At 31.7% G+C, this 60,948-nt stretch overlaps 1 protein-coding gene across 1 annotated transcript; it reads left to right on the plus strand.

Annotated features, from left to right (window-relative positions):
- The first annotated feature begins 10,873 nt into the window (after positions 1-10,873).
- LOC148625336 (glypican-5-like) lies at positions 10,874-60,720 on the plus strand. Its single transcript, XM_088568770.1, has 7 exons — positions 10,874-11,206; positions 14,994-15,170; positions 33,197-33,900; positions 41,746-42,017; positions 45,470-45,572; positions 55,416-55,620; positions 55,882-60,720. Exons 1-7 carry the CDS (start codon positions 11,053-11,055, stop codon positions 55,992-55,994), a joined length of 1,728 nt encoding a protein of 575 aa, XP_088424896.1. The 5' UTR covers positions 10,874-11,052; the 3' UTR covers positions 55,995-60,720.
- The last annotated feature ends 228 nt before the right edge of the window (positions 60,721-60,948 follow it).

Here is a 60,948-nt window from a genome sequence, read left to right on the forward strand (position 1 = left end):
ATATCCGGACGATGAGCATGAAATGGACAATAAAATTAACATGAAATGATGATGAAATAAAAAAAATGGGATATGACACAAGGATGATAGGGTCGGCGAATTTCGATTACCACTGGAAATAGGGAGAGGGGGTATGGTCGGGCAATTTAGCCTCATGTGGGAGAGCGCGAAAGTTCCTACTCATATCGTATACCATAGCAGGGTTCTTTAACGTGAGAGGAACGTGGCATCTTTCCCTACACGTGGCACCACCATGGTTTGCATTCAGGTATTCCCCTTCTCTTTTAGAAAATCTGAAGTCGTGTTCAGTTATAATCATATATACTGATATGGAATTAAATATCTAAAGCCCCATTCCCATGATGAAAACTTACATATGTGAGCAAATTTGCACATGTGCAAAGTCAATTGAATTTATATATGTATGTAAAAGTAAATTTGTTGTACTTCATAGGACTTTTTTCAAATCTACATTTCATGCAAGTGATAAAATTTCAGAATTTTAGGGACATTGTGGTTGGTAAATTTTGCAATATTTTTTGGAAGTGGCCTTCAGTTATGTCCCAAAAAAAAGTTGTTACACAAAACAGGTATATGTTTGATATATAATTACACATATTCCATATGGATACCCAGAAATCACCCAAATGTTTCACCCACACGAACATGTGGCTAACTGTTCGGTTTACCACACTAAAATTGAACATCTGGTACGACTGAGAACATCAAAAGATATGAAGTCCTAGATTCTTTTTTAAAATGTAACCCATACTAAAAAGTAGTTGCAAAATGGTGTCATCTTTTTTTTTATCCGAGCAGAATTCTCACTTTATTGGTCGAAAAGGATTTGCTATCCTTTCACATGAAAATCAGTGATAGAAAAATACTCCCCCATATCCATTTGCAAATTCCTGACCAAGTGTAAATTTACATATGGACACACGTGAGCATATGTGTGGACAGATTATGACCCTTTTGTAAACTGACATAGATGCAAATGTTTTGCATGTGTGCAAATTTGGTCATGAGAACGGGGCTTAAGAGATAGAGGGTGAATGTAAAACCAATATGTCCATACTAAACACAGATATTATCATATTTTACTGTTGTTCAAATTGTATATTACAAGTTAGCCATGATTTCTTGAAATAACATTGATATTGCGTCAGGTGTTCATTTTGTTCCTCAAAATTGTGTACGGTGTGTGAAATTGGGTTTCGAAATTTTGAAATTGTCTTTAGATAGACGACAGCTTTGTGATGTGGTTAATTGATCGACATGTGATGTTTTGTCATCTTCCGATGAATGTCATCACAATAATTTCACAAGTTTTTAGTTAATGCCATCTTCACTAGCCACTTTTATGCTCATGTTACATTCCCTTTACGTGCAGATTAAAAATTTTATGTTATTACATAACTTAACTTAGCATAACATAAAATTTATTATATTTCCAAATCAGGAGCTCACGTGTTAAATATAAAATGATATCCTATATGAATTAGAGTTATCTTTCTTTCTTCCCGTACACATGATTTCTGACAGTTCCAAGCATCACTAGAAACAACATGGGAAAAGTGCTACCTTCTCATGCGCGGATCCAAGGACTGGCATATCGGGCGTACGACCCCCCCCCCTCCCCCTAATTCGGTAAGAAAAAAAAATTTCACCACAATTTTCAGACCATAATACTTTTTGCCTTGCTTTGCACGGCAATTGATTCAATTAACGCCCCCCCCCCCAACTCAAATCCTGGATCCGCCCCTGCATCTTTACAAAAAAACACCCTTTAAATCAGACAAAATGTGATTTATGCGTGTCAAAAACACACCAAGAAGATCATTCAGAAACGGTTACAGACACATATCCAGTCTAAGTTCAGGGGCGGATACAGAATATGAGTTTAGGGGGCGTTAATTGAATTAAATGGCGTGCAAAGCAAGGCAAAAAATATTATGTGGTGAAACTTGTGGTGAATTTTTTTTCTTACCGATTTAAGGGGGGCGTACGGCACGCCAGTCCTTGGATCTGCGCCCGAAGTTTGTCATTCTGTTATATATTCGAGATGCAAAAAATTATATAGATTGTCTATGAAATTGGTACTTTGCAAGAGTTATCTTTCTTTCTTGGTTGATTTTAGTTGGAGATGAATGCGTGGTTTTCTTAAAAATACAGATCTAAAATAAGTATCGTCATGTTAAAATATAGCATGCATCATTTGTTTGGAGAGTTTTTCTTCGCCATGAATCCCCTCGCGATCTATCATCAGCAGTGTCAGAGTTTTATATGGACTCGTACTTAAACACACACACATACACACATAGAGAACTTTATGAATACAAAAAAATGTTCGAAGGGGTGTGAATGACACACGTCCTATGATATATCCCTAAGCCCTATACCTGTACTAGACCTGAAAGCTTTTAAGTACTTCTCTCTTTAAGAATCAGACAAAATATGTATAAGATGTGGCACTTAAAAAAAACAAAGAGATTTTTTTAGGATCATCCAAGTCTGTATACCTCAAAACCTCCCGAAACAACCATCAAAATGTTTATGACGTTTACCTTTTTAGGATATTGATAGGTCAAATTTAGTTGAAACGCACTAAGAAAAAATGGCGAGAAAATTGACCAGCAATTTTTCCATATATGAGCAGTTACCAAATATCTATGTCATAGATGCTTCAGGATAAATTTAAATTTAATTTTCAGTTGTTTTCTAGATGTATTAAATGTATCTGAGGCATAAAAAAACGTTGAGAAAAATGATGTGGCACCTGTTGCCCGATTCTTACACAGAATGATACTTTAAAAAAAAAAAAAGAATTTCTCTGCGATGTTTATCATATGTCACTAAAATAACGAACAATGATATTTAGTTGACTTATAAAACTAGAAATTACAGTTTTGCATCTTTGTATCTATATACAAATGTATAAACTAAGTTAACAATGAAGTATTTATCATTTTTCAGGAGATTATGAGTGTCATATTACATTTCTAGTGTGTTTCCAGTAGTGAGCACGTGGTAGTGAGTGTCCAATCAGGATATTAGGTGTGATACCAGTATCATAACTTAAAAAAATAACAAATAGTTTTTTTTCTACTTTTTCTCATTTTTTTATGCATTTTGTTAATAATGTCTATGCTACTGTGGTAAACATTGGCAGTGAGTGTTGAATTAAAGCTGGTTTTGTCATTATAATAAAGAGTTACTGCTATCAACTTTATTGTAGTTTGAAGTTTCATTTCTCTTTGAAATACATCAGTGTAACAAACACATTATTGAATTTAACAAGGAACTGTGAATATATGAAAAAGGATTGAATGTATTTGTTGTAAATGACAAGACAGGAGCACGACAATGACCAAAATTATTCGACCCCCCCCCCCCCCCAAAAAAAAAAAATAATAATAATAATAATAATAATACGATCGGTATTTTGTCGAACATAAAATCGATAGTACCCACAACCCTATCAGAAAACATCAAATGATTGTAAACAACGGAAGACAATTCAGGAACATCAAAATCTAATCACATGACCAAAACGTGAAAAACAGTAACAGAGACGATCGACAAAGATATCATATACAACAGAATAGAATAAATTTGATGGATTGATTGATTTTCTTCCATTTCCTTGAAGATTGATTTAAACTTGTAAGTATATATAGTTACACAAAAGTAACAAGTTTACATAGAAAAAAATACACAGAAGTTTAACTTAAGTTATAATATTGTAATTGAAAATTGGCATTAATAATAAATAAATGCTCACTTGAGCAGCGCATCAAATACCTTTACGTATCAGAGTTCTAAGGCCTGTTGGAAGCTGTAATATTCCACCGAGAATCGTCATCATTTTGTTCAGAAAACTGTACAGATTCTGTTGCATATAGCACATCAACAATGGCGTAGAACGTTTCTCTAGTCAAGTAAGCCCCGTGCAGGTCCGGGTGTCAAAAGAATAGGCCTGCAGCAGCGCTAAGCTTGTCGTAAAAGGCGACTAAATAGTGCTCAGAAACCTAGCCGGGGGCTAGGCGCTCTGCCCACAGAGCAACTGGGATTTGTGCCCCAGGTGGTGGAATGGGGTACCCCTGACGTGTTACATGCTGGGGTTGTCAGGCTATAATACGGAAAACCTGACCGCAAACCATAGTGGTGCATCGTGTTGGGAAAGATGCCACGTTCCTCGCACGTTAAAGAACCCTGCTGTGGTATTCGATAGGAGTAGGAACCACTGCGTTCCGCCGCAGGAGGCTAAATTGCCCGACCTTACCCATCCCTCCCTTTTTCTAGTGGCAATCAAAATTTGTCGACCCTACTGTCCTTGTGTCCCATCCCATTTTTCATTTCATCATCATTTCATGTTCATTTTATCATCCATTTCATGTTCATTGTCTGAATATAGCTGAAATATTGCTGCTCGGACGTTAAACCCCAACAAACAAACAAACAAACAAACTAGTCAAGTAAAGCATTCCGATATCCGATTTTTCATAATGTCATTTATGTTATTTCCATAGAGATGTATAATGTTCGTTTTTAATTCCTGTCATTACCTAATTTTACCATCGAAACTAGTTTTGGGACTTTATATGGCTTGACAGTGGTTAGTTTATGTAGTGCTATTAGGCTTCTGTGTATTTTGTAGTACGGGCTAATTCCTCTCTTCGTTCCAACGACAATTTCCATTTATTTTCTTCACAGATATCTATTGTTTTACCAGCATTTAAAACACAGTCTTGTTTTTTTTTTTAATTATTATTCAGAATGAATGCGTCTGCAATATATTTATTTTGCACGACACCAAATCATTTTTGCTTACAGTCCTTATCAAATTGAGCGCGTGACTGCAACTATGAAATAAATTGATCTTAGTGAATGTCAATCATCTGTTTATGTATGGTACTATGTTTCGCTCTACAAAACCTTCCAAATAATAAAAGTTTAAACAATATCCAGTCATTTTCTAGCGACCAAAATCCGAGCTACTAATATATGAGTCGTATGGTGACTTTTTTCAATATAAAGTATAAATATTTTTTTTGTTTTTTAAATTAAAGATAACTTAATGAAAATAACACAGCACATAAAAACTAACAGCAAATATGTCCCCTCTGCAAACGAAGGGCTGCGAAAATGGTAGGACACAATCCTTAAATTGCAGAACGACGGTATGAGGGTTATGCTCAAATACGTATATTGTTCGCCATAGCATTTCCACTGAAAGGCAGGTATTCGGAATGGGAAGTTTGCTCCCATCGGAAAGCTGATTTTATGTTGCACGTCTCCATCTTAATGAACAAAAATGTTGTAAAAATTTATAGCAGCTTGAAAATTGGCGCTAATATATGAGGTGAGAAATAACGATATTTGCTTTCGTTTTTTAATTTGTTTTGTTTTGTTTTGTTTTTGTTTTTGTGGCCTTATTCTATTTGTTTTGTTGTTTTTATTGTCGTAGTTAGTGTTTAGTTGTTAGTTATTCTATGACACCTAAAACTGAACAATAAGAAAAATACAAATGCGAAATATCTTAGTATTTTTCTTTCACTTTTAAGTACCAAAAGCTCGGATTTTATCTAGTAATAACGTCTTGTGAATCTATATAGGGTTGATCTTATTCCAAATACCATATCGAGTATACAAAAACAACATTCTAACATCATGGTATTTACTATTCAAAAGTGAAAAATACATCAAAACTCAAGTTATTATATCACAAAGCAGTATAATGTTACAGTTAGGATAATATTTCATCGTATTATTCAAATATCATAGAGATGAAATTCCCTCTGTGATAATAAATTACCCTATAATATAATACATTATTCATCAATATGCACTAAGTGGAGATTCATTGAGAAAACTTTTTAAAAGTTACCGAAATTACTTCACTTGTATCCCGGTTTAGTTTACTCCTACCACAAAAATGCACTTGAGGTTTCAATTGTAAAAGTAGGTTTTACTATATGCACTAAAACAGAGCTAGGGAATAGAGCGGGTACTAGTGGTTTGAACCTGGATTGGTGCGAAATGAAAAAATCAAAACAAACATGAATAAATGTCTGTCATGCAGATAAGGGTACACTTAAAAAAAAACGTAAGCTAATTTTTATTGTATAGTCATGAAACACACCGTATACATGGTCTTATTTTATATAGGGAATAGAGACTGTGGGTACCGGAAATTGACATTTTATTTGGGTTTTTTTGGCGCCTCTCTTGAAAGTATACGGTTGATCATCTGGCTATGATTTGATCGGATTTGGGGTGTAAAAAGTATATTTTTGGGTGTTAAACTGTTAATGAATAATAGTTGAATGGTGTATGGTGTTCTTGAAACATGATCCTTTGCATAATTTGCCTCTTGCTTTGAAGACATTAATTTAAATAAGTATGTTATATTCTTCGAGTCTTTTCATCTTGCGTTCACTTGTGCTGTTTTATTATAGTATAAAAATGGGTTAGATTTATTAACAACAAATATAGGAAAGGTTTTTTTTTAATTTCATAATATATGAACGAATGGCGTATAACAACGTGTGATCGAACCACCTTACCAGGATTTAAAACAAATCATCCTCCGTTTTTCGACAAGGAGAAGAACTGATTTTTGATCCTGACGCTTTTCTTCACAATTTTGGGCATAATCAAAAGACCCTATCAATTTTATTACACAACTAAACAGCACTTGTTCTAAACAAATGCATTTAAACGTAAGCCAGCTAGTCAATTTTATACATGACCAAAGTGGATCTCGCATTTCCAACCAACGGACGCTATTTTACAAGGCGGAACCGGCATACACCCCTAAAATTTGAAATTGTTTGCGTGGAATGTTGATTTTTTCACAAAATCTACTAAAAAAAAATGTTCTTGCCATGCTTCGCTCGGCCTTTTATACCATTTACGCCCCACCCACCCAAACCAGAAATCTTGGTTCTGCCACTGTCCAAAACTAGGTCTTTAAAAACTTAATCGGGGTCACATTCAATTATTCCCTCTTTGTGTTCAAGGGTACTCAACAGTTGATTTTATTTTGGATTAAAACTCTCCAATATATTACCAATTATCAAATTTAGACTTTGTCCCCTTCACATCCCAAGTGTATCTAGAAAGATATATTTTATATTACGTACTTTTGTCCTCATTTCTTTCCGATTTAAGACTCTTGCTCTTAAAATTCCGCTTGTCTGTTTCATTTGAACTATAACCTATTTGATTGCGGAGCTTTTAAGATATATAATCCCCCAGTTCATGAAATGACTGTATGTAGATTTGCATGATGGTTGCAGCATATAGCAATGTCATATTTATAATGCATGACATGGATATCCATTTTTGATAAGTACTTGTATTTTTCATTCATATCAGGGCGTGTCGATAATAGTGTTGTTATGCTTCAGCCTGTCCCTGATAAGAAGGAGTAGTACCGGTAAGAAATAAAATGACCCTCAAGATTTGACGTTGACACTAGCATGCCAAATTTAGTCTATACTCAAATTTACATCAATTCTATGTGTCTTAAGATTATTATTATTTTTTTTATTTTTATTTTTTTGCGACTGTTTGAATCTTTGTGCTTCAAAGTACGTTACTGTTTGAGAAATGCTGAAAGACGCTTTACATTATCTAAGGTCAGACGTTGTATATGAAGTATTTTCATATTCTAGATAAAGGATATGGATTTGAAAAGAAAAGAATTAAATGCAGACTTCAAGAACATAGACTTCGTTTTGTAATCTGAATTACATAATTAATCGTGATCCACTACTGTGCATGGAATTCTCTAATGAACAGAGTGGTAACGATCGGGCACTCGGTTCTTTCCACACGAGTTTGTAATTAATAAACAATTTATTTGTAATTAAAATACCACTAAAATGAATCGAAAGGGTAGTATTTGATTATGAGATAATCAAGCTAATTTTAAACGAGGGGCTGAGACGCGGTTTTCCGAGCGGAAGATGACTAGAATCTGTACAAATTTCATTAGATTGATTTCCCCTTCATTGTAACACTCACTTCGTTTTTGTCTCGTTTTTCATGCGCATAGTAATTCACTGTTTAAGTGTGTATCATGAGAACATTTAATTTGTGGTAGCCAATTCGTTTGACGCTTTTTAGTAGTTGTAGGATCGAAATAGCAAGTTCACGTAAACTTTCCTCCGTAACATACTGTCGCGACAGTATGAGGACCGAATTTCATCTGCATTTAGGCTAAAAACCACTAATTCCACTTCCCATAGGCTTCTATGCTAATTTCACAATATTCAATGGCTTCTCTGGACTTTACCTTAACTTTAACCTGCAGATGACTATATATCAGCATGATTCTACATATGTCAGCTCACAATCCTCAGAATGGCATGTGGGGTTAGCAGACTTGCAGTGCAGTACTGGTCACCGGAAGTGAAGGGTCTATAAATAGCATGGGAAATCCCAGTGTTTTCACAAGATAGGGGTATATTTAAAAATCATTATGGAGATTAGGCTTCACATCACAAGAAGCAAAATGCACCTATAAAATGTACAGAAATGTTTTTCCTTTCAGAAACTGTTTAAATTTTTTAAATAAGATGAGAACTTTTTTCACAGCACTATGAGGAACAGGGGTAATTTCTGCGTAGGACTATTTTTGCGTACGTTCCAAATGCTCATTGGTTGAATTGGTGGTCTGTAACCTAAAGGGTCACTTTTTGTCTTAGAAAAAATAAATAACTATACAGGTATCTTCCTACACACATACTGAATGCATTTGCAAAGTTTCAGTGAAATGTGACAAGCACTTTTTTAAATATTTGATTTTTAAATATAGGGTAACCAAGTTGTGCGAGCAAAAAAGTGAAAATATTCTACCATACTGAAATGCATTAAATATTTGCAAAGAACTTTTTCTGACTTTTCAAATAAAAAATATCAATCACAACTTGTTTTTTAACAATATTAATGAAGAAATAGTTTTAAAAGTAATCATTTTCTGAGAAATTGGTCTATTTTTAAAAATTTATTTCTGACATGCCTCCCCCTTTTTCTTGATCACATGTCAAAAATCCTAAATCTTTAAATTTTCACAAAAGGTGATATATTTGGCTTTAAATTTGTAAATACAGTGTTTTTACATTAGAACATGACCAGTAAAGGGCATCTAAAGCAAAAAAAGTGCTCAATAATGGATTTTCCATGTTGCCATAGGGGAATGCTTATATGGCCTTAACCGCAGTAATGAAAGTGAGTTTTTCCTCATTTCTAACCTAATTTTTGCTCAAATCTACACAAAACTTGATTTCAAGTGCTTATTACTACCATATTTAGGTAAATATAGCCCTCAAAGTTTAATATTTGATATTTTTACTAAATTTTCTACACTTTTTACAAGATAGAACATAAAAATCAGCCAAAAAGACCAATTTTCCATAATTTGGACCTATAACTTAAAAAAATGCATATTTTGAAGGATTTTTGTAGTGTATTCCTCTCATGGCAAAGTTAACAAGATCTTCAAGTAGTTTAAAGCTATTTCAAGAAACTTTTCATTTTGCCATGGCTTCATCTTAAGGCTAAAAACCACTAATTCCACTTCCCATAGGCTTCTATGCTAATTTCACAATATTCAATGGCTTCTCTGGACTTTACCTTAACTTTAACCTGCAGATGACTATATATCAGCATGATTCTACATATGTCAGCTCACAATCCTCAGAATGGCATGTGGGGTTAGCAGACTTGCAGTGCAGTACTGGTCACCGGAAGTGAAGGGTCTATAAATAGCATGGGAAATCCCAGTGTTTTCACAAGATAGGGGTATATTTAAAAATCATTATGGAGATTAGGCTTCACATCACAAGAAGCAAAATGCACCTATAAAATGTACAGAAATGTTTTTCCTTTCAGAAACTGTTTAAATTTTTTAAATAAGATGAGAACTTTTTTCACAGCACTATGAGGAACAGGGGTAATTTCTGCGTAGGACTATTTTTGCGTACGTTCCAAATGCTCATTGGTTGAATTGGTGGTCTGTAACCTAAAAACATCATTTTGTCATCTAGTCCTCACAATTCATACTGTCCAACTTAACATACTACATGTATTCTAACTCCAACTTTGTACTATATAAATATATAGATATGACCATTTCCATGTGTTGTCCTGCTCGTAAGTGAAATAAAAAATAACGAAGGATTTCAACATCATCTTCTAGAATTTCTGCATCAGTCTAATATATCTCCTAGATGTTGATATTTTTATGCGAAACGTACAACAGGTCTACACTGCTTTTATTTGTCTACAGAAGTCTGGGGCATAGTTACCGTTTATACTCTAGTGTAATAGTTAGAATATTAAAAAAAAATCTATTATAATTAAATCGGTAATGGTGTCAATTTCTAGGAATGCATTGAGAGAAAATAATTTTACTCCATAATATGACACCCTCTCAAGAGCAGTTAATATAATACAAAATTTAGAATACAAAAACAAAACAAAACAAAAAACGTGCTGGAAAATTGCAAATTGTCCAAATATGGTAAAACGTCATATAAACATTCCATTGTATTCGAAGAAAGTGACCCTGAACAAAAAGCCAGACTGTCTATGATATCGGAAAAATGTTTCAATTGTAATTGGTAACGAAATAAAAATTTGTTTGGAAATGGCTAATGAGTGATTATGATTAATGAAAAAATCCAAGCTGTTAATAATATAGGAATTATTCGGTTTATTTCAAAGCTTTAATTAATTTGTGTCCTCTAATTATATCTAAAATATAATAAACCTTTTCCCTCAATCATTGATCAGCTGTTCTTAAGGACGGAAGTTCCCATTGATCGCATTCAGCCAATCGGAGATCGCCTTACAATTCACTATAATTACTCACTTACGACAGGTAGCAAACGAATACACATTTAACATTGTGAAACAGCTGAAAGGTGTTATGTAGCAAAACATGAAAATGTAGCTAATGACAAGTTTTTCGCGACATGTAGACACTTTCATTTTTAATTATAGAGTGGATAGTGGACATCAATATTACAAACGGCTTTCATGATGGATTTTAAAATTAATTTGCAGTACCTGTTTTGTTTGGTGTTGTTCGGGTTTTCGGGATCATCAGTACCTAATTGTCATCGTGTAAGGACAGAATATCAGAATAGAAAAATTGGAAATTTAGATGATGTGCCTATGCATCCAACTCACGGTGAGTTTAAAAAATGTCGTTTTTTTTTTTCAAAGATAAAAATTTCAGTTGTGAACATGTGCATTATCAACTGATAACCATGCTTTCGGCTCTTCTAAGGAATTAGCTCTATTCATTCGCTATCAGAAGTTTGATCAGTCATATAAATTCAATTAACAGATAAGATGCCTAATCAAGCTTAATTGGATTAGTAGTTACCTTTTAATTGTTCAGTTATGTCTGGTATTTGTTAAAATGAACTATCCAATTGAGACAGTTCTGAAAATTAAATTATTTTGTTTACTCATAATTTTAGCACTGAAATAACATTTGAATGAAATACATGTTTGTCATCACCTTGTCAAAAAAGGGACATTTTTTTATTCAGGAAACAATGACCCTAGACTAATAATTATATACAAAATACAAATTTATAATTTGAGTGATACAAAAACAGATATTTAATCATTTGAAACATAACTTCTGAAATTTTCAGAGCAAGAGAAGTTCAGAAAAAGATAAAAAGAAAATTATTTAAAAGTTACCAATTTTTATATTTAATTCGTTTTGTTTTCATCTGATATTTCTTGTACCTCACACAAAATAGAAAAAACCTGATACAAATGTATGAATCCAACATTGTCATAACTTCAATAAAACCTTACTTTTTCCCAGTAACTTATACCACAAATTTGTTTAGATCCCATTGAATGGTAGGTGAAGATATGATTCAAAGGAGGTGATCTTTTTTCATTAAGTTACTCAAAAAGTAGCAACTAACATGACTAATTTATCTAAATGTTTTGTTGGGCATAAAGATTATCCTAGATTATTTACAGAATAAAAGGGATAGGCCCTATTGTAAATAGAAAAATTGATAAATATCTCACATTTTTAAAGTGATTTTTAAACAATAGGTGTCAAAATTTGTACAAGAATGTAAGCTGCGCCATAAAAGAATACTAATTTATTTTCACTAATGATGTAACAATGTCAATCTTACAAGGAGAATGATCAATACATTTTTGTCAATCCATAGAAGCACTATATTGAGATCCTTTTATTGGTAATTTTAAAAGGTTGACAACATTGATTCCAAATTTAAATCTCATTTACCTATCTACTTATATTGCAAAATTCATTTTGTCCCTTTATAATCTTTTATTAAATTTTCAAATCATAAGATGCATATGTTTTTATGAAATTGAATTCAAGTTAGATAGAGCATGTATTGAAAGAATACTAATACGGATAGTAAACATCTAAGACCCACATGCCTGTGATGCTCCGATTCGTATCACATTCCATTTTAAATACCTTCTTTACTAGTGTTCGACAGGAGTTCAAATTAGCTTTCAAGTGTATTAGGTCCAGGACTCTTTTTCATTTAAAATCAAAGGTCTATTTGAAAGCAGTTTTTGAAATTGCCCTCTCATACATGTACATGTAGTATGCTAAAGTTCACTAAAAGGCTGTTAACTATTGTTATTGTTAATTGCTAATGCTTGGGTATTTGCTTTAAGGACACACTAAAGAAATTTGCACCAGTACATATAAAATAAAAAGGGTTTTCAAAGGGAATAAAAAATATCGCTGCTATCAAATACATATCCTTGTATGTATAGCAAACATAAGAAGACTGAACAGGAAACTAATAATATTTTACAAATCGACAGGTGTTCTAGAAAAGCAGATGATTCTTACCCTACAGGTGCACCTGGTCCATGCACCCAGTTTTTAGTGGAGTCTCAGTTGCTCATTTACTTTTGTTGCTTTGTATGTATTATTTTGGTTATTTTATGTGCTTTGTTGTATGTGTTTGTTTTCCTCGTCTAGTCTTTGTTCCTGGATTACCGGAAAATTCGTTTGATTTCCACTAGAATTATTCTAAATATGAGTCAGGAATCCTTGGGGCTTTCTACATGGTTTAATTTTTTTCAGGATATAATTTGTTTACTTCCTCTGCTAAATGTAAGATTGACATGTTTGTGGTCATAGTGGTGTAATATTGTATTAATACAAGTAGTTTCCCCTGAAAATCAGTTTATAGTTGTGTGTTTGTTGTTGAAAGTTTATTTTGGTAATTAATGGATAAAATCAACTGCTTCCATTTGTCATAACATGTTTTGTACAAAGGCATATCATAGGTAGGTAGGGTAGCAGGAAACAGACATATAACTGTTTTGGCCTTAGTGCCTCTTCCAACTTTATAAAATTAACTTTAATGTATTTTGAAATATTTTTTAAGAGAATGTTTCCTGATGTTTGTTTATAAAAAATATTTCTAGATCCACCTTTCAATTTCATCTTTTTAAAAAGGCAAATACATGTAGAAACAGTCAATAGCTCAGTATTGTCATATCAGAGGTCAACTTGAAAAAAAAAATGAAAGGTCACCTTTTAAAGTTATAAAAAAAAGGAGCAGATGGTTCCTGGCATCTTGTATCAACATCGAAGGCCCACCTTTGAAAGAAAACAACCATGGATTTAAATGATCTCTAATTTGAATCCAGGCATCCCTTTTCTACTTTCTAATCAATAACACATATTCAATACTAGTTGCAGCTGTTACAATTTAGACAGACACAGATGTACAGTTTGAAAGACAACACTTTAGGATAATTATTTGCAATTTCCTAATTTTTACAGTTGTATTAAATAAACAAAACTTGCAGCCTGACCACAGTGTTGTGAATACAATTGTATGTTGTGTTTGATTTAGATGGATAACATCAATCATATTTCCTCAAAAACCACATTAAAAGAACAGATACAAAAGTAATAATTAACATGGGCTTCACAGGAACTCAAGTGAATTAAATTTGTAGTGAGGTCTCAGTCAAATTTCTAATTGTACCAAACATGCACCTAAAACACTCATAATGTAATTATAATGCTCCTCCAAGTAAAGCATTTAATCTTTCTTTCCATATTTGTGACATTTTTTTTTCCTAAAACATAATTTAAATACCAGCATAGCTGAATGATGTTTTTTTCTCCTACAAGTTTCTTTACATTATAGAAGTATAATTATTCCTTATTTTACCTCACACTTTGAGAAAGTAGGTGTTGAATAGGGGTGTCTATCTGCCTGTCTGTCTGTCCATCTGTCTAGTCGCTCTTGTACTTGAGTAAACATTCACAAAATCTTGATAAGTCTTTGTCTTGATGTTCTATATGTACTCTATATGTGTTAATATAGTTTAGGAGAGCAAAGTCAGAGTAATACTAGAGTGTTTACTCAATTGGAGGCTGTTAACTCAAAAAAATTATTCTTATCATGCAATGTTGTTTTAAATTGAATGAAAAAAATAATTTGTTGTCCTTTTTATAATCTGTGAACTTTACTGAACACTTAAAACAAACAAGATACATATAGCTCTGCATGGCAATGGTAAGAGTATATAGATTTCCCTTCAGTCTTGATTTTTCCACTCTAGATAGTTAAATTTTAGATTTCAATCCATGAGCATCAGCTCTTGGGTTAAATCTAAGATTTAACTTTCAAGACTGGGGAAGTCTTGTAATCCGTGAGAGCACTGGAGGCGAATCTATTTTTCCAATGAAATCTGTGGAAATGTAAAATGGCAGGGAAAAACTCGCAGAATTTTAATAACCGCCAATGATTAAAAAGTCAAGTGCATTTTTAATCTCTGGCTTAGAATGGAGAAAACATTTTTAAAGACATAGATAAAATAGTTTAATGACTGGTTGTGTGTAGCAACATTTGTATGGATTTTATAAAAGATAGATTTGTATTGATGCCACATTTTGACAATTTTTTTGTTACATAATATTGTCTTTGCAGATAATGGGATACAGATATGTTTTGACCCTGTCAGGGACCCAACAAGACTTTCATGTTGTACAAGACAAAGTGAACAACAGTATGTTTTAGCTGCTAGAAAGTATCTGAAAGATACTCTTCATGGGAAAACTGCTTACTTAAACAAATTGATATTAGACCATATTACACAGTTTGAAGGTAAGTTTTAATTGTGGTACTTGTTAATTGTCATTTCTGTGTTGATATTTGAAATATTCTTGTGTTTTTGCTATGGTGTATCAACGATTTGGTCAGATCATTCTCTGCCTTCCTTCGCAAATCACCTAACATTTGGTGTATAATTGGCCATTCTAATCATAGTGACAGTTACTTGCACAAATATGTGACATTATGTTGTACATGGTAAAAAAAGTGGAAGTAAATGGTGTGCTGGACGTGCCAATTAAATAATACGTTTATAATGATAAATAAATGCAGAAATTATAGAAATTTTTTACCTGTTTAGGTTTTTTGTGTTCCTGTTTGAAATACCCACAATCCTCTTTTTTAAGACTTTTTTTTTAGTTCAAGCTGCTCATTTGCAGACTCTAATTATTATTTTCTTAGTCACTATCTTACTATCCTCAAAAGCATGGAAAGCACATTTACGTAAAGGCTGACTTTACTTACTCTTTATACTTGTAAGTCTTCAAATCTTTGGTATAATCAAATTTTAAGTGGAGGAAAAGCTTGTCTGGCTTATAAAATTCAAAAAATTTAAGGCAGATTAATGTTAAAAAATCTCATCTTCTCAAAAGTTATATTTTGAATATATGACAGTGGATTATTTTACTGTTACTTGGCCTGCATAACAAATAGCAATATGCAGAGAAGTCAGTGGTTTTTCACCATCATTTTGTATATACAGTTAGTATACAATTTGGAAATGTGACAATCATACTGAGATTTAAAATGAAAGTACACAACACACAAACTAATTGAAATCATAAATTTAATAGAGACAATTTTTAAGAGAATAGGTTGTAAACATTATTGTCATATGACATACTTGTAATTAAAAAGAAATACATTGTCATGATGAGTTGTACAGTCTGTATTAGTATATTGTTAATAACATCTGGAAAATTTTGTTTGGTCACTGACAGAAATAAAAAGGATCTGTTTATATATGAAATATTATGTCATGGTATTAAGCCTTTTGTGATTAATGCAAAATGTACATTTAGTTAATCTCCAATTATGCATTGAGTATTGATATAGTTAACCTTACATATTAGTAAAAAAACAATGCAATAATCAACAATTGCAGTCCAAAAACCAGAAAGCTTTGCCTTGAACTATATTAAATGAAAAATACTCATAATAAACCTATGCTATGGTGATAGACATTTTTTTCATTTGAACATTAAAACTAATAAATTCTAACCTTACTTCTTAACATGGAGTGTACATGTGCAGTGTATTAAAACTTAATTTTTGGTCAACATAGACCCATCATAATTTTATGTAGACCAGACTGTACGTTTCAAAGGAAATTTAGCCAATATCAAGATAGACTTGCTTGATTTTACATAGACTCGGTCCATAGGTCTACTATTAGTTTCTTTCACTGCATGTGTATGTACAGAGGCTGTTAGTAGTCCATTTCCCATTTTTCCCTTTGTGCTTTTTTTATCTTCATGGAAGCACATTGTAGGAGTTTGGTAATGATACACTTTTTGCTTTGCATCTATTCACACATCTGTTACATGAACTTTGGATATGTAACTTGTTGCAAATCAGATATCTGAAGATATAGGAACTTTGTGGGGTTGTTTAACACCTTATGAACTTTAAAATCAAGTGACCTTTTTTATTTAACAAATTTAACTTTATCAGTAATGGATGACATTGTCACTAATAACAAGTAGGTTAAAGTTATGAAGTAATATAATTTTGTTAAATAGATCTTCTAAGTTACAGCAAGTTTCCAGTCTTGGACTGGCAGTCTGACTAGTACATTTTGTTGTATTTTTATTTCTTACTCTGATTAAAATTTGTCATCTATTGTCAGAGCTTTGTTTTTGACTTACAGCAGTGGTGTCTATTAAATTTTAATTTTCAGACAGGATTTATATCTTGGGCTGATTTCTAATGGATCTTTCCCACATCTCTTTACTAAATAAAATAAAAGCTGAACCAATATGAATTCACACTGCTACTAGAAAATATTGGTCACCGTTTTGAGCCTCAGAATTTGCCTATTACTTTCTCTTCACATAGTATTGGAAGGCTATGAACACAACCATATAGTTTAAAAAGCAAATTGAGCACTACAACAAAGGTATTTCAAGAGATAGATGAAAGAAATACCTCTGTGCAGGTCATGTGCATTTGACAGGTAGAGATATTTTGCTTGGGTTTCCGAAGGGCCGAGAATTTTGAAGTCCAGACAAGATATTAAGCTATGTTATTGTAAAGAGTCCTTATTTCTTGTTAACCAAGGTAATTATTGAAATCTTGAGGAACCTGCTCCATGTTACAGATGTCAATCTCAGCAACAGATCGGCCATTTACATGTTTTGTTAATGTAACACAAAGTAAAACAATAGACAGAAAATCAGAAGAACCACAAGTGCTTGTTATCTTTCAGCTTCTTCTCATAGTCAAATCTTCGGTATTCCACTTGTCTATGCTACAACCTACTGTTTATTGCAGACTAATAATTTGTTGTTCTTCACAATATAATTATCTAATTAAAGGATGTAGGATGTATCTTTTGATGTATTATTTACAAGAATACAGAATACACATCCCAATTTAATCATGATGCTCTGAGTTCAAATTTAACATGACATGTCTGAAACTGATCTCCTCAATCACAGACGAAAAGACGTAATCGACAAATTAGCAAAAGAAGTTTGGCAAGGTTTCAGAGTTTGTAAAACTCTATGTTATGTTTTTGATCATACTAGTGGCATTTTTTTTGTATATTTCTAGGGAAATTAGTGATAAATAATAAAATTTAGTATTTACGTCTAACCCTGGCTGAGGTCCAAGTGACTTCAACCAACATATTTGTTGAACATACAATTGTTCTTGACAAATGGGTCAATGTATGGTTTATCTAATCCATTTTGAAATTTAATGTGTATCATAATTTAATAGGCTAAACAAGATGCAATGAATGATCATAAAGTTTATTGAACACTTTAAAAATTTACTAGCCATGCGTATACATGTATTATTAAGTTCAGACAGAGAGCCTGGAGTCCCTTATTATGTCTAGGTTGAAAGGTCGACTGAGGTTAATGTTTCGAATAAGGTAGGAGGTAAGTGTTGGATGTACAATGTACCTGTGTACCATAATTTACTACTACATGAGGAAGCTGCCTGATAGTGGATTAATATACCATGTAGATTTTAGGCCATGCTAAATTTGTTTTTGATTCAAGTTTTGGAATTATATATGTTACTGCTCATTGTGACAAAAATCAATGTGCTGAAAGTTTGGCTGAATTTGTTCATTTAAAAATTGTTTAACAAAAATGTTTCACCTGCTTCCAAATGTTGCAAAAAATGATGATACTCATCCAGTAGTAGGAAGTTTTATGCTTATGAATGGGGCCCAATGAAAATCTTATTCACTTCTCAATATTTGCCTTTTAAAATCTTAACAAGTGAAAATGGTTTGTTTATTGTACCACTCTGTGAACCTGATTACCGAGTTTATTGGACCACTCAGTAGAAGTGAATCTGATTTACCGAGTTTATTGGACCACTGTAGAAGTGAACCTGATTCCAGAATTATGTTACTGTTTATTGGACCACTCTGTAGAAGTGAACCTGATTACCGTGTTATGTTACTGTTTATTGGACCACTCTGTAGAAGTGAACCTGATTACCGAGTTATGTTATCTATAAAGCTTAATAACATTCCCTTTTATGATCAGTTGAATATGGGGTTAATTTTTTTTCTTTTTTTTTGGGGGGGGGGGGGTTGGGGGGATGGGGTGGTGGTTGGAATCTTCCTGATATTGTAAAAGATATAGCTTTTGGGACCATTACTCAAGTATAATTGATTTTTTATTCTAATATGAACAGTCACGTAAGCACTTCAAGATCAAAATTGATTTTTGAAAATTAGTTCAAAGTTTAATGACCATGGCACCTGATGTAGTCTGCTTCTTCAGTGAAGTTATGCAAACATGACTATGTTGACATTGTAATCAAGAACAGTAAAAAGTGGAGAATTATTTGATATGTTTATTTTAAAGTAAAGATTTATATTGCAGACCATGAATTTGTTCTGCTTTAAAACAGAATTCCACTTTTAAAATGAGGATTTTACCATATGTTTACTTCCAATTTTGCCAATTCCAACTTAATTTTTGGTTTCTTAACATGTCTGATAATGATTTATGTGAGGTGTTTTATACCATTGGTCATCCTAAGGACTAAACTTTGAAAAGTAATGGTGATTTGGGCTTTTACTGTTCTTTGGATCTCACACAACCATTTTAGAGATTCTGTTAGCTATTGATGACAGCCCAGCTCAACCTTTGGGATACTTGACCAAAGAACTCAGAGTTTGTCCTACTAATACATGTATCAGCTTGAATGCTCTGTTAATTGGATAATAATCTCATATAATACTATACATTATGTATTTCTCTATTCACAATGTAATCCAACCTATTCACTTAGTAGATTTAAAATTGTTAAAAATTGACAAATTACTTAATAGAATTGTACTATAATTTTATAATTCAAAAACATTATGGGTTGTTTTTGAAATTTAACAAGGTTGAATAACTATAATTTAGACCATTTACGACGTGTAAACTTAAAATAATATTTTTTAAAGTACACGTTAACATCATCATTGTTATAACATAAATAATGTGTGTGGTGGTAATATCAACTTTAATCATAATATATGTTTATTATGCTATTATGAATTGATGGTGTAACTTCAACCTTTTTCCTATTATTTATTTGTCTCAATAGTTATACAGCTGTAAAGAGTTCAGACATTTTGGGAAAATAAATTGTTTTTATGATTGATAATGATGTAAATGAAAACTAATACATTTTTTTACTGGAATAGTAAACCATAATGGAATATTCAAAGAATAATTTAACTGTAAAGGACTTTGACCTATGCAAAGAATCTCAAAACAAAAAAAAAGGACTTTTGACTTCCTGTGCAGCTCATTCAAAATATCAAGGGTTGGGTATTTTAAAAGAAATTGTAGAATGTATCAGGAAATTATATTGAATATCCATTGACTGTTGTTAAACATGTCCTGGCCAATAGAAATTATTAAGAACAATGAAATATCCCACAATGCAGATGTGTTTCTGAAAAGGTCCATTGAGCTAATACTAAATAATGTTGACTTTGGATTATCATTCATAAGCTACCTTCAATATTCAGAATACAGTAAGGGGTCATTGTACATGTATCACTGACATTCCCCACAATACAGTGGTTTTCTAAGACATGGTATAATCATAATTTGAAATCATTATTAAACCATTTATAAAGACTGAGTATATACTACCTGTGTATAGCCAGTCCCGTGCTCATCGACTTAGTTTATACTAGTAGCTATCTGTTTAGCCAGTCCCCTGCTCATCGGCTTAGTATGTACTAGTAGCTATCTGTATAGCCAGTCCCCTGCTCATCGGCTTAGTATATACTAGTAGCTATCTGTATAGCCAGTCCTCTGCTCATCGGCTTAGTATGTACTAGTAGCTACCTGTATAGCCAGTCCTCTGCTCATCGACTGAGTATGTACTAGTAGCTATCTGTATAGCCAGTCCCCTGCTCATCGACTCAGTATGTACTAGTAGCTATCTGTATAGCCAGTCCCCTGCTCATCGACTCAGTATGTACTAGTAGCTATCTGTATAGCCAGTCCCCTGCTCATTGACTGAGTATATACTAGTAGCTATCTGTATAGCCAGTCCTGTGCTCATTGACTGAGTATATACTAGTAGCTATCTGTATAGCCAGTCCTGTGCTCATTGACTGAGTATATACTAGTAGCTATCTGTATAGCCAGTCCTCTGCTCATTGACTGAGTATATACTAGTAGCTATCTGTATAGCCAGTCCTGTGCTCATTGACTTAGTATGTACTAGAGCTATCTGCATAGCCAGTCCTCTGGTCATTTTCTCAACTGTTAACTTAATTTTCAAGGCTCTACTAGTACAATCAGCAAAACTCTTCAACTCTAATATTACATGAAATTCTGTTTTTGATAGATTACCATGAACTTTTGGAATTGTATACTCAGACTTAAGAATTTCCAATATAACCTTACACAGTTATACATATATATATATATGGTGGTACATGTATATACAGGTGTACTTCCTGAACCATCTGCCATGTTTCATTGACCATGTAAATTCTTTCCTTGTATTTTTGGTTGTAATCTTCCAATCATGTAAAAATAAACTTTTTATACTACTTCCTTTCTTTTGTTAAGTAGTATTAGCATTAACAATGGATGTATTCTTCTAGATTATGTAACCCTAGTCTGATAGAAGAAATATTTCTTTGCATGGTATCAGAGAAGGCCATTTTAACAAACAAATATTCAATGTTAGAAATTTATCATCGGAGCAATCTGCCATTAGAACTTTTTGAAATTTATTGAAAGTTTCCAAGTTTTTGTTTATCAGCTTATTTTATTGGAATCAAATACAACAGACAAATGATAAACTGAAATGTATCTATAGAGTGGTTTATTTCACAGTATAAGACATCAATTAATTGTTTCAGTAGTATGATATATCTGTCTTAAGCTTTAGACAATTTGTGCAGTTCTGCAATGTTAACACCTTTTTCTCTTGATTTGTTTCAATACATCTTCTAGTTTGCAAGTTTTTTTATTAGAATTGGATCCTTTCATGTTAACCATAGTTGATGAGTGTGCTTTGAGCGTGCTCAGTATACACTTCCGCAAAGCCCTGCATTGTGGAAGTATATGTCACGTGGTCATCAACTTAACATTAAAGGGTCTCACCAAATTGAATACTAACTAGCTACAAATCTTTAAGACTTCTGCCATACTTAGTATTAAACACCACCTTTTTATGCAAATTAGTATGCTATCTTAGAAAGAGATACTTATTCTTAGTGCTCATGCCTTGTGAAAATTTTCATGGTTATTGGGTCTATAGAGGAGATTCCTTCTATATATTCAATTATTTTCACTTAATTTTTTTCTGTAGCCTGAGCTGTAATCCAAAATTGACAGCACGTGAACAAATATGGCCAGATCTTGCTATTATGATGGCATGGCCACTGGTTGTTTTAGAAGGGTGGCCATTTATAGGAGTCAGTTTGCACTACAGGTCATTAATCATAATGCAGTAAAAATGTGTTTGCACAAGGCTGGTGGACATTGATCGGGAGGGCTGTAACTGTACTAAGCATTAGCACTTCATGTTTGGAAAGTAACTTTGACATGATGAGTTTAGGGCTTTCATTTCCTTCTTTCGTTAATTCTGCTGTTATGAATATCTGACTTTTTATGTGATTATCAGTTCATAAATAAACTTCCAAATAAGAAGCAACAAGAAATAATGATGGAAAAAACAACTGTACTTTTCTAATAACTCATTGTCTGCCCTTACGGCCAATCACTTCAATTCTTTTCATTATTAGAGTTTGGTTCCTTTCGCTATTTGTGGAGGACAGAAGATGAACATAGTCTTTAAATAGAATCCAGGACACCTAGGTCATTTTAGGCCACCCTCACTTTCTTAGGACATAATTGCTGCTAATATTGATGCACTGGCATGTGAATTTACTGAACACCTACCACTTCTGTTTTTGTTCAAGAAAATTTATTATCGACTTTCGGATTCCTGATCAATAGACTAAAGAAGTTTATTAAGAAGAGTCTTGGTAGGGAATATAGCAGTAAACAGCAGGTAGATCAAATTTCATTGTGATAATGCAGGCAAAACTCAGGTCCTACTTCTTAAAGGAATTTACATATGCATACACACTTGTAAGTCATCAAATCATGGAGATGAATGGAAAAAAATCCTTTAAAATAAATTGGTGATAAACTTTGATTGTTAGGGTAAAAAATAACCCACCTACTTAAATCTACCTTGAGAATAAAAGCAGTATGAAATGTTACTGCTTCACTGGATTGAAAATCAGTACACCTGGTCTTTCTATGGTAATGTTTTCGTAATTTGCATATTTTTATCCTCGACAATATCTAGGGGCAGTACATTTTCATGGTATAACCTCCTGTTCTCCATCTGTTCCCTTTTGATGCATATTTGTCATTTGGCTTTGTCACTTGTGTCCTAAATTTTAATGTTTGTAATCTCTTACTTGTTTGTCATACAAAGGTGGAAAAAAATTGACTGTTTACAGACTTTCAAAGTGAATTTCTAATGGGACAAATATTTCTCTTGTGTAAATAGGTCTATTTATTTTTAGGTGACTAACACCTTGGTGTTTTCTCATTAAATGCATGTGTTTAGGGGATCAAGGGTGTTTGATAAGTCCATTTGTGCACTTTTCTGGTTCGAACTTGTTTTGACCAGTTTGTTGAAGTGGTATTTACATTGGAAAATGATTGTTAAACAGTTTATTTGTGAGTTTAAGTGATGTCAAGTCCGGTTTTTAATACATTTTCATGGTTAGTTGAAGGCCTTAATAGAAAATGAAATGTCTGCTGAAATTAAGATTTTATTATGGATGTAGAAGTCAGAAATGTTCAATTAAAAGTGTTGTAAAATCTGTCAAATGATTAGCACCTCAGTAATAACCCTTTCTCTTTAGGTTGAATGCAAATCTACTCTCATTTCATGCAGCCTGTGTAATCCATACCACCTGTCTTATACTTTCTATGAAGTGTAACATCCCCAACTTTAAGCATAATTACCATCACATACAAAGATTGTGTATACCCACTAGAGGGGTTTTCCCCCCAGTGCATATGAAGAACTCCTTATTAGATTGTATTATCTAGGGAAAAATATGGTTGCCTTGCTGATAACATTCTGTCAGCCAGTTGGAGACAATTTGTTGTTAATTGACTAGAAATTAATGAAAGTTTGCAGAGAGTAGGTATTCAGATTTCTCTAATTTCTTAAAGGAAATCATTTCAAACTATCAGCCATTTCATTACTCAGCTGTTTACTGACATGAATCGTGTGAGGCACTTTTTTTCTTGACATGTTTTGTTGCAAATTATATATGGAAAAAATTCTTGATTAGATCTTAAGTTAGAAATAAGAATATTAAAAAGATAGAAAATGAGGATTTTTGTATTCAAAAGCTTTCACATATTCTATGACCCTCTATAATTCAATAGGATTTTTTGAATTTTTCCGTCTTTGTTCCTTTGAAGATTGAATTACGAGTATAATGCATGTCATGTATTTAATTTATACATGTACATTTGCATATAAGGTAACTACTGTTATTGATGGCCTTGTCTTTGATTTTTTTTGTACAAAAGTTTATCTTTTAACATAAGTCGTGATTGCCGAAAAATGGTGATAAAGAGCTATAAAATTTAAAGTCAAGGGAAATCAAAAGCATACTCTTCCATTATCAGGAACATAACAGGAAACGTAAAAATAGTATTAAGGAGAAAAAAAAACTCATAGTAAACATGCATTATTGACCCCGCCAAAAACCGCAAACATGCACAAATTATGTAAGGTCATATACGCTATGTTCATATTTATTCAAGATTTGATTTATATGTTTTGGGAATTTTAAACTTGTAGGAATATAGAATATAAAATGATCTTGCAATTTTTGTCATTGAAGAATGCCTAAGAGACTTTGTTCAGCAGAATAGTATACAATGATGGAAAAAGAAAACCTTAGTATAAGTGCTCATGAAGCAATGACATTGAAGCCTAGATCCATAGATAACTCTGAATCAAGTGGAATTAAGTTGTCTGAATTTAACATCATTTGAAATTGTAATCTGTGTAGCAGTTGACTTAGCACCCATTTTAATGGGACAACTCTTTCATTAAAGAATTTGGATAAAATAGATTTTGCTGTATTTTCATTCTACTGAAAAAAATAAACTGTAATATTTCTATCAACATGACAATGGGAGATAAATCTCATGTTATTTGAGACGCTAGGTTAACTGTGATTGTATAGAAAAGTTAAGATCTTCATTTTTTAAAAGTGACACAACTATCATCTTTTCAATCTTTGATATGTATACATGTAGTTGTACAATTAAGGATTTTTGACACATGTGTTTTACCACCCATGTTTTAATTGAACCAGACTTAGACTGCTGTTACTGTGACTTGTGTAAACATAGCTTAGAAGGAAATTTTATTTTTTTACACTTTGTTAGTTCTTTTGTTAACCTTATTGTCCTATTTTTGTGTCACTTTTTTAAAAGTGATTAAGAAATGCAAGAGTTTAAACAGGTGCATTTATTTATCTACCTAAAATAAGACTCCTGTAACTGATCTCAACTTAGACTTTTAATTTATGTTGATATATTTTTTTGAAAAAGACAGAAATTCACACTGAGCTGTAGAATTTAAGGTTTAGTTAGGTTGATTTTAATGGAAAATAAATTTTGAAAAGGCAGGGACTTATTTCATTGAATAAATATCAACACATGTATTATTTATTACACAAAAAATAGCAGTAATCTCCTTTGGAATAAGTATACTTTACTTTAACTTGACAAAGGTTATAGAAATCTTTGTCCTCCTTATTGTGTAAGTTTTGATAAATTTGGGTTGTACTTGATTCATCTAAAGTAAAGATTTCTATGATTCAACAGCAGGGGTATAATGAATTTAGGATTACTTTTCAAATTGTAATTTAGTGAAGACATTTAAGCATTGATAGAAAGAATTTGCACACACGACCTATCTGATGGATGACTCGTGGACAAAGAAAGGTATTTATGGCTGGGGTTTACGTCAGGGTCAAATTTAGAATTAAATATGCGAGTAGGCGGGAGCAGTTAACATAATGAAAATGTCTCCACAATCTCTCACCTGTCCAACTCACCTTTGACCCTTCATATCTTTTATCTTTTTGACTTTTATTTGACCACAGAATGTCGCTAACATGATAGTTGACTACTTGTTCCTAAACCGTAATTTGCTCCGGATCGCGATACAATTGTTGATACAAGGAAGGTGCTTATTATTTAGAGAAACATTTAAAGGGTCAAGTCAGGTTTCATACCATTTAAAGAATCAGCTATCCCACTAAGCAGGTGTAACAGATTGCTTTCCAAACATGGAATTAGCAACTTTGAAAAAATGCATGGGAAAGTTTAGATAAGGGCAAAGGAGATTTTATCTCACAATATTTAAGCTGTCAGAATTCTTTTGGAAATTCTTGAAATGCATTAACTGCTACAATTGTCACATTTGTTCACAGTCTATAGGGAGTGTAAGTTATCATGATTTAAGAGCTAAGTAGACTTTCTAAAAACTTTCTGTCTTTCTTTCATAGTCATTTCAAAGTACTTCTATAACAGTTTGTTTAAACCCTGGTTGCCCTTGGTCCTTGCACTTTTACAAATAATTGTTCAATTAAACTTTCAAAGAAATTTTCGTCTTTTTTTTCTCCCATTAAAACCAATTCTAAGCCATGGATTAAAAATACATGTGACTTTTTATCAACAAGGTAGTGATTAAATTTCTGCAAGAGTTTGCCTGCCATTTTAATTTTTCAAGTTTTGTTCAGATTTCATGGGAGAAACCATTTCTCCTTCAGCCTAGTTTTGATTCAAAACTATTTCACCACTCTCTGTGTTAAAATTAAGCTCACATGTTGAAATCTTAATTTTGCCATTTCAACTGAGGAAATAATTTAAGCCACTCACAACTGAAGAAGAATCTTTATGTAACTTCAACTTTTATGCAAATAAATAGAATCAAACATCTTTTTTTGAACACTTATTCCAATCGACATGGAAACAAACTTATATAAAAGAGGTTTATTCAGAATAAGAAATTATTCATTGACATAAGAAAATGAACTTTTTGCTTGTTGTAATATAAAAAAAACACCTAATGATATTCATGTAAACTTCCTTCTATGGATTTCACTTTTAATTAGGCTGTCAATTTGTTCACACAGCATTGATGGGTTCTGATTATTTTTTGGTAGAATATGATTTTTTCTATTTTGAGTTACAGAGTTTTGGAAGTTAAAACATGCTTTAGTGCAGCCTTTTATTTTCAATGTTCTATTTCTTCAACCATAAATGTCTGTATACATACCAAGAAACCTGTCTAATGTAAACCTATTTTGGACTGTAGTATTTGTTTGGCTTAGACAGGTGATCATAAACCTGTCTAAAGTGAACCTATCTTAGACTGTAGTATTTGTTTGGCTTAGACAGGTGATCAGTTTTCCTAGATTCAAAATTCTATTGAACTGATATAAAGGGATTCCAAAAAGTGTGCTTTGTATAGACAGGTATATTTTATTCAGGATTTGGTTAAAACAGCTTTCACTGTATTTGCCAAATGAAGAAGTTTTATCTGTCTCTTGTTCTTGATCCATTTCCACTGAAGACAGCGGCATGTGACCCTGTATTCACAGGCAGAGCCAACCTATCAAAAGCGAGGTAAAAAAAAGTAGTCCTGGCAAAGCTCATTAATATTCATAAATAAATAAAAGGTCATTAATTACTTCCTTTTTGCACCCCTCCTTTTCATAGTGTCTGGACCCAGCTCCACATTTCTCTATGAATCATAGAATTATTATTCTTAGCAATTATAAAGTTATTTATTTTTAACTGACATATACATTTTCACATGGGGGCATTAATTTGCTCCATTTTTCTAATCATTCATTCATATAGTTTTAGTAAGTTCAAACAAAAGAAATAGGTTCTTGTACTTGTGAATAGTGAAGATCTGGGGTATCTTCCACTCCTGTGAGAAATTCTATGTCTTTCTGCTCTACTTGGGAGGGGGGGAGACAGAATTTCTCACACTTGTGGAAGATATCCCCAATCTTCACAGTGCATTTGTTTAAGAACCTAATAGTCTTTGAACTTAAACTGACACTCTACCGATAGTTTGAAATATGACCATTACCTATTGTAAATCAGTTAACAGCTTCCCATCTCCCCTACAGTGATTCCTTCTCTATAGCTAAAATTAATTGCTTTTTGAGTGATTGATTAGTATCCTACCCTAGTTTGTTTTGTGCTAATTAAGTACTGTTGATATAGCAGATGAAGTAGTTAATTGGATGGTAAACAATAGGTCCAGTCGATACATCTCAGGTGTTCTGTGAAATATGAAAAATTGCCATAGATTTTGTAGTTGGTTTTTTGTATGGATTTTTGGAATGATGGTTGAGTATGAGGTCAAGCAATGATGTACAAGTTGAATTTAAAGATCAGTTTGCCTTCTTTCAATGTCCCATATTGAGGCATAATTGCAAATTTGTTGAAATTATAGTACTTTACTATACCATATTGCAGTCACCTAGTACTTCATTATATCATATTGCAGTCACCTAGTACTTTATATTATACCATATTGCAGTCACTTTGTATTTTATTATACCATATTGCAGTCACCTAGTACTTTATTATACCATATTGCAGTCACCTAGTCACATTGCAGGCATCTTGTCTGTCTGTTGTCTCAGCATCTATTGGAGGGAATGCTTAGATATTTTGCATAAAGACTTGTACTATGTTCTTCTTGTACAGATTCCGTGTTTTACCTGTTCAATATATGGCTTGCTTTTCAGAAGTTTTGTGTTGCATTTCAAAAGCATTCTTTTTGTGGAATTAGCAGTAACAGATAATTTTGAAAATGCATTAAATACCATTGCAATAAACAAGTTTGAATAAAAATACAAACATAATTTAACAGGTTTCTTTCAGTACATCTATAGACACTGATTAGCCATTGTAATCACTGCCAACTTTCCCATTAGTGAAACTATTTTTTGCTCGAAAATATTTGTTAGTGTACATAAATTCTGATTATCCTATAACTATCATCATCTCTTGTAAGTTGGTGACAGTTGTAAAGCTATATAGAATACTTCATACATTACATTATTTTGTATTTCACATTCTATCTAAATGCATCCTATATGTTTGCCAGATGATATTTTGAATTTATTTCATGTGAAATTATGGAGATCAGATCTAATATGGCAGTAATTATTTGATCAATACTACAGACTTTCACCTTTGATAAAAAACTAGTTCCCTTCAGAAGTTTTGTTTTATGGTATATTGTCATGTTTGATTTTTCCTGCAATCTTTTTAGCTTCAAGAAGATAAGATATATCCTCAAATTAATTTTCTAATCAAAGATGACTGAAAGTAACTTTGATTCTATTTCTGTTTCATTTTAATGTACTCCATTGATCAATTTCCACATGGCATTTGATAATTGCAAAAAGTATTTATTGCCTTTCCATATTGAAAAAAAAGTTAACTTTACAACCATTTTCTACCCTTTATAGGTCCTCTCATTTACAATCCAGTTCTACCCTGTTAACTTCTGTGTTCTACAATCCTATTCTATCTCTTATAGTTCAACACATTAACAACTCAGTTCTACCTCTAATAGGCCCCTGCATTAACAACTCAGTTCTACCTCTAATAGGCCCCTGCATTAACAACTCAGTTCTAACCCTTATAGGCCCTCAAGTTAAAACCCAGTTCTACCCCTTATAGGTTCTCAAGTTAACAATCCAATTCTACCTCTTATAGCCCTTGCGTTAACAAATCAGTTCTACCCCTTACAGGCTCTCAAATTAAGAATCCAGTTCTACCCCTTGTAGGCCCTTACATTTTAGTTCCAGATAAAAGATTTTGCTGTCAGGAAGTTTAATAGAACTTCCGTAATTGCCTGTCTCCAAGTTTATGCTATGTCAGGCCAAATCCTTCCCAAATGGTTTTTTCGTCTTGTTCTTTAGAAAGGCTGTCTTCTTTTGTATGATATATTACTGCATTAGTGTTGCACAGCTCAGAAGATTTTATTAGGCCTAATTGTTCTTAAGTTTAACGTTAGTGTCATCTTGTTCTACTATTTTATAGAACTGTCAGCAATGAAATTGGTTCCTCATGCATCAGTTGGTTTGTGTGATGGAGGTTCATGTTTTCAGTAACATAGAAATGCTCTTTAGTTGTTTTGTCCCCATGAATTAGATTTTTTCAATTTTTTTTTTTTTTTTCAAATTTTTTTCATTTACTGTGAAAGTTCTTTACTTTGTGGATACCAATTTTTTGTGGATTAGGGAAGAAACACAAGTTTGTGGATTCTTGAATTCGTTGTTTTGAGGTTTTCAGTACACGCATCAATGGAAATATCCTTTTCCAAATTTTGTGCCTTGGTCTACCCATGAAAACCACGAAAATTGGTACCCCACGAAAAATAGTAATTTCGCAGTATTTGTTTTTTTAGTAGTGAGGATTTTACACAATTTCCTTACATCACCACCTGACTATGGTGTACAGGGAGTTCTTAATGGAGAAATGATCACTGACATTTTATAGATACATATAACATATTTACAAAATAACACAAAAAAAAGAGTAAATATATTTTATTTCCATTCTCACATCATTCACCTACCACTCATTCATTACTAATATGATATATAATTTTAGACTGGAATGTATCTAAAGAACTGGAATTTAATTGGAATAAAAATCAAGAGAGATTGATAAATAAAAATTTTCCTGTGTAGTAAAATTATGATGGAAAAATAACTTTTAGAGGAGCTCAATATTTTTCAAATCTTCCAAATGTGCATTTTTTTTGTGACATAACTTTCAAGAGATTGGTACTGTCTAATACTATTGCAGAGGCCAACCATATTTAGTATAAAATTAAAATTGAAGTTCAATATTTAAAAAATAGGGCATGAAGGAACCTTGCCACATAATAGTGAAAAAGTTGGGATGGCAAAATGTTCATAATGGCTTAACTCGAAAAGTGACAGTTTAGATTTTGCTGGCAATTGAATTTAACCTGTATTATATGGTACTAAAATTCATTGATCTGGAGGACGGAATGGACAGAGGGAGACTCCACTTGGTGTGGTGAGGTGTAAAAAATAAAGTTCTAAAATGTTGACTTGTAGAAATTTATTCCTATCTGGCTCCTTCTAATGTGTCTGTTGTAAACAAAATAAAACTTAAGCTTTTATATCTCAAGAATTACATTTACTGTGCATATCATTAAAATATGCTACCCTGGTAATCTCATTGGATTATCAGCTTTATACATGATGTTTTATGAGTTGATTAAATACATCTTCGAGTTATTTGTGTAGGCCATGCCCGTAACTTAGTGGACTACTCTCATTGAGCACTAAGTATTGCCTATTTTCTATGTATATCTAAAAATGAAATAAAATAAAAAAAGAGTAATATATGAAATGTAATTACAAGAATCAAATGCTTCATTTTTGATGTTTCATTGGCATGTGAAAGCATTGACCAATCTTGCATTTTGGACATAAAGTGCCATAATCTTCATCGAAAATGTGCTACGGTCAACATTTTAACATGCCACAATGAAGCATTCAATTCTAAAAACAAAATCAAACCAATTTGTCCAATAGATGAAATTGAAGGTCATTGGGTCCTAAAAAAGAATACTTTATTTTCAATACTGAACAGGAAAGTCAAGTACATGTGTAATAGTTCTTGCCTGGACATGAATTATGTACATACTACTTGTCTTCTGAAATAAGATTTGTTTTCTTAACAAAACTTTCTTAAAAATTTTAATTCTCTTAATTCATGTTATTTATTCAAAAGCTTGCTTTTTTTGTGAACCTATCATTCCCTAATGATATATACATGTAGGTTTGTGTACTTAAAGTATGAATGAAAGAATGTGGCATTCAAATCGCAAACTTTAAATCGTGTCCTTTATTACTTTATAGACACATTCCTGTTTTATTGACTTAAGCCCTTACTCATTGAATACAAATATTTTGGCTATTGATATGCTATGAAAAGATAATTTGCAATTGATGTCTAAGGTGTTCATTTAAATGCATAGACATGATGTAAAATGGGGGGAGGGAGTGAAGATATGTGTCTTACATCATGTTATTTTATGTGATGAATGTAGAAACGATACCAGTTAATGAAGCATTTTGAAAAATGATGTTTTCAGTGGTATTTATTGTTTTAAGCTGTTTATAGTCTTAATGAAATAAAAATCAGACTTTGTTGTTTTAAGGAAACCAGAACAAATCAATATTGAACCACAAATTGATCTTTCTCATATTCAGTTGTAATTTTGATCATTTAATTTAAGTTTATATGTCTCTTGACATAGTTTTATGGGTTGCTTCTTGGGATTTCAGTTTTATTTCACCTGATTTCAATCCAGGCTATACAATGCCGTTTGATTAACTGATATTAAATTTGTAATATTGTCTCAGTTTTAAGAGGAATAGCGTCAACAACGAAGGAAAACTAGGGGAAAGATTTATATTAGACTGCTTGATTAAAAACTTATTGAATTATGTAATACTTTATTCATCTGTGTGATCTGATAAGTAATCTGGTGGGGATTATCATCAGAACTTTGTCTTATTTTCTAAAAAATGCCAGGTCGTTTATTTTCAAAACTCTACAAAAGCACTACATGCAACAGTTTGTTGACTTTGTTGTAGATTGCAGTATTAGATTTAGAATAAAAGTTTGTAGGCCACAAAATATCACACCTCAATAATGAAATAGAAATTATAGTGAAACCTCTCTGCATTGAATCCTGCATTCATTGTGTACAGTAGAACCTTGTATTCATCTAAACGGAATCATACATTCATGAATTACTTTTCTTAACAGAATCCTGTTTTGAATGAATATCAGTTAAAATAATATACTTTATTCACCAAATTTTTGTCTTAACCAACTACATGAAAAATGCAAATCCAATTTTTATGTGATGTTGAGTATAAAAAAAGTTGCCTACAAAGTTATCGTGCTCTGAAGAGGTCAGAGTATGAAACATTGTACTATATTTGTATTCTATTGTATAAAAAGGTCTCCTTTGTTAAAACTGGATTTCTCTGCAGACTTAAGAGACTTTCATTAGAAATATCTAATAAATTTGCCTAGAATTCAATAACACTTAGCAATTTCTTTTTATCTACAAGACATGCTCTTATTATAGTTCACTATATTATATTGTACAGAAATATGATCGATTATTATACTCTTCTTTTTTTTTTTTATTTTCAGAGAGAATTTCTTCATTAATTGCAGCATCAGAAAATAAAACTAGACTTATCTTAAATGATATTTATGGAATTCCACATAGAGAGAGTGAACAGCCACTCTCAGAGTTTTTTTCACAAATAAAACTGTTTATGAAAGAAAAACAGATAAGTTTATATGGCGCTGTAGCCACATTTTATGACAAAATTTTTCCATCTGTATTGGAACATAACTTTAGAGATGGGAAGGCAGTGACTTTCACGAAAGAGCAACGAGAATGTTTACAGCGGAATAGGCAAGACATTGATCCACAACCATTTGGAGTTGTTCCATATAACATTTCTCACAGTTTGCAACAGGCATTATCAAATGTGAAATCATATCTAGAAGTGCTTTCTTTAATTGTTGAAGCTATTAATTTAACTGAATATGCAAATGTGACAGATAAGTGTGTCCAGCAGATTACCCAGTTAAACTTCTGTTCACACTGTTCAAACGTGACACAAGCCTTACCATGCAAGGGGCTATGTCTAAATACCATGAGGAGGTGCCTTGCTCAGTTTTCTCTGCTGCATGGAGACTGGAAGACATTGATGATGGTGATTGTTCGATTAGATGGGGGACAAAGTCAGAAATACAATGTAGAAGTGATCTTACAGAAGTTGGATTTACAAATAGATCTTTCCATCAATCAGGCAGCAAGAGCTGCAGAGACCTTTTATAATAGTGTAAGTATATTATATAACAAAGAACTGCATTTATTTTTTTATACATATTTTACCTCCATTGGTATGGTAAGGTATTGATGTTATTTTAGTTTAAGTATATTGTATTATTGTGTAGCACACAGAATGACGTAAATACAAAGAGCATATTATTGTGTAGCACACAGAATGAAGCAAATACAGAGAGCGCAATAAACATATTGCTGTAGAGCAAATATGACTACACTAAAGAAATGTCACTTGGAACTAAAACATTAAATTAATTGAAAATGAAGGATTTGCTGAACAATTAATGAAAGGGTAATTAATGCATATTGCACTCCCAAGTTCTTGCAATATTACAGCATACTGAGCACAATATTTCACGAAAATTTTGCAACAACCCAGAAGAATTGATGGCGAATTATATCAATCATAAGGCAAACTATGTCAGCTGAATAGAATGTCAATACTAATAGGGATGTGGTCAGTGGTCTTAAGAACCTCAGTCAGTATACTAAGTTTACTGTCAATGATTGGGTAGTCCATCCATCTGTCATTCCATCTGAAATTTGTTTCCATTGTCTCTGCTCCAAATGGTTGGTTTATTTGGATGGGACATATGTTTAAAGCAACTGTGGTTGCTGTCAGAAATCAACTTCCTGTATGAGGAAGGGTATACCTAGCACAAATATGTCTGAAAATGTATGCTTATTCAGAAAATTCCAGGCTGGTGCTCTTGTGTATTATATAATACAAAAACTAAAGAGCCTTGGAGTCAGAGTTAATCATTGTCTAAGATGTAAGATGTGATAGAATGGAATATAATTTAATAAATTGAGTTTTCAGTCTTTGGCACAGTATTGTCTTGTAATTTGCTGTCTTCCTCATCAGAATGATATCTGCAAGACTATTAACAGATAACAGGAATAAAATGATCACAATAAAAACAATATTTACTACAGGTACCTTGATTAGAAGTTTATTGTTTTATGCAGAATAATTTACATGTATTATCTTTAAGCTTTTGATCCCTGAAGTTTGCATTGAAAACAAGATATATTTCTTACAAGTGATGTTACACAAATAATGTATTTTTAATTTTCTTTGAGAGGTTATTTTTAGATTTAACAGGCAATTGTTGATTTAGAGAATGCTAATACAATTATGAGGATGCATTCAAAAAGCAGTCAAAAACAAATGTAGTGTAAAACCTGTTATGGTTTAGTGGTATGGCATTATGATATGGTACAGAAATATCTACTGCTCTCGCAGTTTGGTATAGTGACAAAGTGCATTTTACTTTTTAGTCCTTTTTTGATTTTCTGTTTGCCTGACAAAACAGCTTCTTAGGTGACAAATACCACTCTTATTTTTTTTCAATTAAGCTTACTACAAATATGAAATGGCCACCTATCTTTGCACTTTATGTATATATAGGAACATTTTTAAATTCATTTTCTGTAATCAGCCTTCCAGTGCTTCAAATGTTGAAGTCTAGAACTGTATACTTGTAAATATATGTATATGCAGGTATCTGATGATTAGTGTGGCTAAACTGGTCACCTAATACAAATGGCTATCAGCTAAGAAGTAGAAAATGAAGTCCCTCTAACCAGAATTCCACAACATGTTTTGATCTGTATTGCAGTCAGAATTGTAGTTCATGTGTTTTTTTTGTTTCAAAATTAAAATGCCAAGTTTGCCTTCTCTGTCTTATGAATTTGTCCACTTCTGACTTCCTCAATCATCTTAGCAATTATGTTACAACCAGGATTTCTTGTCTAAGAAGCTATTCTTTCGTTGAATTCTTCTGTCTTCTAAGGATTTTGTTTGTTTTAATTTTCTTATGATTATATGACTCTTATTTCTCTACTACTCACATTTTCCAACAATGTCTGGAGATACTCACTCAGATACCATGCCAAGGTACCACACCTTGTCTTACATTGTGCCAAACAACAATCAACCTAATATGATCATCACTCTTCAATTGTAATTGTTGCATAACTTTCAACTCATCACCCTGTTCTGTTTGTGTAATGATGTCTAGATCATGAAGAAGATACAGGCTTTTGAGTGCAAAATCATTTCCTATGGTAGCATAGTACTTATCTGGCTCCACCCTTCATTATTGGTCTCTGTTGTCATGGCTTTTTTATGTATTGTGGTTTTCCTGTAAGATTCTACCTTAAGCCGAATTTGATTTTTGATAATTTTAGTGCTCTTCATTATAATGATGTGTTTGTCTAATAATTCTTTCCTAAAGCTTTATGTTTTCATATGCTGTTTTTTTTTACAAGGTAAGAAACAATATATCCAGTTAAGTTCCATTTTCTTTAAGCAATCATTTTTAAGTTACTGTAGATGTATTAATTTTCACAGTTGCTAATTTTCATGGATTACGTCAAGTGTTATCAATTTCTGCGGTTTAAAAAAAGATAAGTATTTCATAGTGTTAATATATAAATTTGCGAGTATTATTTGTTTGTGCATTTCAGTCCACTGCGAAAATAGTGAAAATTGGTACAGCGTGAAAATTAATACGTTCACAGTATTCAGAGTGTTTGCTGAACTTTTACTGTCTTTTATATTTCTGATGGTTGTTTAAGGTATAATTCTTCTTAATTTATATAACATCCGAATTCACATACTTACTGCAGGTGCATGGAGAACTAAGTCATCTATTGGCTGGAGATTTTTGTAGCTAAATACCACAACAATCTGTCTTATGAATAAAAAACCAATGACAAGAAGAAAAAAAAGTTTAAAAAACATCAAGCCTTTTGATTGGCTTAAAACCTTTCCTCAATGCAAATCTCAAATGAAAATGGTTAATACCATAAAATTATGACTGTAAATATAGAATTCAGTTAATAGTTCAATGTGTACCATTTTCCTGGTGTAGCACTTTTTCAAGATTACATAGACTTTCATGCAGTGATCTGGATCTGAAATCAGTTGGCTGAATTAGGAAAATTAGCATTCCCGCTGAAAAGACATTATATTCTACGTCTGTAACATGAAAAACATTGAATTATGTTCATTTTCTGATAAGTTCTACCGAAACTGCTGTTTTATACAACTCTTCTCTTGTTTTCTGGATCAGAATCTTGCATAATCAGTCTTTGGGGAAACCCTTTGTATCACTTTGTCAATTTAGACTATTTTATTGTTTACGTATACTTGTTTATTCTAAAGAAAAAGCTCACTTATGTTTTTTTTTTTTTTTATTAATAAAATAAGTTTTACTTTTGTCTATTTATAAATTCAAAAGCCTAAAAAGGTTTTTGAAGTCAAGTCTTCTCATCTTTGGAACCCAGATGTTATTTTTGTAATTAATTGCTGTTCTTGTTAAAAAAAAAAGAAATAATTACTTAATTTATTTATCAGAAGAAAACAATGAGAAAAAGGTATTAATTGAATTTAACAATTCATAGTATGTGTACCCCCAAAAATTCAGAAAGATGGACATGTGGTGTTTCTTTCATGATTTCACTCTGTTCTAAAAAGTGTGCAATGAACCGTAGCCTGTTTTGATTTTTTGTGTTTAGCCCTAGGCTTTACAAATCCTTTTCTTAATCTGAAGACAGCTTATTAAATATATTGGTAAGCAATTAGAATTGTGAAAAGTAGGACAAAATTTTCAGTACTTATTTCTTTAAGGTCCAATCTAGGAGCAATAATTTGTATTTAAACTTTTTCAAGTGTTAAAATATTGTGATGGTAAAAGGTCAGTTTACACTGTTCTTATAAAACCCTATTATAATGAATTAAGGAAGAGATTTAATGTTTTACTACACATTATAAATCTGTTTGTCTACGAAGGGTGGTCTGTCGTAACACCTTCTTCCATCTTGACAGACTGGATTTAGGTTGTCCTAGGTCATGCTTTAGAAGCAGAACCCACATTTTTACTTTAACTCTGAAATGCAAGTTTTTTAAATGCTGTAAATGTACTTCTGTTTGAGTGAATCAATTTTCATGATTCGATGAACTTCCATCCAGTCTGTGATTCTTTATATTCATGGACTTTTTTTAAAGCATCAAAGTTCTAAATTAGAAATTTATCTTCAGTATTGAATTTGAATTCATTTGAATCATCTGAATCACAAAACCCATAAAAAATGAGTACCCTATGTACAATAATTCTTCTACAATAAAAACATTTAGTTTTTATGCCCCTACCAGTAACTATACCATCACTTAAGGAGTGGTATATTGGTATCACCTTTTCCATCTCTACGTCTGTCCAAATCTTTACATCACAATTTTCTTTGCTCTCGATGGATGAATATCAATATTTTATACAGTAGATCGGCCATACATTGTAAGCAATTTTGGTTGCTGTCTGATATCAACTTTCTGTTTTGTTAGAGTTTTCTCTATATGTATATGGATTGATAGAGAAAAATCTCTCCGCTCTCACTGAATGGATTGATTTCAAATTTGATGTATGGCTTTATATAGATGAGGCATACATTTTTCTCTCTTTCTGCAACTCAGTTTACAGGATTGTATTTCTTTTTTTAAGAATTGGTTGAACAAGGATGGTGCTTCCACAAAATATCATAACTTATGTAGTTTTGCACAGAATTTGCCCAAAGTTATTTGATTTCCAGATAAGGCCAGAAATTAAATGTTACATCACTATACACTTATTGATGAAATTTTATGATTTTTATGATTTTAAGTTGACAGCAATATTGTCCTTATTTTATAAATGTAAAGCTTAAAATCATTTCTCTGAATTCTCCAGGTATTTGTATATATTTCAAAGTAACTTACATTAGAGATTGAAGTTAATGAATCGACAACTTGTTTGATGATGATCAAATTGCCTTGAATAGAAACAAAACAACTGGCAAAAAATTTGTGCAATTTTTCATTCTCTGACTTCTAAGGATGTATTATTTTGTTTTCACCCGCTACTTTGTGCAGCTAAGCTCGTGGCTGAATGGTTGTAACTAGAAACCAATACAATCTTTGACATTTGAAAGATGTTTTAAACAAATTATCTCATCAACTTGTATTTAGATGGAATTTTTTTTATCGTTGATTAAGTGATTATTCTGTCTTGCTGTTCTGTTTTTCAGTGTTTTTTTTATTGTTTTCTTTTTTTTCTTTTTTTTTTGCCTTGATAAAGTTTTATTAATTACCCTTCAAGGCATTTATGTGCAGCCAAAACAGATGGGAATTTAATTTTACTGTTTCCTTCTACAATAGCAGCCATTGTTGAAATTCTCTTTGAAATTTTGGCTCCAATTCTAAAGTTGCAAGAATTTTAATAATAAGTTTGTTTGAAGTTTGTTCTGTGAATTAATGTTTACCAAAAATACCTGGGCAAAAGAATTTAGATTTTTTAGAAGGGAATGCTTTACAATTTAAAAGCAAATATTTGCCCACGTGGAAAGGGGTCTTTAATTTGCTTTTTTAGGACGGCTGCTTCAAATCTTTTTATTTATCAGTTTGAAAGCCAATTTAAGCGATTATTTAAATTGTATTATGCCTTATGTATGCTGTGCTTAAGCGTAGAAATATGTTGTTTGCTTTCATACAAAGAGAAGCTTCATTATCAGTCTCATATCAGATACATTGACGCAGATGAATTATCCACAAAGTGGGTTTTCAATTCATTAGTTAGGTATGAAAAAGGTCATTCTACTAGATTGTCTAGCAATTTAAAAATTTAGTCGATATCACAAACTTTTCCCTTTTTTAAGGTTTTAATAGATATAATTTGTATACAGTTTAATCTGTTAAGAGAGGTGTATTTTCTACTGAATTACTTGGGTATTGAAGTTATCCAAAGTCAATTAATCTTATCTTTGGACTGTGAAACAATTTTTAAAAAATTTTCTGTAGTTAGTGATTCATTGCTATGTTAAAGGTTTCTACAAACAAGGGTAGTCAGGAGGTGGAAATATTTTATCTCAAAACTATTGATTTAACATTACAAATTAAGCTCTTCTTCTACTTTCATTATTTTAAGAGTCTTTGTAAAAATTGGTATCATTCTACACCATTGAAAAGTATTGAAACAGGCAGGGGAGATAATGTGTACAATTTGAAATTGATTGCTTGAGAATAAGTGCCTTATAACTTCATTAGATTTATCACGAATTCTAAAACTACCATCCAAATAAATTTTAATGTCATACATAATCTGATAACAAGCTATCATTCCCCCTATTAATAAAAGCATAAAGACATCTTTCAATGCAAATATTTCAACCTTTTGGATCAGAAATAATAAAGTGAAATTTTGGGCAGAGTTCATATCATGAAAAATGAATTTATCTCTGTGATGAAATGAAAAATGAGCATTATATGGCTGTCAGTCAACAATATGCTATAAAGTGAGAATAAAGTATAAACTGCCTGTAACATTAATGAAACATACATTCAATAGTCTGTTGGGTGTTGTTATTATTAATAACCCCTCTTTTGTCTTATTACATGATTTTTTCCCAAGCTGTTTCCATTTTCCATGTTGGCTAATAATACATCTATGACCAAAAACTTTGATGGCTTTGGTCCAAACTAATTGTGTCGGAATTCTAAAAAGAGAGTTAATTCAGTAAAAAATGTTCCATAGATATTTTTTTAAAGAGTTTCCTCTGTATCATTCTGCTGTGTTGTATAACATCCATTAAGGGACTCCAATTAGTCATAAAAGTCATTTTTTATGAACTGTCCTTCATTTTAATAGGAACCAAAATACTCCAGAAATGACCCTGCTACAATATACCATGCTATATCATCTGTGAACTGATGGTATTATTTTTGCCTTGCTTATTGAGACTCACTATTTTACAATAGTATTTATTCCATCAATGTTGCTAGAATTCCACAATACGACTATCATTAAGTGTCTTCTATCCTAGACTTGATCATCAATACCATTATGGTTAAAACAGAGTTTATTGGTGATGGATATATTTATGAACGGTTAATGGCAACTTTTTACTCTAGAAGTCATGCAAGCTTACATAAAAGCCATTAGTAAGGTTCAGAAATGCAATATTTTTCTGTAATCGAAGCTACTAGGTACTGAAAAGTAGTATGAATAAGCTAGTAACTACATTTAAAGAATTACAGTACTGTTATTGCATATTCATAGTTGTAAAGATTGGTTTAGGTGCTATACCTTTAAGGTTGTATAATTATTATAGCCAGTCCCGGGAAATTTTCCTTTCTCACAAAGAAGTTACACTTACTGCAACTTCATACAAAAGGAAAAAACAATGTTAAAATGATTTTTATATTTAACATGACTTTCTCCTATAAGCTGACCATTTAGAACTGATGCAGTCCCAGTGAGTGGCAAGAAACACTTCTTATATCTGTAATGTTAGCATATCCTTCAAACAAATTATATAGGCAAAAACATTGAAACAAATATTGAGTATGTTTCACTTCCAATGAAAAGGTCATGACTTCAGGTAGTGATTAAATGCTTATCCTACCAGTGCACATGGTCCATGCTCCCAGTTTTTAGTGGAGTCTGAGTTGCTCATTTGCTTTTGTTACTTTGTATGTATGATTTTAGTTACTTTATGTTCTTAGTTGTGTATGTCTGTTTTCCATGTCTGGTCTTTGTCCTTGGATTACATTCTTTTTATTACCGCTATATCCTTGGTTCCCTTGATTGCTCTTTCAATAAAACAGCAACATAGAAATACATATGGTATTTATGCAAATCAGTTTTTTTTTGTTTCAGTTTGCCCAAGATATTAAAGTTATGGTATGATGTTTGTCAGTTCTAACAGTGGCTACAATAAAAAGCAGTTCATAGGTCCATGTGAAGTCCTTCTTCATTTTTTAGTTCTACATAGATGTAACCAAGTTTTAATTTTCAATTTCCAGGTGAAGTCCCAGTGCAATCTTCCAGCACCAAAGCCAGGCAGTCAATCAGTTGCTTTAGAGAAAGCTGCCAGTCAGCTGCAATCACAGCTGAAGAGTAGAAACAAGCGAGCATTAAATGCTGATCTGTATGACCAGATGATACAGGTCAAAGAACAGCTTTTGATTTCTATGAACATGTATGATACCCTATCAGAGGATATATGTGATCAAGAAATAGTCTATGACCAGGACCCTGACAGTTTAAAGTGCTGGAATGGTACAGCAGTTGGAAAGTAAGTGATGAAATTGTTTATCTAAAACAGTTGCAGCAGATGAAATAAATAAAAGATTTTTTTTGTTGTTTATTTTTGGAACAATTAGCAGCATTATTAAATTGATATCCTGAAATGGGAAGAAATATATCACCAAATATACTGTTGGAGATTTCTCCCTGTATACCACTATATGTAGCTCTTAACTGCCATGCTTAGGAGACCTTGGATATTTATCCCCCAATAAAGGAAAACATATAATTAGAAAATTCAGTAAAAAACAGTTGCTGTATATGGTTTATATGAAACTTTTGTTGTAGAGCGGAAGTACTAAGTCCAGTGAAGCAGCACAGTCACTGAATAGGAGTAAATACTTTTGACTAATTTATTTTCACTGATTCTTATCTGAAATTTTAAGCTGTCAGTCCAATTTAGCAGCTATTGAATTTTGCATCTAACATAATCTCCAAATTGTACATGTACTCTGTTTTAAAGAGACTTATTCTTGGCAATTTTTTTTCACCTTTTTTTCTTACTTGCAAAATTAGCCAAAATAAATCTCCCGCAGTAGTTGGTTTACAGCACATCAGAGGTCCCCTCCCCTTCCCCATGGTATTTTTTAATCATCCCGCAGTAGTTGGTTCATAGCACATCAGAGGTCCCCCCTTCTTCCCCATGGTATTTTTGAATCATGCCACAGTAGTTGGTTTACAGCACACCAGAGGTCCCCCCTTCCCCATGGTATTTTTTAATCGCCTGCAGTAGTCGGTTTACAGCACATCAGAGGTCCCCCCTCTTCCCCATGGTATTTTTGAAGGGCCGCAGTAGTTGGTTCACAGCATATCAGAGGTCCCCCCTTCCCCATGGTATTTTTGAATCATCTAATATAAATGTCTAGTCTGGAAGAATGAAATGGAAAAACCTCAAGCTTCTGTAACAAATATGATCCTTGTATAATACTTAATTTCAAGACTGTTCTTAATGAACAACAAACACTATGTAGCTTGTGAGGTCTGGTTATTCAACTCTCACAAAAAATGATGTATTTTTTTTTTTCAAATGATTTAACCATTTATTCAAGCATTCTGAAGTACATAGCAGTACTTTGAATTCTTGTGCACATGCATAGATGCATGTAGAATGTTCTTTAACGTCAAGATCTAATTCAGTAATAAGACTGGTGCCAAAATTTTCCCCATGAGGAATTTTGTTTTTTTATCATATTTTACAATGAGACACATTGTATGAATTTTACTAACAGAAATCCTGTTGAAATTCTCAGCAGCATGGCAGTAAGGCTTGATTGCTTTATTTCATGGGTCCCGCCCAGACTTATGCGATAACTTTGAACATTGTGTGACTGTTGAATTTCAAAAAGAAAAACTGCATGTCAGATGTAATTTTCAATAAGGATCACGATAGATCAGGATGATAACTTACAGATTATATTATTTTATATAACCATGAAAGCTTTATGATAAGTTTGAATTACTGTGAAAGTGCTTTGATTTTTGCTATCTTTTTGAGTTCGGTGATTTTCATTGCACCAATGCTGTTGCTGAGAGTCTTTTAAGAAGGGCTGAGATTTTAGTTCAAATTATCTCAGGGATCTGTCCAGAAGCCACTACTTCTATAGAACTTTATAACAAATAAATGAAAAAAAAATGTCATGATGTACCCTTGCAGTAGGTTTGTTTTTGTTGAATATAACAAGAATAATTTCAACCGAGTTTTGTTTATTTAGGTGCTTTTTAGCATTTCCTGTAGGAATTAATAACATAGTGAAAATGTTAAAGTATTCACTTTTATAGGATATATGATTATACAGCTTTTCATGCTTTAGATGGGCATATTATAAGTTATTATGCAAATTTTATATTGTTTTTTTTGTTTGTTTCATGGCTTGAGACCATCATAAAAACAGTTGGAATAGTAATGGTACAATAAAGTTTCAAAACAAATGACTGGTATATTAACTGTCAGAGATATATGATAATATGTCTGAGCAAGGTGACATGTTTTTCCTCAGGCTTTCCACAAGCAAGCACATGTTAATCTGGTAGAGGGAGTATGCTTTGCATTCAGTATGGAATTACATGAAACTGTCTACCAATTAATTGTCAGCTACAATAAATCAATCATTCAAATAGCTGGCCAAAATCTATTTGACTTTTACTTATAATAGTACTAGTGCAACAAAACAATGTGTGTGATGTCAAAGTAAAATGTAAGCATTGCCTATAGTTATTTACTTCAAAATAGTTTTATACTCTTTAAAAAGCTATGGAATGCATTACCTGTAAAGGTATACATGTAGAATAATTAATCTGTTACCTGTAAAATGTAAGGTTAAGGACAGCTTATATTACTGACGGAAAAGTACAAAATACAACACGCACAAAAAGCATCCAGACATCATACCCTGTAATAAGGCAGAACTGAGGACCATCTGATACTCCTTAAAGATATTTTCTTATCATTTACATTGTTTGTGGGGATAATAGCTTATTTCATGGAAGCTTTTTAAATATTTATACATTTCTTGTCTGATGGTCAATTTGTTTGTTTGTTTACTATGGTCACTTATGGGTCATCTATCACCACTATATGGATGGAATAAGTTTAGTTTCAAAATACTCAGACAATCATTATGGTTGTTAAAAGATAGAGATGAGTACTGGGTACTTATGGCATATTTATGATTAGTTGTTTCCAACTATAAGGCACCATTGGGGATTTAAAGAATGTCTAGAACTTGTTTGTAAAATATAAAGGTCAATTTAGAATGAAATATGTTTTATTGAATAGCTGTTTGAATTTACAGCCTTATATCTTCCAAATTTATGATACTGTTTCTGTGAGGGACAGGTAAATATTATTTGATAAAACCTGCACATTTGTATTTTGAATAAAACCCCTCAATTAGCCCCGCCAGTGCTGCTTTATGGTGTTAGATGGTCAATAGATTTTGTAGCCATATTTGTTCAAATATAAATTGCATTATCAAACAATGGAACATAAACCACAAAAATTTTAATCACTAGAACTTAAAACCACAGAAATATGAAAGAGTTGTTTAATGAGGACATCATGCAGATGACGAGTTTATCATGCAAGCTGCACTTTCATGGGGCACTAGTTGAATGTTTCAATTCAATATTAACTTTCTCATGCTGTTCAATGGCAATCTGCAAATAAAATATTAAAAAATGAGGCATATTTTAATAGTTTTTCTAGTATTACAACGAATATTTTAAAACTAACATACATTTTCTTCTAAATTCAAGCAGATTTTTGCGGCAAAATGGAGATATCAAACACTTAAAATCATTCTAAAAACAAAAGCATCCAAAATTTTCAATGCTTAAATATATTTTGATATTTATCAGCTTTTTTATGTAAAATTTACTAAGCTGAAGTTGAAATAAGAACTTTTTACCATTTTGATGCATTTTTATTGTAATATTTTTCAGATTCACTTCCAATGTAGAACACTTGAATGCCTTCACTTCATCTGAGATGTTCGTTGATCCACAGCTTAAGATAATGAAAGAAAAACTATCACTGAAGAGAAATGTAAGTTCTCAGCAGGGGGAATGGATTCTTGTACTGGAGTACTGCTTACTATAAATTCCATCACCCCATTAATTTTACTATATGTACTCCATTTATATTTTGCACCAGGTTTTTATGTTTACTGGTTACTTGTATATGGAGGTATTTAATAACAAAAAATTTTTAATTTTCATGGTACTGACCATTCTTTGCAGACATCAGTGTAATACTTACTACTCAAGAATGAATATTGAACTAACATGTTAAAGTTTCCCTGTAATTTTTTTCATGGCTATAAGCAAGTAAACTTACAGCTTCTGGTTGTTTTCATGACTTTTCTTAAGGAAGTAGACCTAGGGTAAGGGACACAACTCTTACAAGTTCTTGGAACGTTTGTATTCAGCATTTTTCATCAATCTCATGTAAGCATCAAAGTAACTTTGACTAATTTCATTCTATTTCAAATGAAAGCTTGATAGGCTTTGGTGAAATTGAATATGATACAAACGCATCATTTATTTCAAAAGTTATGTCCCTTACCCTAGGTCTCCCTCCTTAAATTTCTCTCCAAACATTCAAACTTATCATTTGAAATTTTCCTTAGATTTTATATTTACTTGACTTTAGCTGCACTTCATACTCTCCCCTAGACTAAGGCTTTTCACTATGAAAGGAGAATGTTCACATTACCTAATCATTGCACTTTCATTCAAAGTAATTCATAAGTTCCTTGATGTTTTTGGTATTTCTACTACTATACCTTGCAGTGTAGTAATTTGAAGACAGATGTTCAGTTGGTTCATAACACTTTATTGGTGATTAAAGTTGGTAACGTTCAAAACTTTTGCCAGAATTGTAGAAAAAATCATTGGCAAATTGCGTAAAGGATGGTTTTCTGCTAATTGAAAGCATAATACTTATATAACAGACTAAATGCAACAGTAACCAGTGAAGAGCAGTTTTATTGAAGTGGTTTTAATTGCTGTTAAAATTCTAAACAAGCTTTCAGCAGTCTGGAATAGTGATTTTAAATGTGTTGGAATCTTTCAAAGTGGTATGTCCTGAAAATGATAATATTTTTACGTACATTCAGGATGGCTGGAACTTGTTAAATCAATAAAGTACACTAGAAGCAAATATACAGGCAAATGTTGTTGGTTAGGGAATTAGGTCACTATTGGTTAGGGAATAGGGTATCTCTTGGTTAGGGAATTAGGTCTTTATTGGTTGAAGAATCAGTTTACTATTGGTCAGATAAATAGGTCAGTATTGGTTAGGGAATTAAGGCATGGTGGGTATAGCTTACTATGTGTTACTGAGTTCACAAAATGTTGCTAGTGTAAAGTTGGTTTAAGTAATAATGTCATGAAAGAAAATGGCATTGTGACATTATGTACAGCATTTTTTTCCTTTGCTACTTATTGTGAAATGGACCGCTGCACCATATCCCCAAAGGTAATGATTGCTTGAAAATGAAATACATCTTACAAGTTAATTTTATTTTCTTCTTTTCTTTTTCTTCTTATTCAATTGTAACTTGTTTCTCAGTTATATGACTTTGTACTTTAATCATGCTGATCTCCCATGTGTGGAAAAGAAATGCATATTTCACTTTCTCCATGAATTGTACATTTAGCCTGTGTTAAACTATGAAAAATGAATATAAAAGCAGGGATAGTCAATCCTCTTTAGTGTAATTTGGGCCATTAAAGTATAGCTTTGTTGCAGTCAAACTGTGAAACCATCGATCAGATTGCATTAAGATAGTGTTTTAAGTTAAAATATTGTATGAAAGCAACATCAAACAGATTTTTCATTCAAAATTTACATAAAAATTTTGTGGAAAAGGTCAGCACTTTAAAAGGTTTATTGTTACATGGACAAAAAACGTAATACTGTTGATTTTTATTCAACTAACATTATAAAATTTTATATCCCTCTTTCTTCACCATGTCACTTTGATATGATTTTGACATTCTTTGGAAGAGAAAAAAAGATTATTTTTTGTCTGGTATAATGTCATCCTATTATCCCTTCTTTTCAAAAGGTAACAGATTTCTTATGAATATTTTATTATATTTTAAAAATCAATTAAACGGGAGCACTTACATATCACGTAGAATTAAAATCAAGATGAATATCAATCATAACACTTAATAACCTGGGCCATAAAGTTACATAAAAAAGTGGCCCATATGGTAATGTTACATCATCAAACTTTGATCAAACAAAATTTGTCAAGATTTTTAATACTGCTTCTCTTTTGAAGTTGGTATAAATCAACCCGTCTACTAGATGGGTCCAAAAGCGGGTTTTCTCTGATGTTGAATCTGGCTTTGTCAATACTCTTAAGCCCTCTTCAGATTTTAATACTTTCATGGAATAAAGAGAGAAATGTTACAGTTATAGTATAAATTCAGGTCATCCGATGAAGTGAGAGGGTACTTTAAGACGACCCTTGGGGTATAGTTGGATTATAGATCACTTTACAAGTAAACAATGCTTTAAGTAGTCTACACTACTGAGAAAATTGTCAATATAAACACTATTTGTAGAGTGGTAGTAGTTATAAATATTCTTACTGCAATTTAATTTTGAAAAAGTTGACTTGACACAATGTTTACATGTGCATTGTACACTTAACCTCTTTTAACCAAACTTTTGTATTTAAAGACTGTTTTGGTTTAGACAGGTGTTTGGTTTACAGACATTTAAAATACATTTCAACTGATAGAAAAGAGCTTTCAAAGGTGTTTGGATTAGGCAGGTTTTTGGAATATATTATTGTTCAGTTAAGACAGGTTTCATTGTTCATGAAAAATAGCAATAAGAAAGTAAATACTGCAATAAATCACAACTTAATAATGAAGTATCCGGTTCACAGAATTGCGTTTATGGTTGAACACCTCAATGTGGAGCAGTAACTGCAGGCTGCCATATAATATGTCCAATAGCAGAAAAATGCATATGAAAAAGTTGTAAGTCAAATTAAAACATTTTCTTTATGTTCTATGTAGGCAGTTGCATTGCATTAAGTTTTACAATTTACAAATGGCTTAAGCTTTAGTCTTTTTTTTCCTGATTTGAGTTCATTGATGCCATGTTAGTTCATTTCAAGTCAAGTGCTCTATATAATGATCTTTAACATCCTTTATATAAGGACTGGTACTTTCTTCTGGATGCTTGAATTTATTAGCTGACATCTTACATTAAGTGACCATGTAAATCTAGTCATAAAATTTCAACATGATAAATTTATATTCTGTTTGTCTTTATTTTATCACCCAACTTTATTTAATGTATGTATTTATTTTGGCAAAAATACATTTAGAATTGTATGTACATTGTAAAATGTTATGAGGGCAGGTCTAGTTAAAATATTTCAGATTTGTCATTAATATAATAGCCAACTTTGTCTTTTGAATTAATCACCAAGCAAACATCAAAATTTAAGACCATGTAAATAACACTTTTTAAAGGGCAGATCTAGGATTTCAGGAATTTTGAGGAGGGGGTGTTAATAGAACTTAAGGCCACGTGAAATGCAACACAAAAATTTTGGGTAATTCATTACCCTCAGTATGGAGTAGCAGTCTTTATAAGAATCTGGCAGGTGATAAAACATGGTCAGAATAAACAAATAGCCCTTGGCAGTTTATTTCACTTTTTGGGAAAAGTCAGTTTTGTTAGATGGTTTTGGTATAATGAATTGTATTTCCTTTGAAAAGCTCGATAAAATAATGAATACAAAATGCATACTTTTTCCTTTCACAGGTAAGATGATTGATACTTTACTTAGGTACCTGATTGTAATAAAAAATCTCTTTAGAGCCTTTGTTGACCCAAAAGATCTTAAACACAATTTTCTGTCTAAAAAAAATCTTGTTATAGACATGCATGTCGCACAGTAATTTTAATGTAAGTCAATGCTGGCCTGAGCCATCTTCACAGTTCATGATAAATTGTCATGAGATTGGCTTGAATTAGTATTGGTATAGTTGCTAGAATAAATAACATAAAAGGGCTGTATTTCTTTGTTTATAACCTGGAACTATTTTCAGCTTTACCAGTTCTGGTGTTTAAACTCTGGGTGCAGTTAGGTGTTTGCCTGAAATGACATTGTTATTGTGTTATCAAAAGATTTCCAAATGACTTCATACTTGTAAGGATGTTATTCTCTTTTTCAAAACACTATAAAAGTAATGTCCTCTAACCTTTTACTGTATTTATTTTCATAACTGAAAATATTATACCATATTTTTATTATGTTTTCCTTGTCTCAAGGTTTTTACACTCATTGGAAGTCAGTCTGAGATTTAGGATGACCTGTTAATGACCTTGACTCCCCCCAACTATTGAATCCTAGAAATTCAATAGGGAAGGTGCTATGGAGGGGAAATCCAAATTCAAAAAGATCAAAAGATCAAAGAAACTGAATAGTGCCCAGTGAAAAATTGTGTCTGCTTATGCATCATAGTGTCATGTTGATACATTTTCACCTTCCATTTTGACTGTACCTTCCCTTGTATTATGAATAAACAATTATCACATATAAACCATGCTGCAACATCTTAGAGGTGTGCATAAATTTCTTGTTACATACATATCTAATCTGACACTTGTTGCATTTCTCTTGACACCTGTTGATTTAAGACATTAATTTGCATCAGTAGCTTGATAACATTTTTCACTTAATAAGATAAATGAAAGACTTTACTAGTAAATCAGACTTTTTTGTAATTCTTTTTTAAAATGGTGGTTTTTTATGTTAACAATTTTCTGTTTTTCTGCTTTGACCCATTTGACATGGTGTATCTTGAATGGTTTATTATTTAATAAAAAAAGGAAAAACTGATGTTTATCATTAGGAATGTTAAACTTACACTAAGCAACAATTTTAAAAAAGTTGTTAAGATGCATAAAGTCTCTATAGTGAATGTACATTTGTAGAGGTAAATTATGCTTATTAAAAAAGAGTAGGTAATCTAAGTTACTGCTACTGGGCACTTTGTCTGTTTTAAGAGAGAGATTAGACTGTTAATACCCCTTATATAATAATAATATAGTATCAGAAGATTTGATAAAGAGAATTGAGAACATATGGTACTTAAAATGCTTTCTTTCAAAAATGTGACTATGTTGGGATGGCATGCTCTTAAAGTCTGTAAAAGAAAATTGTTAGATGTTAATGGGGCTATGATACAATTTGAAATAGCCAAGACTAGAATTCATGATAAAAAATGCAGAAAAAAAACAACTGGACTTTAGAAATAAAGTAAAAAAAAAAAACAATTCTGGATAAAAATTGATGAAAACATACTTCATCCAATTTCAAAAAGCCACATTGTTGTTCTTAAAATCTGTAGCTGCTTAATACTCAGCCTCTGCTCAGCAAACCCATTCCCTCTTCTGATCTGCAAAGCCTATCCCCTTTTCCTGTATTGTGAAGCCGTCACCTTTCCTGTACAGCAAACCCATTCCCTTTCCTGTGCGGCAATCAACTCCCTTTTCTTCTTATCTCCTTCATTTCCTTTCCTTCACAGCAAAACTGTCTTGTTTTTCCAGTATTATTGTACTATCATATCTTACTATCTTGTCACAAATTAAGAACAGTTTTATACATGCAGCTTTTTTTTGTAAAAAATTACTTCAAAGATAAAGTTGTCATCCGATTTCAATTAATATCCAATTAATGCAGCTCAGTTAATTATATAATTAAATGGTAGTATATAAATCATGCAGATCAATGGAAGAAATTTTGTTTTAATGTCAATCTTTAATTGAAAGAGGAAACTTTAAATGTCATTTTGTTGTCTGTGAAATTTGAACCATATTGATGTTAGTTATATTGTGTTAGAAATGATGTATTTTGTTACAAGTTAATTGTCAATCATAAATGTATGATTTAGGTATGGTTATTATTAAATATTCAAGTCAAATTTATAGATAAAAGAGATTAAGCTTCCTGTGGTGTAAACATAATAACTGTAATATTTGATATTTAACAAATTATTCTAGAACAAAGGAATAGCTATGAATTCATTATACCCCACACAAGAAGTCGTTATAATAGGCATATAACTGTACATTTTAGTGCTTCCTTATAAAGATATCATTTTTCAATCTGCCCCATTTATAAATTTGCATAATCATCGCTTACTCATTTATACCCTGATGGAGGCTGTTTTGATGACATAATGTTTGTAAAATACAGCCTTGTGTGATTGTAATTAGGCCAGAAAAAAAGGCAAATTTTCCAATGTGGAAAATCTGTGAAGTCAGGAAGATTCTGGACTGGTGTATTCTTTAAGAACCTTTATGCAAACCACTGTGATGTTCAAGGCCAGTAGATATGTAAAAAACCAACAACAAACACTGCATCATTCAACATATATACCCTTGTTTAAAGCCTCAAATTCCCCAAAGAACTATCTGTCTTTATAGTAACACAACAGTTATTTTCCCATGTGTCTTTCTTGACATATTAACATATTAATTTTTGGATGTTGCTAATATTTAACAGATTCTGTCAAAAGAACATATTCGCGGGTATCAATTTTGGCAGTCTTAAAAAATGATAAACATTATGTGTAGTTTTAAAAATCAGTGGGTACTATTTTTTGTGTTTTCCTGTCCACTGCAAAAGGCAATTTGTTAGCAGTATTTAATTCAAATGTATTTTATATCTACTCAAACAGAAACATTGTGACTTCTATTTAGTAATATCACCCCTTTCAAAATTACAGAGAAGAGTAGGGTGCAATTGTCTGTACAATGTTAGGTGCGTTTGATATATCTCTGCATTGGTCTTTCTCTTCTCTTCCTGGGTGAATTTTTTACTCTCTTGGATAAAATCTCAGCTTCTTCTACTTGAGTAACCAAAATAAAATAAACAAATAATAATAAACTATATTTTAATGGTGTTGTATATAACCCAAGTTACAAACATTTACAAGAGATATTTAAATGAAGATGATGGTTTACTACTTACTGTGAGGTTCCATCACTTAGATGCACTGATAAATGGACAGATAACATTTAATTAATTCATTCCCAGCTTTTCTGAAATTGATACCAAATTACCTATGAGTTATGGGATATTGAATTTACATTGTTTTCCTTCCCATGAAACTTGTGTCAGTTGGAACATATGTTGTAAATTGTCACTGTTTTTAGACCTAAGTTGTTTTATTCAGTACAATTTGATACAGGTATCAGGCAGTTTGTTAAAAATATAATTGTATGTAACATATGTAACACTTTTCTTTGTAAGTTATAAAATATATCTGAGAGATTGTTTCAGTTAAAATTCTACTGTTTCAGATTTTATTGCTTAGGAAGGGCAGTATTCTATTATATTTAATACAACAGTGTGTGACACGCCAACTCTTTTCACAACTCCCATTTAATTAAGCCATACATTTACATCTACATGTAATTTTAAGGTGAAACTATTTGATCTTGTAATGCAATTTCTCAAATGTTTTAGTCAAAAACTTGTTGAAACTAAGATTTCTCCCTATTAAATCTGAAGGATATCATATTTGTCTGACTCTTGTCAGTGTTGTACAGAATACCTTGAAGGGATCAGATTGATAAATTATATATGCAGTGCTTTACACTAAATTATACACTTAACATACATTGTGTGACACTAAGATGCAGTTTTAAAGTAAAGCAATATATTTATGGTCAGAGCCTTAAATTGAAAACTGATCTTATTAGAATATTCAGGTATACATAGAAGTTTTACATATAATATGATCATGCATTGTTGTAAGATTATAGCTGCAGCAAGGATAGGTAGTACTTACACACTAAGTCCTCATCTTCCTAATGTTGAGGAAGACAAAACTCTACAATTAATTGATTTTTATGGTCAGCATTATTAATTTATGAACAAGCCACAGCATCAGATTTTCACATGGATGTTTTATATGGGCATTGACACTGGAATAAATTTAAAAGAAATTATTATTCTATGAAATATTGATATGAAATCATTGATGAAATGGTATTCTGGGGGCGGATCCAGGATTTCAGGTTAGGGTGGCATAGGTAGATTGAAGGGCTGAGCAAAGTGGACAAGAGAATATTGGGACAGAATTTGTGAAAAGTCAAGACTTAATGAAAAAAAAATCCTGCACACCTTTCTGGTATTGTTATCAGGTGTTTTTTTTTTACATAGTTTACCACCTCTACCCAAGTAAAAAAAATGTCTACCACCTCTCCCCAAATAAGAAAAATGACTACCACCTCTCCTCAAATAAAAAAAATGTCTACTTCTTCCCCCTAAATTAAAAAAAAATTATTAGGATACCAACTAAATGCAGTCTGTTTTAAATGTTTTTTATGAAAATGTAAATACTTGCTGGTCCTATCATGTACTGGCATCTGAAACTAAGAAGTCCCTAAATACCTATATATCTCCCTTAAGATTTGGAAAAGCTTTTTTTTTTACAAAAAAAACAAAAAACATGCTAACATCTAATGTTGCTTTACCTCTGTATAAAAATAGGTCCTTTGACCTTTTCTTTTGAACTTTGGCCATGAAATAAATAAGAATAAGATTGTCATAAGAACTATGTGTTTACCACATTTGGTCAAAATGCATGACAGGATGTTAATTTTAGAGTATTCAGAATGCTATTGAAAACAGAAATCTAGTTGAACCCATTGGTAAAGGGATAATTATCTGTATTCTATCTTCATATCCTTAACTTCACATCATCTACTTCTCTCTAAGAAGTCTATTATATTGACATTGTAAAAGATATTTTAACATTTTGTCAATTAAAATAGATTTTATTTTATTACATGCGAAAGTAACAGACATAAAATAATAAAATATGCAGTTCATATATGCATGTATTCATATCTCAAAGGGATTGTTTGGCAAGACAAGACTTATTTAAGTAATGTTGTCGATTCATGTAGCAAAATTACACACGATAAACATAATAAGAAAACAGACCTAAGTTTTACTGAAGTTGGGTTTATTTTCCTCATTGGCGAGACAGATAAGTCTAATATATGGTTGATATAGCCATTATGCAACTGTTCACAAGTACTATATTATTATATTTTACTTATTGTATTTTAGTTGTGATGGATTTTTTTCGCTTGATAGCTCTAAATGTGTAGGTGGTAGTAGTGTTAGACTTTTTCCCATTGTCCCCTTATGGTGTTTTTGTCTGATTTATGCATAATGAATTCAGATAATCTGGACGAATTGATTTTTTACTTAATATCAAAGAACAAAATGTACTGTTAATAATATAAAACATGGGTTTAGTCAATTTTGTTGATTCGTAAAAGGGGTTTTATCAAGCATTAGAGATTATTTGAAAATTTCAATGATAACTTGTCCTCCAGCCCACCCTAATACTTTCTGTTTTATAAAATCTAGGTTAAAAGTTGAAGTTTTTAATCTGGTTGACTTCATAGTGTCTACATTTTATATCAAAAGATTACTGATATTAAATGATTTGTCCTTAAAGAGATAGTAAGTGTGGTGTAAGATGGGAGATAACTGTTATTTGCATTAATAAAAATTGTATGGAGAACAGAGGGTATTTTTATCTGTGAAAATAAGACATTTTCAAAACAGAATGAGAAAGGGAGTGATACATTTGTTTTAAAGAATTTTTAAGACTTGGATAAATACTTGTAAATAAATAATTGGATGGGTAAAATATTCATTTTGATGGTTTACTTAATCAGTTTTCATTTTTGAGATTCTCTATGGGCATATTATTGAATATCACTTTCGAGCTGTAATTTCTGAAATTTCAAATAAAGGATCTAATATTTGCAACAACAAAAGCAACTTTATCTTTATTCCATTATCTATTCTCTTTTCAGACTTTGGAAGCTGAGCAACAAGCCTATAAAGATTCAATGATGTCTGACACATCTATTACAAGATATGGCAGTGGTGATATGGTGCATTATGGTGGGGGAATCCTTCTAGAGACAGATGACGAGGATTTGAATGGGTCGGGGAGTGGTAGTGGTGATGGTAGTGGTGATAAAGAAGATGTTACAGTTACTAATTACAATCCATCAAGTTAGTGGCTCTTTTATTGCACTTTACAAAGCAACAAGACTAGCAAGGAATATTTTGAAAGAAAATATATATATATAAGTAGTTTTCAGAAATAAACCTTTGTATAAGAATTAGCAGAATGAAAAAGAAGTCTTTTATAGTGTAAAATGTATATCACACTATTTAACAAATGCTTTTCAATATACATTTTTTCCTATATAATTTAGAAACCTAATTATAATTGAACTCTTTTGTCTAACTATTGCTACTTTTTTCCTTCAGCGATAAGAATCCTAGTTCCCACAACGACCAAACCACCAGGTGGAACTGCAAGTCATGTGACAGTTTCCATAGCAATGGTTGTCTTGACATCAGTTGCAGCCATGATATTATGACAAAGGGCAGCGTGAAGCATTATGTTTAAGATTTAGTCAGAGATGGCTACATCATTGTGATATTGTCATTTTTTTTGTTAAACTTTGTACATTATGTTTGTATGATACTTATGTGCCTTTACAAACCAAAAAATTAAATCAAGATGCATTTTCAAATCAACAGCATTCTCTGTCATTTCCATAGCTGTATGCAAAGGTATAGGCATTCATACTAGTCTTCATTCAAATGTTTTATAAATTTTAAAACATCATTTTAATGATTTTTTTTCTCTTGTTAAACCTGTAATCTGTTGCTACATTACACAGTCAGGAGCACTCATGATACTTTGTACAAAGGGAACTAACTCTGTAGTTAAATACTCCAAGTACACTCTTACCCTGAAAATATTGTAAGAATCTTTCAAATGTTTGTTTTTTTTTCATTAATGAATGTACAGTTGTGTTTAAATTAATCAGTTGGCAATGAGTTCTTTTCTGGTCTTAGTGTTGAATCGATTTGTCAAGTAATAAATCTTGATCCATAATTATATATCTGCCAAAACATTCACAGAGTATGCATTTTCAAGTCATGCAATTTAAATAGAAATGATGCCAAAATTGTTTTGGATTTTATTTCATTTTTTGTACATATTGGTTCGGTTTTGACAGCCACAACTTTCAATAATAGATATAAGGGTTTTCATTTAATAAGGTAACTTATTCATGTGATCTCCTTAGTTATACCTCACTTTTTAGTTATTACAGGTATCATCCAAATTTCAAGATTCATTAAAGAACATTTTTAAAATCAGTGTATAAATTATGTGCATAGTTGCTTAAAAATCATGATTTTTCAGCAATTTAACGAAGAGCTATATTTAGTTTTGAAATTAAATCTATAGTCCATTTATTGTTTAACCATTTTATTTCAAATTAATACTACATGTGTACATGTACTATATGCTGTTAAACTTTCAGGAAAAGGAGAATTTCAGTAAAGTACTTAATGAATAGGATGTTTTCCTTTCAAAAAAAAAATTCTATGAGGTCATGTTGTCACTTGTATGCTTCCTGTTCCTTATTTGTATTAAATGATTATCAATCTTTTCCTTCTTGTCTTCACAACTGTCACAAAAACAGGACATAACTGATGTTTTTAAGGGCTTTCCTTCCTGAATTCACAATGACTCTGTTGTTAGGTTAATGGAATTTCTAATTTTGAGTTTTTGCTCTTTTAAATGGTAGATTAAATTACTAGAATTTGTTGTATTTAAATTATAATATGATGGTGTGATCTATAACTTGCAGTATTTAATGTTATGTAAAAATTATTTACTGTATATTCAGAAATCATTGTGTGCATTAACTATTGTAATTTTGCAATTCAGTCAAAAATGCAATTTTTATTTTTGTGATTTTGAGAAAATTTGCATTAGTTTCTAAATTGACAGTATCAGTTCCTCTAATATGCAATCTAAGATATTCTATTGTGCATAAAACATCCAAAGGTTTCCCTTGATAGTTAACTTTTCCTTGAATGCATTGTTTTAAATTAGGTTTTATTTTATTCTGTAGAGTTGAACATAAGTTTATTTCAGTCTACAAATTTTATCCTTTTTCTATATTATACGAAATGGTCAGGACAAGGGATAGTCAGATATGAAGGTCTTTATGGCTGTAAGGTGAGAATAAGGACGCTTGCTGTAGGTGAATTGAAGTCAAAATATTGTATAAACTGTTAAAATATTAGTACCTACATGTAAATTCAACATAGGAAAAGTCATTGGACTCCTTCCTGTCCACCATTCCCCATCATATTTGTTATATCTATGCATTTAGTTATCAATTAGAGCTTTGCTTTATGTTCATTGTTGATATTTTCATGACATTTGTGTATCAGATTGTAATCTTAAGTCTTTCAATTGGTTGTATATATATATATATTATATTGCTGATCATGCATTTTATGCTAAAAGCCCATAGGCCTGTTTTAGTTGGTGCCAATGTTACTGCATAATCATGTGGAATAAAGGAATATCATTAGAATGTCATAATTTATTAGTTACCTCCCCTTCTGAAGTATATAATTACAGCTTTGGATATGTTACTAATTTAGGTAATTATATTTAAATGATGAAAATGGTAATAAGAAATTTAATTTCTACCTAATTAGATTTTTAAGCATTTCTTTTTTTAACTTGATGTACCAGTACAAGTGAAACTTGTCTAAAACAGGGGCGGATCCAGGATTTATGTTTAGGGGGGTGTTAATTGAATTAAATGCAGTGCAAAGCAAGGCAAAAAATATTGTGGGGTGAAACTTGTGGTGAAAAATTTTTTTCTTACCGATTTAGGGGGGCGTATGCGCGGTACGCCAGTCCTTGGATCTGCGCCTGTAAACCAAGCCCATTTTGGTCTTTAAAAATGGTTTGATTTGGAAAGGTGTTTTGTTTACCCAGGTTGAAAATACAGATGAACTGAGGTAGAGGGACTTTCAAAAGGTGTCCAGTTTAGACAGGTTTTTTTTAATTTTTTCAAGGTTTGGTTTAGGCAGGTGTCACTGTATTTGAATTTTACATCAGTACAAATGATAAATAATTAGTAATTTTAGAACTACTTTTATAAAAGGACCTTGTGAAATCAAATTGTATTTGTGATGTTTCCAGGAAAGTTATTCTGTATTGTACATAAGGCAAAAACAATTGTTACTTTTATTTTTGTTGAGAAATGTTGAATCCATTGTAAATACATAAATACATGTTATTTACTTATGTGTACTTCATGTTTTCTATATAGTTTTTTTCATTGTTGGTTATTAGCTGTTTAACACACTTAGCTGCCAAATGTGTTTGTGTTTTTCTTTTCTTGTGGTAAAATGAAGAAATTAAAAGAAATTGGCATGTACAGGAAAAACTGAAGTTATTGCTTCAGAACTTATCTCTTTTTAAAGTTTCTTTACTCCCTTAGCCCATGCCATCTTTAAAAAAATAGTACAGTATTCTTATTTTTGGCCTTGAACATTAATTGAACATGTTTTCTTTCAAAAAATATTTTTTTTACAATCCTTTGAACCATGAATATAGCAATATATAAATTTTACAGATAAAAACATTTTCATGTACAATTTGCATGAAATATTGTGATTTTTTAACATATGTGTTTTGCTTCATATATACATGTATGTGCAAACTTCACATGAAAAGTTTATATACCATACATTGTCAGTGTACAGGGGAGTTGTTCATTGGTGCTCCATTACAAACTCCCCCTATTTCATTCATATAGTGCTTGTTGATGTATTTAATCCATAAATGTATATTTTTTAATCAGTTTAAATGTGTAATTATTGTATATGGTGATTTTATTTTTAGATTTAGAGAGCTCAAAGCTCGACAGATTGGTGTTATTTCTAGTATGCATTTGGTAAAAAGGCAAAAAAAACTATGTTGTGAACTTGTAAAAGTACATTGCAAATGTGCAGTCCTGATTTGAGCTGCTAAACTATTTTTGATGTTAAAAGTTGAGTTACTATGTGAATAGAAACATTTTTATACTTAGTTGTCAGGTTGACTTTCTACATGTGTATTATACTTTGAAGTTTTAATTGTCAAGAAATCTATGAAAAATTTGGATTTGAACGAAAAAATGAATTTAAGTAAATTTATATTTTATTATTTTAACTCCATATAAAGTAACAACTAATAATTCATTAATGTTGAGAAAAAAATCTGAGATAGTAGTATAAAAATTATGTGGTACTGCCTAATGTCAAATTTATACTAGAAATTGTTTGTATATATATATATATAGACATTGTGCTATGTTAAATATACAATGAAAGGCAACACGTATTAGATTGTCTCCCCTTTTTAGACAATTTATGCTTCTTCTTCCATTTACAGTATGCTCCTGACAAATAATGTCTGTACTGAAGCTTTTTCATCCTTTAGTAATAACATTTAGTGAAAAAAAAACTTTCAGTTGCCAATAATTGTTGTGTATTTTACATGGGATGTGTTGTATTTTGTTCATGTACATGTATCTAATACATATACAAGCTATAACAAGATTTTCTGTGATTCTATGTGATAATTAAACATGTTGATTACTTTAGATGGCGAGTAGGTCTAGCATTGGTGTTTCTATAAAGTACCATGAAAAGTTTAAAGGGAGATAAATCTTGTTTGATTAAAAAAATATTTGTAGCTTTCTTGGAATAAATTGATTATGGTGAAGGCCTGAGTTGGGCTAAATATTTTTGGAATTATTTTTAAAATTGAACTCTTCTTGAAATAAATTACACTCTATTAACATCAAGCTTTTAATAGCATTAAGTTAAGACTTCAAGAAATTTCAAAACCAGGATGCATTTGCATTATTTAGTTGTAATTTTTGTATTTAGAGTGTAACATTTTTCATTTGACAAAATTGCTATCTAATCCAAACTCCATAACTTTAAAGCCTGAAAATACAAGTTTTAATTAGTGAAAATTGTTTCAAATTTGTACATAAACATCTAAAAGATATCAGAATTTAGACAACACATGTATGGTTTTATATTGTTCATTCCAGTGTCTGGTACTTTGTATATTCACCGTTATGAGTGAGGAGATCACTGTTATCCTGTTGTTGAGAGCTTCTTTGTAAAAATGTACTTGTCATCTCATTTTAATAAGAATATTTTTACTACTTGAAGTACTAGTACTACTTCTAAATGATTATTTTCATTAAACTTGAAAACCATTAATCTGATGTTTTATTTGGTTTTTCTGTCATCGAAAGATATGAAAGGTAAACAGGTTGTGGCCTCTTTGTCACACCTCAAGTTAAGAATTGCATCAAAGACGATCACATGTTCATTAAAATTACATGGAAAATATGTATTATAAGAGATACACAGAATTTTACGTTTCTGACTTTTATAGGTACAGACCTACACACATGCATATGGACAACACCTAACTTAAAGGCAAGA

Source organism: Perna viridis, chromosome 2 (genome assembly GCF_037379345.1).
Source record: "Perna viridis isolate PV_CMFRI_1.1 ecotype Kerala chromosome 2, ASM3737934v1, whole genome shotgun sequence".
Lineage (NCBI taxonomy): Eukaryota > Metazoa > Mollusca > Bivalvia > Mytilida > Mytilidae > Perna > Perna viridis.

Coding starts and splice junctions, on each gene's coding strand:
- LOC148625336 (XM_088568770.1), top strand. CDS start 11,053: ATGATGGATTTTAAAATTAATTTGCAGTACCTGTTTTGTTTGGTGTTG. Junction 15,171..33,196: donor CCATATTACACAGTTTGAAG/GTAAGTTTTAAT, acceptor TTTTATTTTCAG/AGAGAATTTCTTCATTAATT. Junction 33,901..41,745: donor CAGAGACCTTTTATAATAGT/GTAAGTATATTA, acceptor TTCAATTTCCAG/GTGAAGTCCCAGTGCAATCT.